At 43.2% G+C, this 62,008-nt stretch overlaps 1 non-coding gene and 7 pseudogenes across 1 annotated transcript; 5 read left to right on the top strand and 3 right to left on the bottom strand.

Moving 5' to 3' along the window:
- The first annotated feature begins 2,617 nt into the window (after nucleotides 1-2,617).
- Nucleotides 2,618-2,736, top strand: LOC127620471 (5S ribosomal RNA). The gene has a single exon (XR_007967742.1). It is a non-coding gene; the product is annotated as a 5S ribosomal RNA (ribosomal RNA).
- A 9,092-nt stretch (nucleotides 2,737-11,828) lies between these two features.
- LOC127620483 (uncharacterized) lies at nucleotides 11,829-11,947 on the top strand (annotated as a pseudogene).
- A 2,004-nt stretch (nucleotides 11,948-13,951) lies between these two features.
- On the bottom strand, nucleotides 13,952-14,070 carry LOC127620410 (uncharacterized; annotated as a pseudogene).
- Nucleotides 14,071-14,715: 645 nt separating this feature from the next.
- On the bottom strand, nucleotides 14,716-14,834 carry LOC127620496 (uncharacterized; annotated as a pseudogene).
- Nucleotides 14,835-15,462: 628 nt separating this feature from the next.
- LOC127620407 (uncharacterized) lies at nucleotides 15,463-15,581 on the bottom strand (annotated as a pseudogene).
- Nucleotides 15,582-57,077: 41,496 nt separating this feature from the next.
- LOC127620502 (uncharacterized) lies at nucleotides 57,078-57,196 on the top strand (annotated as a pseudogene).
- A 627-nt stretch (nucleotides 57,197-57,823) lies between these two features.
- Nucleotides 57,824-57,948, top strand: LOC127620511 (uncharacterized; annotated as a pseudogene).
- Nucleotides 57,949-58,575: 627 nt separating this feature from the next.
- Nucleotides 58,576-58,694, top strand: LOC127620505 (uncharacterized; annotated as a pseudogene).
- Nucleotides 58,695-62,008: the final 3,314 nt, after the last annotated feature.

Raw genomic sequence — 62,008 nt, 5'->3', positions numbered from 1 at the left:
AAGAACAAAATATTTCAGTATGCGGATGATACTACAGTGATAGTAAAGGATCTAGAGAGTGTTAAAAAGCAATGAGAATCGTGGAGATGTTTTGTAAGGGATCAGGAGCCAAAGTAAATGGAGAAAAAACAGTGTATATGAGATTTGGAGGGGCAAAAGATTTAACAAATAGCTTTGCTTTTAAGGAAACAAAAGAAATAAAGATTTTAGGTGTTTTAATGGGAATGGATGAAAAGAAGGTAGGAGAAACAATGTGGGAAGAATTATTAGGGGATATTGAAAGAAGGATGAATTTTTGGAAACTGAGAACTTTAACTTTGAAAGGGAAGGTCTTAATTCTGAATGTTTTAATGGTTTTAAAATTATGGTATGTTTTATATGTGTCACCTATGCCATTGTGGGCAGAAAAAAGGCTGAAAAAATGTTTTTTAGATTTTTTATGGGAAGGGAAGCCAGCAAGAATTGCATACAACACACTAATAGGAGCAGTGGAGAAGGGAGGTTTGGGCTTAATGGATTTTGAACAAAGGAAGAACAGTCTAAGAGTAAAAATAATACAAAAGTACTTAGACGAAGAAAACAAAACGGCATGGAGAAAGACGATGGAATATTTTGAAGTAAATGTGGGGTTTTTAATCTAGGGGATAATATACTGTGGAAGAGAACAAAAAAATGGATGACAGAGGGGTTGCCAGATTTTTACAAGGAACTGATGAGTGCCTGGGGTAAATTTTTAAGTAATGTACATTTTAATCCACAAGGTAGAGAGAACATCTTAAATCAGCCTTTATTCTTAAACAACGGCATATTAAATCAAGGAAAGGAGATATTTTTTAAGAAGTGGTGGGAGCTGGGAATTAAAAAGTAAGAGATGTGTTATATGAGTTTAAAGAGGGTTTTTTGCCAGTGCAATATATTGTAGATGTAATGGAGGAGGCAAAGGAGGATTTTAGCAGACAGGAGATAATAAACAAATATGAAATAATCCAAAAGGCAATACCCAAAGACTGGATAAAAAGAATTGAAAGCATGGAAGTGGGGAAAAATGGGAAAGAAGTGTATGTGAAGGTGGGAGAAAAATTGTATGGTTTTAAAACATGTACGGTGAGGATGTTTTATGGTTTTTTTAGAGTATGCCCTGCTTTTAAAGAGCCGATTGTAAATGGATACTGGGTGCAGAAATTCAAAGATTTAAGAGAAGAGTGTATATGGAGAAACATGAGGGGGATGTGTGTGGAAACAAAATTGGGATGTTTGGAGTATTTTATAAGACATAAAGTGGTTTTTACGGAGGCTATTTTAAACAAAAAAGGAATTGAACAAAACGCTTTGTGTAAAGTGTGCCAGGAAAAGGAAGAGTGGATTTTACATATGTTTTTATATTGTAAAGAATTGGAGGAATTTTCAAGGAAATGTAAAGTTTTAATTGAAGATTTGACTGAGGAATGGGATGAAAGTGTAATGGAATGGAACAGAGTGGTGAGGTTTGGTTGGGAAAAAAAGTGTCAAAACAAAAAATTTATTAATCTGTGTGTAATGTTAATGAAAAGTGCAATATGGGAGAGAAGAACTGTGGCTAAAAAAGAAAAAATCGTATTGGATGTTTGGACTGTGTTTAAAAGGAAAACAGAATTATATATTGAAAGATTGTATGTGCATTTTAAAGATGAAAATATGTTGAATGCTTTTTATGATGTTTTTACCCCAAATGTTTGTTGTGTTCTAAAAGATTTAATGTGGAAGCTGCCGGGAAGTGAAAGAGACTTTTAAAACTTTAAAAATAATAAATAAAATGTATGTGAAATGAAGATATGATGTAGAGATGTTTGCAGAAGAAAATCTGTTTTTTATTGTATCGTATCTATTAAATAAAAAAAAAATGTAAAAAAAATGCAGGCCCGAACTCGTCTGATCTCGGAAGCCAAACAGGGCTGGGCCTGGTTAGTACTTGGTTGGGAGACTTCCTGGGAATACCAGGTGCTGTAAGCTTTTTCTTCTCCTTGTTTGTTTTAACTCATACACTCCCACCTGGCTCAACTGGGATTTATTTATTATCCTTGGAAATTGGTTGTTTGATTGATTTTCTTTCATTTAGCTTTCTCTGTGGCAAAGGACAGCCTGCTCATTTATCTTGTCTCCTACAGAAAGCAGTAGAGGGTTTGTTTTTTTTGCTCTTTCTTGACTGCAACATACAGAGTAGGAAAGAACAAAGAAAGTGCAGTGCTTCCAAAATGTGGTGGACAAATCCGAAAGAAAGCGTCCTGAGGTCATTTTTTAAGTACAGAAGTGTTTTCTTTGGCCACTGGCTTATTATTACGTGTTAAGCATATAATTGTGCAGCTGAGTATGCCCTCTTTTAGCAAACCACATGGATGCTATGACACAGGTATGCAGAAAAAGGTATTGTGGACGACTCCTGTGAAATTGAATGAATAGAGAGGAGGCACTTACCTTTTCAAAAAGAGAAATAAATAAAAATAGACAATGTCTGAGAGGAAAGGGCCTGTTGTCTCTTTTTTAGAGCTGCAGTACAAGACATATTTTAATGATGGGAGAGCAGCATAAGGATGCGTGCAGTGCGCTTTCTTTAAATGGCCTGCTGGTAGCTGCAGCTGTTGCTTACGGCCATACCACCCTGTGCAGGCCCGAACTCGTCTGATCTCGGAAGCCAAACAGGGCTGGGCCTGGTTAGTACTTGGATGGGAGACTTCCTGGGAATACCAGGTGCTGTAAGCTTTTGCTTCTCCTTGTTTGTTTTAACTCATACACTCCCACCTGGCTCAACTGGGATTTATTTATTATCCTTGGAAATTGGTTGTTTGATTGATTTTCTTTCATTTAGCTTTCTCTGTGGCAAAGGACAGCCTGCTCATTTATCTTGTCTCCTACAGAAAGCAATAGAGGGTTTGTTTTTTTTGCTCTTTCTTGACTGCAACATACAGAGTAGGAAAGAACAAACAAAGTGCAGTGCTTCCAAAATGTGGTGGACACATCCGAAAGAAAGCATCCTGAGGTAATTTTTTAAGTAGAGAAGAGTTTTCTTTGGCCACTGGCTTATTATTACGTGTTAAGCATATAATTGTGCAGCTGAGTATGCCCTCTTTTAGCAAACCACATGGATGCTATGACACAGGTATGCAGAAAAAGGTATTGTGGACGACTCCTGTGAAATTGAATGAATAGAGAGGAGACACTTACCTTTTCAATAAGAGAAATAAATAAAAATAGACAATGTCTGAGAGGAAAGGGCCTGTTGTCTCTTTTTAGAGCTGCAGTACAAGACATATTTTAATGATGGGAGAGCAGCATAAGGATGCGTGCAGTGCGCTTTCTTTAAATGGCCTGCTGGTAGCTGGAGCTGTTGCTTATGGCCACACCACCCTGAGCGCACCATTGAGCAAACAGGAAGTGAGTTGGCAGTTTGTGTTGAGCAGTTGGTGAGAGAGGCTCACCTTTTTTTGTTTTTTTTTGATAGTTTGAACAAAGTTTTTTTTGTTTTTGATTATTTAAGCTTGTTTGTTTTAGTTGTATACATTCCCAGCAACATTTTGCTGTCTGGGGAGTATTTTTCAATTTTGAGTTGTTTTCACAATGGATGGATTAAAAGGCAACGACACGGACACGGCAAAAGAAAGACAAGAGTTAACGGAAAGAGCAATGGATAAAAGACAACGAGATGGTCAACGGCGAATGGATTATAACGAGAGGATATATTCAAAAGAGGCTACGGTGATTGTGGATTTGACAGAAATGAGAGATGCAAGGGCAGAAGACATAATGAAAGCGGTGAATGAAAGGCTCGGAGGAGGGAAGATTTTAGTGGTGAGACCAAGACAAGGGAAGGAATATGAAGTTACATTGATAAACAAAGATGCGTGCGATCATCTGGAAGAAGGACTGATGATAAAAGAGAAACTTTGCGAAATTAGGAGACTGCAGACGAGAGAGTATGTGGTTTCTTTTATACATTTGCCTGCCTATATTGGGGACTCAGATATTTTAGATAAACTACAGACTTGGGGAGTTACACCTGCATCTGTTATCAAGAGGAGAGTTTACCCGGGCACGGACATTGCTGATGGTACAAGGTACCTAAGGGTCAAATTCCCAAAGGAGGTTACATCACTGCCTTATAGTACCAAATTTGATACTGAAGAAGACACTCAATACTTCCGGATCATGCATGATCGTCAGGTTAAAACCTGTCGATTGTGCATGAATCTAGGACACATGTTCAAAGATTGTCCTGAGCACAAATGCTATCAGTGTGAAGAACAAGGACATTTTGCACGGGATTGTTATGCCGTTAAGTGCCCAGACTTTAGAAAGGTGATGGTAAGATGCGAGTGTTGGATGGAAGAAGAGAATGAACCAAGGAATGCAGAGTCAGACGATGTAGGTGGGCAAATGCTGAAAGAAATTGAACAGGAAAATGCTAATGAAACTGAAAAAGAAGGAGGAGGGAATAAAGAGACTAATGTGGAGAATCATTAAAAGAGGAATATGTGAAAAAGAAAAGGTAATATTTGATGATAGAGTGTTAAAAAGTATGGAAAAGGAGAGGAGGATTTTATTATTTATAATATTCATGCACCAAATGAAGAAAAAGAAAAGGTTGATTTTTTTAAGAAAGTGAATTTTAATTTAAAAAAATGGCAGAAGGTTATTTTAATAGGGGATTTTAATACTGTTTTTACAGAGTTAGATCTGGCAAGTAAGATGGTTTTTAAAGCGAATAAAGGGAGAGAGGAGTTGGTGAAAATAATGGGGGACTTTAATTTAATAGATGTGTGGAGAGAACGACATAGAACGAAGAGGACATTTTCAAGAATACAAAGGGTAATGAAGGAGATGAAACAAAGTAGAATTGATTATGTTTTATGCAATGGGGACATAGAGGGAAGTATCAAAAATGTATTTTATAAAGAAGTTTGTCTTAGTGATCATTCATTTTTAAATGTGAAATTAGATTCTACAAGAGTGGAAAGAGGAGCAGGGGTATGGGTTCTAAATGGAGACATTTTAAAGGATGAATTTTACAAAGAAAGAATTAAACAGATATTAGAAACCAGTAAAATGAATAGAATGTACTTGGAAGAAAAAAGAATATGGTGGTATAATGTGAAATTAGACAAAGAATTTCTCAATCCAATATTGTAAAAGTCTAAGAAAAGCAAAAAAGAGTAAGGAAATGGAAATAAGAAAAGAGCTGGAAAAAGAAACAAAAAGAATAGAGGAAAATCAGAAGGAAGGAGAATTAGCTAAAATGTTAATGTTACAAGATCAATTAAGAGTAATGGAAGATGAAAGATGTAAAGGGGCTATCATTAGAAGTAAGGCAAAGTATGTTGTGGAGGGGGAAAGGAGCACAAAATTATTTTTTAATCTAGAGAAAAATAGGCAGAGGGCTGATTTAATGAAGGAAGTGCTTGACAAAAATGGAGAAATAAAACAAGGAACAGAAGAGATTTTAATAACAGTAAAGGATTTTTATAAAGACATGTTTAAGAGACAAGGGATAGATAAAGAAGAAGGTTTTTTTTTTTAAATCAAATAAAATTAAAAGTTTCTGTGGAAGACAAGGTTACATGTGATGCAGAGATAATGGAAGAGGAAATAGATAATGCAATAGGACAATTAACTACAGGGAAGAACCCAGGTATAGATGGATTAACAAGTGAGTTTTATAAGAATTTTAGAGGAAAAATAGTACCGGTTTTAAAGGAAGTTTATGATGAGATTTTTAAAAAAGAGGAGTTAAGTGAAAGAATGAAGATAGGGATGATCAAAATGATTTATAAAAAAAGGGGGAATCCAAGCGATCTTAAGAACCATAGGCCGCTAACAATGCTAAACACAGATTTTAAAGTTTTAGCAAAAGTTTTAGCCAATAGACTAAGAGCAGTTTTACCTAAAATCATAAGCACCACTCAGACGTATGGAGTAAAGGGAAAAGATATATTGGATATAGTTCAGAGTATAAGAGACACAATGTTTTATATGAAGGAGAAAAATAGGAATGGATATTTAATCAGCTTGGATTTAGAGAAGGCATTTGATAGAGTGGAGCACAAATATTTATTCAATGTTCTTAAAGGGTTTGGATTTGGGGCAAATTTTAGAAAATGGATTAAGATTTTTTATTCAAATATTTTAACATGTATTAAATGTAATGGGTTTTTATCTGAATGTTTTCAACCGACAAGATCCATAAGACAAGGATGTCCGCTGTCTGCCTTACTTTATTCTTTAGTAGCTGAGCCCCTTGGGCTAGCAATGAAGGCAGACAGAGAGATTAAAGGTATCTGGATAGAGGAAAGCACTAAACATGAGCCAATATACCAATATGCGGACGATACAACCTTGTTGGTTGAGGATCTTCAAAGTGTTATGAGGGCAATGGGGATTTTAGAGAAATATTGTAAAGGGTCAGGAGCAAATGTGAATGTAGATAAGAGTGTATATATGAGGGTTGGGAGTGTGGAACCATTACATCAGCACATACATTTTAAAGAAGAAGAAGAAGAACATATAAAGATTTTAGGAATTTGGGTGGGGCTGGATTTTGATAAAGCCGATGTTCTTAATTGGGAGGGAGCTTTAAAAGGTATAGAAAAAAGATTGAGATTTTGGAAATTAAGGAATTTATCATTGAAGGGAAAGGTTTTAGTGATCAATGCATTAATGCTTTCAAAAATCTGGTATGTGTTGAGTGTAACCCCACTGCCCCATAGGTATTTTAAAAGAATAAAAGAAAGTGTTTTAGATTTTTTATGGGAAAAAGGACGAGTAAAGATTGCATATGATACGCTTATTGGAGGAACTGAAGAGGGAGGACTAGGGCTTTTAGATCCATTTTTAAGGATGAAGACATTAAGAATTAAAGTAGTGAAAAGTTTTTTAGACATAAAGAAAAAAGTAATGTGGAAAAATGTTTTGGAATATTTTTTAAGGAAATGTGGTTATTTTAACATGGAATGTAATGTATTGTGGATGAAAACAAAAAAAGATATGCTGACTGGAATACCCAAATTTTATGAAGAAGTTTTAGAAGCCTGGGGAAAGTTTTTAGATAATTTATTGATTTTTACCAAAAGAAAGAACACAATTGCTAGAGCAACCACTGTTTTTAAATCCGAATATTACAAAGGATGGAAATGTTATTTACTACAAAAAATGGTGGGATGGAGGACTAAGACAAGTAAAAGATGTTTTATATGAAGTAATTAAAGGTCATCTTCCAATACAAGCAATTGTGGATACAGTATCTGAAAGAGAAGTAAATGTGGGAAAAGGAACACTAGTAAAACAGTTTGATGAGTTGAAGAAAGCTATATCAAAAGAATGGGTGGAAATTATTGAGAAAAACGAAGATACAGAGAAGAGGGGTATGCCTGAACTGTATTTTAAAAAGAAAAATGGAGAAAATGTGCCTTTTATGCTATGTAAAGTGAAAGATTTTTATTTGGTTTTTAGAGAAATGGCTTTCAAAATACCTGTGGCTAACAATTACTGGAAAGAGAGATATGATGATCTAAATGAAAATGAAATATGGAGAAAGGTGGGAATGAAATACATGGAGCCAATTTTAGAGAATTTTAATTTTTTATTAAGACATAATTGCATTTTAACAGAAATGAGGTTGTGTAAAATTGGATTAGAAAGAAATGCATGTTGTAAAGTTTGTATGAAAAATGAAGAAGGTCTTCTACATTTGTTTTTTTATTGTGAAAATTTGAGTGATTTTATGGAAAAAATGAAAAACATTGCTAAATCTATACTGAAAGAGAAATATGATGAGGATATGACAGACAAAATGGGAAAAAAATGTTTTTATTTGGTATAAATAGTAAAGATTACAATGTGACTGTTTTTAATTTTCTGGTAACAATTGCCAAGCATGCAACATGGCTAAGACGAAACATAGTAAAATATGAAAAAAGAAAGGTAAATGTATGGAGCCTGTTTAAAAACAAAATGGAAACAACAGTGAAATTATTATGTAAATATTTTTTAATGAATGATAAAGAGGATGATTTTATTGAAATTTTTGTAGAAGGAAACCCTATGATAGAATATAAAATGGGTGGTGTAACTTGGTTGTGGGAGAAATATGAATGAAGTTGTGTATGTTTCAATGCTATGTATGTATGTTTAAAAGAAAAATGTATCAATTTGCTTAATGTAAAAATGTTTTTAACCTGTTAACCTTTGCCAGTGCGCCAGCGCACTGAAGAGTTTTTTTCCCCCACTAGTTTAATGTTTATGAATAGATTTAACGTGAAAGAACATCATTAATCTTGGCAAACTATATATCATTTTAAAGGTGTAAGCCTCAAGCATCGATGATAGAGCTCTGTTTTTCGATGAAAAGCTTATAACGAATGTATTTCTTGCATTTATGTAAGCAGTACAGATCAAAACACACGTAATCAAAAACGGAGTACATACCAGTAGTGTCGTAATAACGAGCCACACACGCATCCACTGCTAAAAGTTCCAGATTGAATGGAAAGGTGAGAGTCCACTGAATAACATCCCATAGAGCATTTTTAGTCCAAAGAAACAATAACGTTGTAACATCGATGGTTGTTCCTTTGTTTACATCGAAGTTTCTTCAGGGTGAAGTATCATACTTGTCGGTTATGCAATAAAATTATGCATAAAAACAGACTCCCGGTAGCGGAACGTTATATGTGTGTGTTGCTTAGAGTGTAATGAACAAATTAAGACCGCACACACACACACAAATACAAAGATAGGCAATATATAGGTCAAAATATCCAAACACTGCGGTCAGTTTTTTTGACGTCATGATATGCTGATCCTATTATTTTGTCTTTACAACGAAAGCCAATGAAAGAATTGAAATTATATGACTGATAGAAAATGTAGCCAAGCAGTGCACGATTCCAACGATACCGGGAAGATTAAATTCCTCGCGAACAATATGTTTTTTATTTATTTGAATCAGCCACTCTCTATTGAGGAGCTAACCTGCGACGTAGGCTGTGACCACACCCCGTCATTTGACAACAAACAAGCCATAGTAAAAAGACGGAAAACATCTGTTTTCGCGTCTTACTTACTGGACGGATTATCTCATCAAATGGATCGTCAAAAGAAGTTTTTTTTCTGCTGAAGATGTTTTATTTGAGATCACTCGAAGCAGCGATGACGAAATTGAGGAGAGTGAAGACAGCGCCGAGGGTGATATGCTTGAGGACGGAAAAGATGGTCCAATTTTACATCTGTGAGTTGCTATGTAACATGCACACATTATACGTGTGTGTGTGTGTGTGTGTGTGTGTGTGAGAGAGAGAGAGAGAGAGAGAGAGAGAGAGAGAGAGAGAGAGAGAGAGAGAGAGAGAGAGAGAGAGAGAGAGAGAGAGAGAGAGAGAGAGTGTGTGTGTGTGTGTGTTTGTTTTCCCATTTGATTTATAAGGTAAATGCATTGTGGTCTGAAAAGATAATGCTACTTTATATGTATTTATTTATTTATCTATTTATATTTGTATTTATTGGATAATTGTACAGTTGTTTAGTTGTTTCTGTCATTTTGTCCTAGCACACACACACACTATATATCTATATAATGTATGTGTGCTAGGAAAAAAAACAGAAACAACTAAACACCTGTACAATTATCCAATAAATACAAATATAAATAGACTTGACATTTTTTCTGTATTTTTTCCTAGCACACACACACTATATATATATATATATATATATATATATATATATATATATATATATATATATATAGTGTGTTTGTGCTAGGAAAAATTACAGAAATAACTAAACAACTTTACAATTGTCCAATATATACAAATAGAAATAAATAGAAATAAAGTAGCATCATCTTTTCAGACCACAATGCATTTACCTTATAAAACAAATGGCCTGTCTGATGGCTGGCCATCAGTGTGATTGTTGGTTCTGTGTCTGACCATCTATATGAATGCTGTCTGTATCACTGGCCATCACCATGCTGTCTAAACGACTGCCCATCAGTTTGATTGTTGATTGAATGGCCAGCCACATAAAAACTATACAGAATTATTTACTTGACATGCGGTGCTAATTATCTTTCCATTCTTTCCCATGCAACAGCCATCAAGTTGAATCTTCAGATGAAGAGTGGCATCCAAGCACCAGCCAACCAGTAGAAAAGAGATGCAGGCTCTCAAATTCTTCAAGATCTGCACTTGCTGTTTTAGACCTGAATCGACCAGTAAAAGGGAGAGGCAAAAAGAGCAGCAGAAAAACCAAGTCCATACCCGCTGTGTCCCCAAGCACCCCTAAAGAAAAGTGGAACTGTTCAACTGACGAGGACGTTTGGCATGACCAGCACTGACTAAACAGCATTTTGGAATTTTTTTTTTTTTTGCCTTTTCTGTTGCAAAGAAATTCAGTTATTTTTTATACATTTATTTTTTAAATATTTCATAATATTTTACTTATATTTTTATTGTTCTGTTGTGCAAATAAATCACTTATATAAAGTCTTATGGTTGTGTGGATTATTTTATAATTGAAAAAGCATGGAACAGTGTATATGATGACTAAAATAGCTTGCAGTACCCTTCATAACATTTGGTCATTAGGTTGCTTTTTGAGGTATCCAAGGAGGCTTCTTGGTACCTGGACATAGTTTTGGAAAAAATATTGCAGAAATCTCATTTTTCATAATATCTTCCTCAAATGTGAAATATAAACTGATGAGACTTGTGGCTTTCAATCAATTACCTAACTGGATTCCTCCAGGCTTGTTTTCATTTATTTTTTCATAAAATAATGAAATGTTACTTGCAGTACAAATTATCTTCAAGACACTTTAAATTCTATAAATTTTTGTCTGTGTAAGTTTTTTCAACTTTTACATTTGGGTAATAAACTCCAAAGTGTCTTCTTTTTAAATATGTCTAAATTGTGCATGTAGAGCAAATTTTTCAGTAACTACAATTATTTTAGTTTGGGGATGTCATTTCTGGAGATGTGCCTCGGCAGGGGGAGGGAGAAAGGGAACTGACATAGTCTTGGATAAAAGCTTGCAGGAACCCCATTTTTCAATATATCTTCCTCAAATTTGAAATATAAACTGATGAGACTTGATATAAACTGATGAGACTTCAATTATTTACCTAATTGGATTCCTCCAGGTCTATTTTTATATATTTATACATGAAATAATAAAACATTTTTTGAAGTTCACATTATTTATGAGGCACTTCAACTTTTATAACTTTTTATTTGTTTGAGCATTATCAACTCTGATTGATTGTTAGTAGAGTGCCAAGTGTCTTCTTTCCAAAGAGACCTTAAATGTGCCTGTGGTACACTGTTCTTAGGAGCTATATTTATTTTAATTCTGGTATGTCATTTTCAGCTGAGAGCCCCTGAGTGGGGGTGCAGGTTAACAGGTTAATGTAATTTATATTTTCTGAAACTAATCAATAAAAAAAAACTAAAAAAAAAAAAAAAACTTGTCTGTTCTCGGAAGCCAAACAGGGCTGGGCCTGGTTAGTACTTGGATGGGAGACTTCCTGAGAATACCAGGTGCTGTAAGCTTTTGCTTCTCCTTGTTTTTTCTTCCTCCAGAAAAAGGTGTTGTGGACGACTCCTGTGAAATTGAATGAATAGAGAGGAGGCACTTACCTTTTCAAAAAGAGAAATAAATAAAAATAGACAATGTCTGAGAGGAAAGGGCCTGTTGTCTCTTTTTTTAGAGCTGCAGTACAAGACATATTTTAATGATGGGAGAGCGGCATAAGGATGCGTGCAGTGCGCTTTCTTTAAATGGCCTGTTGGTAGCTGCAGCAGTTGCTTACGGCCATACCACCCTGTGCAGGCCTGAACTCGTCTGATCTCGGAAGACAAACAGGGCTGGGCCTGGTTGGTACTTGGATGGGAGACTTCCTGGGAATACCAGGTTCTGTAAGCTTTTGCTTCTCCTTGTTTGTTTTAACTCATACACTCTCCCTGGCTCAACTGGGATTTATTTATTATCCTTGGAAATTGGTTGTTTGATTGATTGATTTTCTTTCATTTAGCTTTCTCTGTGGCAAAGGACAGCCTGCTCATTTATCTTGCCTCCTACAGAAAGCAGTAGAGGGTTTGTTTTTTTTGCTCTTTCTTGACTGCAACATACAGAGTAGGAAAGAACAAACAAAGTGCAGTGCTTCCAAAATGTGGCGGACACATCTGAAAGAAAGCGTCCTGAGGTCATTTTTTAAGTAGAGAAGAGTTTTCTTTGGCCACTGGCTTATTATTAAGTGTTAAGCATATAATTGTGCAGCTGAGTATGCCCTCTTTTAGCAAACCTCATGGATGCTATGACACAGGTATGCAGAAAAAGGTGTTGTGGACGACTCCTGTGAAATTGAATGAATAGAGAGGAGGCACTTACCTTTTCAAAAAGAGAAATAAATAAAAATAGACAATGTCTGAGAGGAAAGGGCCTGTTGTCTCATTTTAGTGCTGCAGTACAAGACATATTTTAATGATGGGAGAGCAGCATAAGGATGCGTGCAGTGCGCTTTCTTTAAATGGCCTGCTGGTAGCTGCAGCTGTTGCTTATGGCCATACCACCCTGTGCACCCCTGTGGGTTAGACCAGTTGGTACAGTCCAGGAAGTGTTTGGCTGCAGTAGGTGAGAGAGGCTCACCAAACTTTTTTTGTGTTTTTTTGCGCTTAAATAAGTCTTTATCTCTATTAGTGTTTTTTTTTGTTTGTTTGTTTGTTTAAGTTCTTAAACAAAGCGCAAGCTGCTGGGGGGGAACTTCAGTATTTTTTTGTGCTTTTTTTGTGTGTTTTTTTGTCTTTGTTTTCTTTTGATTATAATGGATGGATCCACGGTGACGGACATGGCAATGGCGGAGGAAATACAGCGTGGGAATGACAATGGACTGGCTAAAAGACAACGAGATGGCAAAGAAAAGGATAATGAAAGAAGAAAAGAGAGTGTGAAAAGAGTGTACTTGAAGGAACGACGGTGACAGTGGAAGTAGGACAATTGAAAGATGTGAGGGCGGTAGACATTATTAATGCAGTGGCGGAGCGGATTGGTGAAGGAAGGATACTAGCGGTCAGACCCAAACAAACTAAGGAGTACGAGGTGATGCTGGAAAATGAAGAAGACACAGAGATGTTAATGGATGGGCTGACAATTAATGGAATTAACTTAGAGGTAAGGAGACTGCAAAGCCGAGATTACATTGTCTCCTTCATGCATCTGCCTGTCTACATGGCTGATGAGGAGATTATTGATAAATTGGAAGGATGGGGAGTCTTCCCAATATCAAAAATAAAAAGACGAGTGTATCCGGGCACCAGCATTGAGGATGGAACAAGGTTTGTCAGAACACGTTTCCCAAAAGAAGTTGCCTCCCTCCCATACAGTACAAGAATGGAAACGGCAGAGGGCCCACAATATTTCCGGGTGATGCACAGCCACCAGGTGAAGACCTGTCGGCTGTGCATGAGCCCGGACCATGTGGTGAAGGATTGCCCGGAGTTCAAATGTTTTAAGTCTGAGGAGAGGGGGCACTTCGCGAGAGACTGCTCAGTGACTTTAATGACTGCTCAGGGCATACTCAGCTGCACAATTATATGCTTAACACGTAATAATAAGGCAGTGGCCAAAGAAAACTCTTCTCTACTTAAAAAATGACCTCAGGACGCTTTCTTTCGGATGTGTCCACCACATTTTGGAAGCACTGCACTTTGTTTGTTCTTTCCTACTCTGTATGTTGCAGTCAAGAAAGAGCAAAAAAACAAACCCTCTACTGCTTTCTGTAGGTGGCAAGATAAATGAGCAGGCTGTCCTTTGCCACAGAGAACGTTAAATGAAAGAAAATCAATCAAACAACCAATTTCCAAGGATAATAAATAAATCCCAGTTGAGCCAGGGGGAGTGTATGAGTTAAAACAAACAAGGAGAAGCAAAAGCTTACAGCACCTGGTATTCCCAGGAAGTCACCCATCCAAGTACTAACCAGGCCCAGCCCTGTTTGGCTTCCGAGATCAGATGAGTTCGGGCCTGCACGGGGTGGTATGGCCTTAAGCAACAGCTGCAGCTACCAGCAGGCCATTTAAAGAAAGCGCACTGCACGCATCCTTATGCTGCTCTCCCATCATTAAAATATGTCTTGTACTGCAGCTCTAAAAAAGAGACAACAGGCCCTTTCCTCTCAGACATTGTCTATTTTTATTTATTTCTCTTTTTGAAAAGGTAAGTGCCTCCTCTCTATTCATGCCTCCTCTCTATTCATTCAATTTCACAGGAGTCGTCCACAATACATTTTTCTGCATACCTGTGTCATAGCATCCATGTTATTTGCTAAAAGAGGGCATACTCAGCTGCACAATTATATGCTTAACACGTAATAATAAGCCAGTGGCCAAAGAAAACTCTTCTCTACTTAAAAAAATGACCTCAGGACGCTTTCTTTCAGATGTGTCCACCACATTTTGGAAGCACTGCACTTTGTTTGTTCTTTCCTACTCTGTATGTTGCAGTCAAGAAAGAGAAAAAAAACAAACCCTCTACTGCTTTCTGTAGGAGGTAAGATAAATGAACAGGCTGTCATTTGCCACAGAGAAAGCTAAATGAAAGAAAATCAATCAAACAACCAATTTCCAAGGATAATAAATAAATCCCAGTTGAGCCAAGGGGGAGTGTATGAGTTAAAACAAACAAGGAGAAGCAAAAGCTTACAGCACCTGGTATTCCCAGGAAGTCTCCCATCCAAGTACTAACCAGGCCCAGCCCTGTTTGGCTTCCGAGATCAGACGAATTCAGGCCTGCATAGGGTTGTATGGCCGTAAGCAACAGCTGCAGCTACCAGCAGGCCATTTAAAGAAAGCGCACTGCACGCATCCTTATGCTGCTCTCCCATCATTAAAATATGTCTTGTACTGCAGCTCTAAAAAAGAGACAACAGGCCCTTTCCTCTCAGACATTGACTATTTTTATTTATTTCTCTCTTTGAAAAGGTAAGTGCCTCCTCTCTATTCATTCAATTTCACAGGAGTCGTCCACAATACCTTTTTCTGCATACCTGTGTCATAGCATCCATGTGGTTTGCTAAAAGAGGGCATACTCAGCTGCACAATTATATGCTTAACACGTAATAATAAGCCAGTGGCCAAAGAAAACTCTTCTCTACTTAAAAAACGACCTCAGGACGCTTTCTTTCGGATGTGTCCACCACATTTTGGAAGCACCGCACTTTGTTTGTTCTTTCCTACTCTGTATGTTGCAGTCAAGAAACAGCAAAAAAAACAAACCCTCTACTGCTTTCTGTAGGAGGCAAGATAAATGAGCAGGCTGTCCTTTGCCACAGAGAAAGCTAAATGAAAGAAAATCAATCAAACAACCAATTTCCAAGGATAATAAATAAATCCCAGTTGAGCCAGGGGGGAGTGTATGAGTTAAAACAAACAAGGACAAGCAAAAGCTTAAAGCACCTGGTATTCCCAGGAAGTCTCCCATCCAAGTACTAACCAGGCCCAGCCCTGTTTGGCTTCCAAGATCAGACGAGTTCAGACCTGCACAGTGTAGTATGGCCGTATGCAACAGCTGCAGCTACCAGCAGGTCATTTAAATAAAGCGCACTGCACGCATCCTTATGCTGCTCTCCCATCATTAAAATATGTCTTGTACTGCAGCTCTAAAAAAGAGACAACAGGCCCTTTCCTCTCAGACATTGTCTATTTTTATTTATTTCTCTTTTTGAAAAGATAAGTGCCTCCTCTCTATTCAAGTCAAGTCAAGTGGTTTTTATTGTCGTTTCAACCATATACAGTTAGTACAGTACACAGCAAAACGAGACAACGTTCCTCCAGGACCATGGTGCTACATAAAAACAACAAAGGACCAACATAGGACCACATGAGACTACACAATGAAATAAAATACCTATATAAACTACCTATATATACCTATATAAAGTGCACGTGCAAACATGTGCAAAAAGTACAGGACAGTACAACAAATTACTGACAATGAACAGGACAATAGACAGTGCAGCGCCGACCAGTACTCAGTAGTGCAAAAAGATGACAGTTTCTAAAAATGTAAACATAACATACTATGAGATAATGTTCTATGCACATAGCAGTTATTGAGGTAGCAGACAGTTATAAAGTGACAGTAATTAAAGTGCAACTCAGGACACGTGTGTGTCAAACCAGTCTCTGAGTATTGAGGAGTCTGATGGCTTGGGGGAAGAAGCTGTTACACAGTCTGGCCGTGAGGGCCCGAATGCTTCGGTACCTCTTGCCAGATGGGAGGAGGGTAAAGAGTTTGTGTGAGTGGTGTGTGGGGTCATCCACAATGCTGGTTGCTTTGCGGATACAGTGTTTTTTGTAAATGTCTTTGATGGAGGGAAGAGAGACCCCAATGATCTTCTCAGCTGTCCTCACTATCCTCTGCAGGGCTTTGCGGTCCGAAACGGTGCAAGTCCCAAACCAGGCAGTGATGCAGCTGCTCAGGATGCTCTCAATAGTCCCTCTATAGAATGTAGTAAGGATGGGGGTTGGGAGATGTGCTTTCCTCAGCCTTCGAAGAAAGTAGAGACGCTGCTGGGCTTTCTTGGTGATAGAGCTGGTGTTGAGGGACCAGGTGAGGTTCTCCGCCAGGTGAACACCAAGGAATTTGGTGCTCTTGACGATCTCCACAGAGGAGCCGTCGATGTTCAGCAGAGTGTGTTCACCTTGTGCTCTCCTAAAGTCAACAACCATCTCTTTTGTTTTGTCGACATTCAGGGACAGGTTGTTGGCTCTACACCAGTTCGTCAGCCGCTGCACCTCCTCTCTGTATGCTGACTCGTTGTTCTTGCTGATGAGACCCACCACGGTCGTGTCATCGGCGAACTTGATGATGTGATTCGAGCTGTGCATTGCTGCACAGTCGTGAGTCAGCAGAGTGAACAGCAGTGGACTGAGCACACAGCCCTGGGGGCCCCAGTGCTCAGTGTGGTGGTGGTGGAGATGCTGTTCCCGATCCGGACTGACTGAGGTCTCCCAGTCAGGAAGTCCAGGATCCAGTTGCAGAGGGAGGTGTCCAGGCCCAGCAGGTTCAGCTTTCCAATCAGGTGCTGGGGAATGATTGTGTTGAATGCTGAGCTGAAATCTATGAACAGCATTCGGACGTATGAGTCCTTATTGTCTAGGTGGGTGAGGGCCAGATGGAGGGTTGTGGTGATGGCATCGTCCGTTGAACGGTTTGAACGATACGCAAACTGCAGTGGGTCTAGTGAGAGGGGCAGCTGGGTCTTAATCTGCCTCATGACGAGCCTCTCGAAGCACTTCATGATGATGGGTGTAAGTGCGACGGGACGGTAGTTGTTGAGGCAGGACACTGAAGACTTCTTTGGCATGGGGATGATGGTGGTGACCTTGAAGCACGTTGGAACAACGGCGCTGCTCAGAGAGATGTTGAAGATGTCGGTAAGAACATCTGCTAGCTGGTCTGCACATCCTCTGAGCACTCTGCCAGGAATGTTGTCTGGTCCAGCAGCCTTCCTTGGGTTCATTCAATTTCACAGGAGTCGTCCACAATACCTTTTTCTGCATACCTGTGTCATAGCATCCATGTGGTTTGCTAAAAGAGGGCATACTCAGCTGCACAATTATATGCTTAACACGTAATAATAAGCCAGTGGCCAAAGAAAACACTTCTCTACTTAAAAAATGACCTCAGGACGCTTTCTTTCGGATGTGTCCACCACATTTTGGAAGCACTGCACTTTGTTTGTTCTTTCCTACTCTGTATGTTGCAGTCAAGAAAGAGCAAAAAAAAACAAACCCTCTACTGCTTTCTGTAGGAGGCAAGATAAATGAGCAGGCTGTCCTTTGCCACAGAGAAAGCTAAATGAAAGAAAATCAATCAAACAACCAATTTCCAAGGATAATAAATAAATCCCAGTTGAGCCAGGGGGAGTGTATGAGTTACGGAACCTAGGCACTTCTACGGATGTTGGCCCATTCAAATAAGTTGCCATATGACACATAGGCGGTGCAATGGACCGTACGCCTGAATTTGGATCCAAATTGCCACTTAAGCGGATGGTGAGTCGGCGTTTTTACCCTAATCGCGTATACGGCGCAATTATTGCGCAATAGGCTGTTGGTTGACACCACCGGGGGCACTCTTGCACTGCGAAAAAAACGAACGGCCACCGAACGGCCTATTTCGTCCACCTAGGCGCCTATCCTTCATTATTTCGTCCACCTATCAGCCTAAAGTGCCACCTAAGTGACTACTCTTCACCGTGGTCTTCCTCACGTCCCACCAACGGCCTATTCGTTCACCTAACTGCCTATTTTTCATCATTATGTCCACGAAGTGCCCAAAGTGCCACATAAGTGACTACTCTTCACCGTGGTCTTCCTCACGTCCCACGAACGGCCTATTCGTCCACCTAAGTGCCTATTTTTCATCATTGTGCATAAAGCGCCACCTAAGTGACTTCTTCACGTCCCACGAACAGCCTATTCGTCCACCTAAGTGCCTATTTTTCATCATTGTGCCTAAAGCGCCACCTAAGTGACTACTCTTCACCGTAGTCTTCCTCACGTCCCACAAACAGCCTATTCGTCCACCTAAGTGCCTATTTTTCATCATTGTGCCTAAAGCGCCACCTAAGTGACTACTCTTCATGGTAGTCTTCCTCACATCCCACGAACAGCCTATACGTCCACCTAAGTGCCTATTTTTCATCATTCTGCCTAAAGCGCCACCTAAGTGACTACTCTTCACTGTAGTCTTCCTCACGTCCCACGAACAGCCTATTCATCCACCTAAGTGCCTATTTTTCATCATTATGTCCACGAAGTGCCCAAAGTGCCACTTAAGTGACTACTCTTCACCGTGGTCTTCCTCACGTCCCACGAACGGCCTATTCGTCCACCTAAGTGCCTATTTTTCATCATTGTGCCTAAAGCACCACCTAAGTGACTACTCTTCACCGTAGTCTTCCTCACGTCCCTCGAACAGCCTATTCGTCCACCTAAGTGCCTATTTTTCATCATTATGTTCACGAAGTGCCTAAAGTGACTACTCTTCACCTTAGTCTTCCTCTCGTCCCACGAACAGCCTATTCATCCACCTAACTGCCTATTTTTCCCAAAATCGACCTGGGGGGCCCCAAACTTCGCATTCTGGTAGCCCAGGGTCCCCACTGCCACATACTAGGAGGACGAGTCCCTAGAATGCAGGGAAAAATTTAACACTCACCTACGACCCTGAAACCCGGGATCCTGAACCGGGGGCCCCTGGACAACCACCGTGTCAAATTTGGAGCCCCTGCGACCTTTTGACCCCTGCTTTCCAGACGTCCATCTTGCAACCTATTTCACGTAGGCTGTTCGTTGACACTTGGGCCAATTAAGCACGAAAACGGGTCGAAGGGACACGAGGCTCCAGTCACTGCCCTAGGGGCTCCTGACGAGGCGTGGGTGTCAATTTCGGGCCAAACGGAGTCATCGGCTGCTGTTTGGCCCCCGGGGGTCCGAGGGGCCCCAAACTTCGCATCCTGGTAGCCTAGGGTCCCCACTGCCACATACTAGGAGGACGAGTCCCTAGAGCGCAGGGAAATATTTTTGACCTTCTTTTTTCAAAATCTCTCACAAAGGCCTCTTGCACTCATAGACAGAAAGACCCTCTCCAAAGGGCCCAGTGAAAATATAGGGTAGGGTTAGGAAACAGACTCGGGGCCCACCTAGGACCCTGAAACCCTGGATCCTGACCCAGGGTCCCCTGGACTACCACCGTGACAAATTTGGAGCAGCTGCGACCTTTTGACCCCTGCTTTCCAGACGTCCGTCCTGCAACCTATTGGATGTAGGCTGTTCGTTGACACTTGGGCCAATTAAGCATGAAAACGGGTCGAAGGGACACGAGGCTCCAGTCACGGCCCCAGGGGCCCATGACGAGGCGTGGGTGTCAATTTCGGACCAAACGGAGTCATCGGCTGCTGTTTGGCCCCCGGGGGTCCGAGGGGCCCCAAACTTTGCGTCCTGGTAGCCTAGGGTCCCCACTGCCACATACTAGGAGGACGAGTCCCTAGAGTGCAGGGAAAATTCTTGACCTTCTTTTTTCAAAATCTCTCACAAAGGCCCCTTGCACTCATAGACAGAAAGACCCTCTCCAAAGGGCCCAGTGAAAATATAGGGTAGGGTTAGGAAACAGACTCGGGCCCACCTAGGTCCCTGAAACCCTGGATCCTGACCCAGGGGCCCCTGGACTACCACCATGTCAAATTTGGAGCAGCTGCGACCTTTTGACCCCTGCTTTCCAGACATCCGTCCTGCAACCTATTCGATGTAGGCTGTTCGTTGACACTTGGGCCAATTAAGCATGAAAACGGGTCGAAGGGACACGAGGCTCCAGTCACGGCCCCAGGGGCCCCTGACGAGGCGTGGGTGTCAATTTCGGGACAAACGGAGTCATCGGCTGCTGTTTGGCCCCCGGGGGTTTGAGGGGCCCCAAATTTCGCATCCTGGTAGCCTAGGGTCCCCACTGCCACATACTAGGAGGACGAGTCCCTAGAGCACAGGGAAAATTTTAACACCCACCTAGGACCCTGAAATCCGGGATCCTGAACCGTGGGCCCCTGGACTACCACCGTGTAAAATTTGGAGGAAATTAATTAAAATAGGCGCCTAGGTGGATGAATAGGCTGGTCGTGGGACGAGAGGAAGACTACGGTGAAGAGTAGGCACTTAGGTGGCACTTTAGGCTGATAGGTGGACGAATTACTGAAAAATAGGCGCCTAGGTGGATGAATAGGCTGTTCGTGGGACGAGAGGAAGACTACGGTGAAGAGTAGGCACTTAGGTGGCACTTTAGGCTGATAAAGTGCAACCTATTCCAGACGTCCGTCCTGCAACCTATTCGATGTAGGCTGTTCGTTGACACTTGGGCCAATTAAGCATGAAAACGGGTCTTAAGGGACACGAGGCTCCAGTCACGGCCCCAGGGGCCCCTGACGAGGCGTGGGTGTCAATTTCAGGCCAAACGGAGTCATCGGCTGCTGTTCGGCCCCCAGGGGTCTGAGGGGCCCCAAACTTCGCATCCTGGTAGCCTAGCCTAGGGTCCCCACTGCCACATACTAGGAGGACGAGTCCCTAGAGCGCAGGGAAATATTTTTGACCTTCTTTTTTCAAAATCTCTCACAAAGGCCTCTTGCACTCATAGACAGAAAGACCCTCTCCAAAGGGCCCAGTGAAAATATAGGGTAGGGTTAGGAAACAGACTCGGGGCCCACCTAGGACCCTGAAACCCTGGATCCTGACCCAGGGGCCCCTGGACTACCACCGTGTCAAATTTGGAGCAGCTGCAACCTTTTGACCCCTGCTTTCCAGACATCCGTCCTGCAACCTATTTGATGTAGGCTGTTCGTTGACACTTGGGCCAATTAAGCATGAAAACGGGTCGAAGGGACACGAGGCTCCAGTCACGGCCCCAGGGGCCCCTGCCGAGGCGTGGGTGTCAATTTCGGGCCAAACGGAGTCATCGGCTGCTGTTTGGCCCCGGGGGTCCGAGGGGCCACAAACTTCGCATCCTTGTAGCCTAGGGTCCCCACTGCCACATACTAGGAGGACGAGTCCCTAGAGCGCAGGGAAATATTTTTGACCTTCTTTTTTCAAAATCTCTCACAAAGGCCTCTTGCACTCATAGACAGAAAGACCCTCTCCAAAGGGCCCAGTGAAAATATAGGGTAGGGTTAGGAAACAGACTTGGGGCCCACCTAGGACCCTGAAACCCTGGATCCTGACCCAGGGGCCCCTGGACTACCACCGTGTCAAATTTGGAGCAGCTGCGACCTTTTGACCCTTGCTTTCCAGACATCCGTCCTGCAACCTATTCGATGTAGGCTGTTCGTTGACACTTGGGCCAATTAAGCATGAAAACGGGTCGAAGGGACACGAGGCTCCAGTCACGGCCCCGGGGGCCCCTGACGAGGCGTGGTTGTCAATTTCGGGACAAACGGAGTCATCGGCTGCTGTTCGGCCCCCGGGGGTCTGAGGGGCCCCAAACTTCGCATCCTGGTAGCCTAGCCTAGGGTCCCCACTGCCACATACTAGGAGGACGAGTCCCTAGAGCGCAGGGAAATATTTTTGACCTTCTTTTTTCAAAATCTCTCACAAAGGCCTCTTGCACTCAAAGACAGAAAGACCCTCTCCAAAGGGCCCAGTGAAAATATAGGGTAGGGTTAGGAAACAGACTCGGGGCCCACCTAGGACCCTGAAACCCTGGATCCTGACCCAGGGGCCCCTGGACTACCACCGTGTCAAATTTGGAGCAGCTGCGAACTTTTGACCCCTGCTTTCCAGACATCCGTCCTGCAACCTATTTGATGTAGGCTGTTCGTTGACACTTGGGCCAATTAAGCATGAAAACGGGTCGAAGGGACACGAGGCTCCAGTCACGGCCCCAGGGGCCCCTGCCGAGGCGTGGGTGTCAATTTCGGGCCAAACGGAGTCATCGGCTGCTGTTTGGCCCCGGGGGTCCGAGGGGCCACAAACTTCGCATCCTTGTAGCCTAGGGTCCCCACTGCCACATACTAGGAAGACGAGTCCCTAGAGCGCAGGGAAACATTTTTGACCTTCTTTTTTCAAAATCTCTCACAAAGGCCTCTTGCACTCATAGACAGAAAGACTCTCTCCAAAGGGCCCAGTGAAAATATAGGGTAGGGTTAGGAAACAGACTCGGGGCCCACCTAGGACCCTGAAACCCTGGATCCTGACCCAGGGGCCCCTGGACTACCACCGTGTCAAATTTGGAGCAGCTGTGACCTTTTGACCCCTGCTTTCCAGACGTCCGTCCTGCAACCTATTCGATGTAGGCTGTTCGTTGACACTTGGGCCAATTAAGCATGAAAACGGGTCGAAGGGACACGAGGCTCCTGTCACGGCTCCAGGGGCCCCTGACGAGGCGTGGGTGTCAATTTCGGGCCAAATGGATTCATCGGCTGCTGTTTGGCCCCCGGGGGTCCGAGGGGCCCCAAACTTCGCATCCTGGTAGCCTAGGGTCCCCACTGCCACATACTAGGAGGACGAGTCCCTAGAGCGCAGGGAAATATTTTTGACCTTCTTTTTTCAAAATCTCTCACAAAGGCCTCTTGCACTCATAGACAGAAAGACCCTCTCCAAAGGGCCCAGTGAAAATATAGGGTAGGTTTAGGAAACAGACTTGGGGCCCACCTAGGACCCTGAAACCCTGGATCCTGACCCAGGGGCCCCTGGACTACCACCATGTCAAATTTGGAGCAGCTGCGACCTTTTGACCCCTGCTTTCCAGACATCCATCCTGCAACCTATTTGATGTAGGCTCTTCGTTGACACTTGGGCCAATTAAGCATGAAAACGGGTCGAAGGGACACGAGGCTCCAGTCACGGCCTTAGGGGCCCCTGCCGATGCGTGGGTGTCAATTTCGGGCCAAACAGAGTCATCGGCTGCTGTTTGGCCCCCGGTGGTCCGAGGGGCCACAAACTTCGCATCCTTGTATCCTAGGGTCCCCACTGCCACATACTAGGAAGACGAGTCCCTAGAGCGCAGGGAAATATTTTTGACCTTCTTTTTTCAAAATCTCTCACAAAGGCCTCTTGCACTCATAGACAGAAAGACTCTCTCCAAAGGGCCCAGTGAAAATATAGGTTAGGGTTAGGAAACAGACTCGGGGCCCACCTAGGACCCTGAAACCCTGGATCCTGACCCAGGGGCCCCTGGACTACCACCGTGTCAAATTTGGAGCAGCTGCGACCTTTTGACCCCTGCTTTCCAGACGTCCGTCCTGCAACCTATTCGATGTAGGCTGTTCGTTGACACTTGGGCCAATTAAGCATGAAAACGGGTTGAAGGGACACGAGGCTCCAGTCACGGCCCCAGGGGCCCCTGACGAGGCGTGGGTGTCAATTTCGGGCCAAACGGAGTCATCGGCTGCTGTTTGGCCCCCGGGGGTCCGAGGGGCCCCAAACTTCGCATCCTGGTAGCCTAGGGTCCCCACTGCGACATACTAGGAGGACGAGTCCCTAGAGCGCAGGGAAAATTTTAACACCCACCTAGGACCCTGAAATCCGGGATCCTGAACCGGGGGCCCCTGGACTACCACCGTGTCAAATTTGGAGGAAATTAATTCAAATAGGCGCCTAGGTGGATGAATAGGCTGGTCGTGGGACGAGAGGAAGACTACGGTGAAGAGTCGGCACTTAGGTGGCACTTTAGGCTGATAGGTGGACGAATTACTGAAAAATAGGCACCTAGGTGGATGAAAAGGCTGTTCGTGGGACGAGAGGAAGACTACGGTGAAGAGTAGGCACTTAGGTGGCACTTTAGGCTGATAGGTGGGCGAATTACTGAAAAATAGGCGCCTAGGTGGATGAATAGGCTGTTCGTGGGACGAGAGGAAGACTACAGTGAAGAGTAGGCACTTAGGTGGCACTTTAGGCTGATAGGTGGACGAATTACTGAAAAATAGGCGCCTAGGTGGATGAATAGGCTGGTCGTGGGACGAGAGGAAGACTACGGTGAAGAGTAGGCACTTAGGTGGCACTTTAGGCTGATAGGTGGTCGAATTACTGAAAAACAGGCGCCTAGGTGGATGAATAGGCTGATCTCGGAAGCCAAACAGGGCTGGGCCTGGTTAGTACTTGGATGGGAGACTTCCTGGGAATACCAGGTGCTGTAAGCTTGTGCTTCTCCTTGTTTGTTTTAACTCATACACTCCCCCCTGGCTCAACTGGGATTTATTTATTATTCTTGGAAATTGGTTGTTTGATTGATTTTCTTTCATTTAGCTTTCTCTGTGGCAAAGGACAGCCTGCTCATTTATCATACCTCCTACAGAAAGCAGTAGAGGGTTTGTTTTTTTTGCTCTTTCTTGACTGCAACATACAGAGTAGGAAAGAACAAACAAAGTGCAGTGCTTCCAAAATGTGGTGGACACATCCGAAAGAAAGCGTCCTGAGGTCATTTTTTAAGTAGAGAAGAGTTTTCTTTGGCCACTGGCTTATTATTACGTGTTAAGCATATAATTGTGCAGCTGAGTATGCCCTCTTTTAGCAAACCACATGGATGCTATGACACAGGTATGCAGAAAAAGGTATTGTGGACGACTCCTGTGAAATTGAATGAATAGAGAGGAGGCACTTACCTTTTCAAAAAGAGAAATAAATTAAAATAGACAATGTCTGAGAGGAAAGGGCCTGTTGTCTCTTTTTTAGAGCTGCAGTACAAGATATATTTTAATGATGGCAGAGCAGCATAAGGATGCATGCAGTGCCCATTTTTTTAACTGGCCTGCTGGTAGCTGCAGCTGTTGCTTACGGCCATACCACCCTGTGCAAGCCTGCTAGTTGGTACGTTTCAGGAAGTGAGTTGACTGCAGTTGGAGAGGAAGGCTCTCCACCATTTTGTTTAAATATATACTTTTTGGTATTTGTGGAGAGGTGTACAAACAAGGAAGGACATAATGGATAATGGAACAGGACTGGAAAAGGACAATGAATTGGATGAAGATACTAATCTACCCAAAAGGATAATGTAAGAAACAAATGAAAATCAAAAAGAAGAAACATGGGCAACTGTGGTCTCGAGAAAGAAGAGAAATGGAGTGGTTATGGAGTGGTTATGATTGTGGTGAAAGGAAGGACTGAACAACAGAAGATACAAAGTAAGGAAAAGGCTGATGTAAATTGTGAAAAGAGAAAAGAAGAAAATCAAAAAGATGATATGATAAATAAATTGAGAGGAAAAATGAGATATCAGAGAGAATACAAAAAAGAAACTACGCTGACTATGAATGTGAAAAACCCAGAACAGTTAACGGTTATGATGATAATTAAAGCTGTAGAGGACAAAACTGGAATGGGCAAATTATATGGACTAAGGAAAAAAAATTATTGTGAATATGAACTCACATTGGAGAAAGAAGAAGACTGTGAACAATTATTAGATGGAATACAAATAAATGGACAATGTTGTGAAATAAGAAAACTTTGTGCAACGGAAAGGATGGTATCTTTTTTACAATTGCCAAACTATATAAATGATGAGGATGTTTTACATAAACTGACAAGCTGGGGGGTTACACCAATACTTCCTCTGAGAAGGAGGTATTACCCTGGGACAACTGTGGTGGATGGAACGAGATTTATAAGAGTTAAATTTCCAAAAGATGTGGTGTCACTACCATATAATACAAGATTTGAAACGGAGGAAGGAACACAGTTTTTCAGGGTGATTCATGATCCCCAAGTGAAGACGTGCAGAATATGTACAAGTGCTGATCATGAAAAGAAGGACTGTCCTCAACTAATATGCAGAGAATGCCTGGAGCAGGGGCATTATGCATGGGACTGCAAAGCCCCATGGTGCCAAGGCTGCGGAAAGGCTTTTCTCAGGTGCAGATGTGAAACGTACGATGAGGAAATGGAGACAGAGACACGCAACGACGTGGAGAATGTGGAAGAGGCTAATGAAGGAAGTGTACCACAACAAACACGTGGATTAACTATGGATATACAGAGTAGAGAAGAAGAAGGAGAAAGTAAAGACAAACGGGACGGAGAAGAAGAGACAGAAATAATGACAGAACTACAACTATTTGTAGATAAAGTTGAACAGGATGGGATGAAAAACAAAGAAGACAATGATGGAGCAAAGGGCAGTACAAACATAGATAAGGTAAGAGACACTAAGAATAAAATTATTGATTTGAAGGAAAGCGTGAAGAAAAACATTTCAGCGGGGGGAGTAAATTGAAAACAACAGGACAAATTAACATTGAGAAGGTGATGGAAAAACAAAGAATAAGAAGAGAATCTAAAAAAAAAAGAAAAAAAAAAGCTGAAATGACTGGCTCAGGAGAGGCAGATATGAAAGAGACTTGAACAAAAGTGATGTGTGTTTTTGTTTGTTTCTATGTTTCTTTAATTTTGTATATGAGTCAAGTGAGCATAGTTTCAATCAATGCAAGGGGATTGTCAACTATGACCAAATTTGAAAATATTAATCACTTGACAAAGAAGAATGACATAATATGTATACAAGAGACAGGATGGAATGATGAAAAAATGCATGGTTTGAAGAAAATATGGGATGGGGAATTTTTTTACAATAATGATCCTAATAGGAAAAAAGGAATAGCAATTTTAATTAGAAGGGGTACAATACAAAAAGCAACAGTTATATTCACGGATAATATAGGAAGGACATTGGTGGTTAAGGTTGAAGGAAAAGAAGAAGAAATAACAATATGTAATATTCATGCACCAAATGAAGATATAGAGCGAGTTACTTTTTTTAAAGAAATGGATGTTCTAATAGAGGACTATAAAAATGTGATTCTAATTGGTGATTTTAATACTGTTTTAGAAAGAATTGATGTGGAGGATTATATGGTGTATAGAGCAGATGTTGGGAGAAAAGAATTAAAGAAAGTTATGGAAAAACATATATTTATAGATTTATGGAGGGAAAGAAACAAAGTAAAAAGAGAATATTCAAGACGACAAATGGTAAAAAATGTTTTAAAACAAAGCAGAATTGACTTGGTATTATTTAACAGACAGTTAGGAAATTTCATTATAAAAGTATTTTACAAAATGTTTAGTGGAAGTGATCACGATTTTTTAAATGTAATTATTGATTATAGTGGTGTTGAGAGAGGACCAGGGGTGTGGGTTTTTAATACGGAACTTTTAAAAAACGACTTATATAAAATGGAAGTAGAAAATTGCATAATAAATAGCATTAATAATGTCCTATATGAAGAAGCAAAAAGTGTGTGGTGGGATAATTTAAAAATAGATATTAAAAAATTATCTATTGAATATTCAAGGAAAATGCAAAGAATGAAGAAAAGTAAAGAAAGATTACTAAATAAGGAATGGGAAGAAGAAATGATAAAAGTGTCAGAAGGAAGGATGGATGCAAGTAAAATAGTGATATTAGAAGAGAAACTGAAAAAAATAGAAGAGGAAAAGTGCATGGGAGCTAAAATAAGAAGTAGAGCTGAAAAATACAGTAGAAGGAGAAAGGAGTACAAAATATTTTTATGATTTGGAAAAACAAGAAAACAAGCAGAAATGATAAAAAGTATTGCAAAAAATGGAAAGGTTGTGAAAGAAAAAGAAGGTATTTTAAATGAAGTGAAGGATTTTTATGCTATTTTATTTAAAAAAGATGTTATAAATGAGGAAGATGAAGAGTTTTTATTGAATCAAATTGGAATAAAAGTAAATGAAGATGATAAGAAAATGTGTGATAAAGAAATAAAAGAAGAAGAAATAAATGAAGCTATAAATCAGTTGAGGAATGGGAAAAGTTCAGGCCTGGATGGTTTACCATCTGAATTTCATAAAGTCTTTAAGAATGTTTTAACACCCATTTTGCATGGTTTATTTATTGATATTTTTAAACAGAACAAATTAAGTGAAAGTATGAAGAAAGGAATAATCAAGATTATATATAAAAATAAAGGGGAAAGAGAAGAGCTTAAAAATTATAGGCCATTGAGCATGTTAAATACTGATTACAAGATACTGGCCAAGATTCTAGCAAATAGATTGAAAAAAGTGATTCCAAACATTATAAAAACAAATCAAGCATATGGTGTTTTAAATCGAGATATATCGGATATACTCAACTCAACTCAACTCAACTTTATTTATAGAGCACTTTCAAAACCACAAGTGGAACCAAAGTGCTGTACAGAAGGTATAAAAGTAAAAACAAAGACATAAAAACAATGCAAACATATTACATAAAAACTTACAAAGCATTGTCAAAAGCTAAAGTGAACAAGTAAGTTTTAAGCGCACTCTGAAAAGCACCCAATGAAGGACAAGTTTTTACAGACAGAGGAAGGTCATTCCAGAGCCTAGGAGCTGCAACAGAGAATGCCCGATCACCTTTACATCTTAAACATGATCGCGGAACCATGAGAAGCAATTGATCGTTAGAGCGCAGAGATCTACTTGATTGACAACGGCTGATTAAATCACTAACATACTCAGGTGCTAGGCCATGCAGAGACTTAAAAACATACAACAAAGCTTTGTATTGGATTCTGTATCGTATGGGTAACCAATGTAATTTAATTAAAACCGGAGTAATGTGCTCTCTCTTCTTAGTGCCCGTTAAAAGTCTGGCAGCTGAATTCTGAACGAGCTGCAAGCGGAAGAGAGAAGCCTGACTCACACCCAGATACAATACATTACAATAATCCAAATGGGATGACACAAAGGCATGAACAACCTTCTCCATATCGTCAAAAGAAAGGATAGATTTCAATTTAGAAACTGATCTAAGATGGAAAAACTATTCTTAACGACAGCATTGATTTGCCGGTCAAATTTAAGATCAGAGTCAAAAATGACACCAAGGTTCCTCACGCTAGACAATTTTTTCCCAGGAAACAACCCCAGGCAGTCATCATCCACACAGCCCTTATTTCCAAATAAAATCATCTCGGTCTTATCCTCATTTAATTGGAGAAAGTTATTCGCAAGCCAACACTTAACTTCGGCTAAACATGCACGAAGAGACTGAATGGCACATCTATGGCCATGTTTCAGTGGTAAGTAAATTTGAGAATCATCCGCATACAGGTGACACTGAATCCCAAATTTCTCAAAAATCGAGCCTAGAGGGAGCATATAAAGGGAAAATAAAATTGGTCCCAGTATAGAGCCCTGTGGAACCCCACACACAAGAGGGGCAACAGAAGAAAAATAATCCCCTAAACTGACTGAAAAAGTCCTATCCTTCAAATAGGAAGAGAACCATTTCAGGGCTAAGCCCTGAATACCAACCTGATTCCTAAGACGACCAATGAGAATGTTATGATCAACTGTATCAAATGCCGCTGTAAGATCTAACAAAAGCAGAACAACACGGTTTCCAGAATCAACACCTCGTAGGATATCATTAGAGACCCTCAAAAGAGCAGATTCTGTACTATGACCAGCTCTAAAACCTGACTGGAATCTATCAGCGATGTTATTCCTCATTAAAAAGTCATTAAGCTGTGCATGCACAATTTTTTCCAGTATCTTCGAAATAAAAGGCAATTTTGAAATCGGATCGAAAACTACTCATGTCAAAAGGGTCTAAGCCGTTTCTTTTTAGAAGGGGCTGAATAACCGCATGCTTAAAACTAACCGAACAACACCAGATGACAAACTAGTATTCATAATAGACAGAATACTTGGGCCAATGGAATCAAGTACCTTCTTAAACAGGGAAGAAGGGAGCACATCACCAGGGGACCTGGTGGGCTTCATATGAGCAGTTATATCATTAAGCTGCTGCAAAGAAACAGGCATAAAACAGGTTAATTGATTCAGTAGGGTCAACACGAGTAAAACAAACATTGAGAACAGATGAAATCTGAGATCTAATTCCATCAACTTTACCAATAAAAAGTTTAAGAACTCTTCACACATCTTAGCAGAAGGAGTGAATGGAGGAGTACTAGTCGGATGAAGAACAGCATTTATAGTCGAGAAAAGTACTCTAGAATTATTACAGTTTCTGGAGATGATATCAGAAAAATAATTTGATCTAGCCAATTTAACAGCTCTTTGAAATTCGTTCAAATGGTTCTTCAAAATCTCATAAGAGACTTGTAATTTATCTTTGAGCCATTTGCGTTCAGCCCTCCTACACTCCTGCCTAAGAGCGCGGGTAGTACTGTTCAACCAGGGCTGTGATTTGACTTTTTTTTCCCTGACTTTAACAGGAGCCACAACATCTAAAATCTCTAAACAAGAAGAATTAAACTGATCGACCAACTCTTCCAAACCCATACAGGGAGAGTGTGACTCGGTCAAGGAAAAAAAAGAAGAGACATTAAAAGCAGCTGAAAAACTACTAGCTGTGCATGGATTGAGTATCGGATGGAACGAGGCAGAAGCAATATTACTCGGCGCGCCACAAGGAAAGTTAGAACTTAAAATTACAGTCTTATGGTCCGAAAAAACAGTATCGACAATCTTCACGCTATCAACAGAGAATCCCTTAGATAATACAAGGTCAAGCGTATGACCACGTTCATGAGTTGGACCTAAAACACATTGCAAAAAAACAAATGACTCTATTAAATTTAAAAATTCTTTGACCAGGGGCTTTGAAGGGCAGCACACATGTATATTAAAATCCCCAAAAATTAGAATATTGTCAAAAGAAGAGACAATACCAGATAAAAGTTCAGAGAACTCTTGTATAAAATCCCCATATAGTAGTAACAAGTATTAGAGACTTAATGTGGTATATGAAAGAAAAAGGGGAAGAAGGATATTTGATAAGTATAGATCTTGAAAAAGCATTTGATAGAGTAGAGCACAAATATTTATTTGATATACTGGACAAATTTGGTTTTGGGGAAAATTTTATTGCCTGGATGAAATGCTTATATAATGATATTTTAAGTTGTATTAAAGTAAATGGGTTTTTAACAGATTTTATTAGGATATCAAGGTCTATAAGGCAGGGATGTCCATTATCAGCACTACTGTACACTTTAGTTGCTGAACCATTAGGACTTGCAATAAACAAAGAAAAACAGATAAAAGGAATAGTTTTGGAAAAAGAGGATGTGCAGCAGAAAATATTTCAATATGCAGATGATACCTCCTTGTTTTTAAAAGATGTTAAGAGTATTGAAAAGGCAATGTTAATATTGGAAAAATATTGTGGTGGAACAGGGGCTAAAGTCAATAATGACAAGACTGAATATATGAGAATGGGAAAGGTAGATACTTTAGGAAGACAATGGAATTTTAAAGAACAGATGAATGAACTAATGATTTTAGGAATAACACTTGGAAGAGATGAAAGTAGAACAAGAGACTTGGTTTGGGAGGAGACAATAGGAAAAATGGAAAAAAGATTAAACTTTTGGAAACAAAGACAATTATTTTTAAAAGGGAAAGTGCTGGTTTTAAACTCCTTATTTTTAGCAAAGATGTGGTATACTTTAAATGTGGTTAGTCTGCCAATATGGGTGTATAAAAGAATATAAACCTTTATTTTAAAGTTTTTATGGGATGGTAAACCAGCAAAAATAGCTTATGATACAATAATTGGGGAGGTAGAAAAGGGAGGTTTGGGACTGATAGACCCAATGATAAGAAAGCAAAGTTTGAGAATAAAGACTGTAAAAAAGTTTTTGATAAAGGATGATTTAATATGGAAAAAAATAATGAGCTTTTATATAAATAAGTGTGGAAAAATGGGGGATGATTTTATATGGATGCAGTTTAAGGACAATATGATAGAGGGGATACCGGAATTTTATAAAGAAGTTTTAAAAGCATGGAAGGGTTTTAAAGAAAATGTATATATTGAGTTTAAAGGGAGAGAACAGCTATTGAAGCAATCGCTTTTTTTAAATCAACATATCAGAAACAACAGTAAAACCTTTTTTTACAAGAATTGGTTTTATGCAGGATTAAAACAAGTTAAAGACATTTTATATGAGGTAAAACCAGGCTTCTTACCTTTACAGGCAATCTTAGATACATTACAAGAAAATGAAGATATAGAAAATAAGCAATTGATAAAGACGCAATATTTGAAAATAAAAGAAGCCGTACCAGTAGCATGGATTAAAAGTATTGAGGATAAAGAAAAAGTGAATGAAAAACTGGAAGTATTTTTAAAAAGAAAAGATGAAAAATTTTCTTTTAATGATTGTATTTTAAAAATGTTTTATGGTTGTATATGTAAGTCTGTATTTGTAAGACCAAAATCAATTGAGTATTGGGAAAAACTATATTACAATTTTGATGCATCAAACATATGGAAAAATGTGAGAATAAATTTTAAGAGTCCTATATTAGAAAATTTTGATTATTTAATAAGACACAATTGCATAAAGACAGACATGATATTGTGTAAAATTGGGCTGATCCAAGATGAAAAATGTACTTGTTTTTGTCTTTGGGTTAGTTTTAAATGAAAAGTTTTGTTTTTAATTGAAATAAAAAAATAATAAAAAAAAACTTGTCTGATCTCGGAAGCCAAACAGGGCTGGGCCTGGTTAGTACTTGCATGGGAGACTTCCTGGGAATACCAGGTGCTGTAAGCTTTTGCTTTTCCTTGTTTGTTTTAACTCATACACTCCCCCCTGGCTCAACTGGGATTTATTTATTATCCTTGGAAATTGGTTGTTTGATTGATTTTCTTTCATTTAGCTTTCTCTGTGGCAAAGGACAGCCTGCTCATTTATCTTGCCTCCTACAGAAAGCAGTAGAGGGTTTTTTTTTTTTGCTCTTTCTTGACTGCAACATACAGAGTAGGAAAGAACAAACATAGTGCAGTGCTTCCAAAATGTGGTGGACACATCCGAAAGAAAGCGTCCTGAGGTCATTTTTTAAGTAGAGAAGAGTTTTCTTTGGCCACTGGCTTATTATTACGTGTTAAGCATATAATTGTGTAGCTGAGTATGCCCTCTTTTAGCAAACCACATGGATGCTATGACACAGGTATGCAGAAAAAGGTATTGTGGACGACTCATGTGAAATTGAATGAATAGAGAGGAGGCACTTACCTTTTCAAAAAGAGAAATAAATAAAAATAGACAATGTCTGAGAGGAAAGGGCCTGTTGTCTCTTTTTTAGAGCTGCAGTACAAGACATATTTTAATGATGGGAGAGCAGCATAAGGATGCGTGCAGTGCGCTTTCTTTAAATGGCCTGCTGGTAGCTGCAGCTGTTGCTTACGGCCATACCACCCTGTACAGGCCCGAACTCGTCTGATCTTGGAAGCCAAACAGGGCTGGGCCTGTGTAACAGAGTTAGAAATGTAAGTTAGTGTTTGTATGTGATTTTCACCGTAATTAAACAGCTGTTTTGAGTTTGGTGTTTTGGAGCCCCCCTTTGGAGAAATGGTGTACTGCAGCTCTGCTGCGTTTTGTCCTTGTGTTGTTGCCGTACCCGATCAGAAGTGGTATGCTTTACATTGGGTAGGTTGACTGTATAAAGCACTTCCCACTTTGTTTTAATGATGTAACTGTAAAATGTTGTTTAAGTTGAAAACTTCGACATATCACCTGTGTTATATTACTTTACATGTATTGTTAAGATTTGGGTGCAATTCTAGCAACTTAGAGAAAGTTTATTAATGCTTTCATTATGATCACGAGTTCATACACACTGGGTCTTATGTGACTAGCTGTAAACTCCGCTAGCAATTTTCCATGTATTCAGTGTATTTCTTTTATTTTGTATGTGCAGATGCTGTTTTATGTACGCCAGTGCCTGAAGGCATGTTTTGTGTTCTGATTTTCCAAAGGTATGTTGCTCCATATGTTAAATGTGAATTAGTTACAGAATGAGGAAATATTTTCCTGTGTATTTTTCTTAAGTTTATTTTATCCCCGTCTAGTATGCTAAAGGTGTATCCTTCTGTATGAATGTTTCTTTTTGTAATAATTTACAACAGAAGATCAGAAGTGGTATGCTTTACATTGGATGCTGTTTTATGTACGCCAGTGCCTGAAGGCATGTTTTGTGTTCTGATTTTCCAAAGGAATAAATGTGAGAAAAGCCAGTTTTGGTCTCAGTCCCTTCACCGCCTGACCACCGTTACACTGGTGCCGTGACTTGTCGATCTCCCAGATCAGCCCAACGCCGATCGCCGTGGATGCTGCGTTGAAGTCCAGCTCGTGTGTGCGAGATCAAGTGTGGTTAGAGTTGTTTTTGTATATGGTTAGGCAGTATAGGGCTGTGTTTATACTATTCCAGTGTGGGGAATTGTTCATTATCCTTGATATACAGTAAGCTACAGATTTCTTTCTCTAATATTGTTATCTCTTATATAATTATTTTATTTTTTTTGCATTTGATAATACACAACACAGATACTTACCATTATGGCTGAGAATTATAGCTACAGTAATGTTGGAGATAATTTTTCTAGTCCAGTTCTTCCTAAACGGAGGGGTATGTGGGGTGCATGGCGGGGTTCTGATAGTGGTGCTGTTGGACATAGGCTGGACAGTGGGGAGGTGGGTAATTCCCAGTCATTAACTGACAGTGGTAGGGGTACAGGGTTAAGTCAGAACCTTTGGGGGGGGTCCTCTCACATCCACACCCAGCAGTATTGATTCTGCTGCTATTAACCACCTCACGAGCATGGTGGGACAGTTAGGTGCCCAGATTGGTGAGTCTATTGTAGCCAAGTTAATGTCTGCTGGCGTAGTGAATACTAGCAGTGAACAGCAGGGTGGCTCATCCCCTGCACATCACATCACACACATGCAGAACACATCACCTACATATACAGGAACTGACTCTAGCACTGTAAGACAGACAGACTCACACGTTACTGTACATGTAAAATCAGACAAAGAGCCTAAGTTGTTCAGAGGTGACGGTTCTGACAAATATCCAGTCCAGGACTGGATTGACATAACTAAAGCTTATCTGAGAAAGCAGCGGTGTCCTGTGGATGAGCAGGCAGAAGAGATCATGGGGAAGTTGATGGGCAAAGCGAGAGATGTCGTGAAGGTTGCCCTGCGCAGTGATCAGACTCTCAACATGAAACAGAACCCTGGCCTCATTTATGATATTCTCCTCCAGTATTTCAGTGATGTGTCCTCATGTCTCCCACTAGCAGATTTTTACTCCACCCTGCCCAGATCTGGCGAGAGCCCAGTTGATTACTAGTTGAGAGTAAACAGAGCAGCTGATCTGGCTGATGAAGGCCTCCGCAGGCAAGGCAGGCGGATGGAGAATTCCGGTGAAGAGGTGACACGTATGTTTGTCAAGCATTGTCCCGAACCAGAACTCTCCTCTATCTTTAAGTGTAAGCCCATTCATGAGTGGAGTGCACGTGACATACAGTTGAGAATTGATGACTATCAGAGAGAGCGAAGGGCCTCTGGAAGAGCCTGTGCAGATGTGTGCGGGTAGAGAGCCACACCACCACCCTTGCCAACATGCAGCCTAACCCACGCTGAGGATAGAATTCTGTCTCGTATGATGGCCATGTTAGAGCAGATGATGGGGAAAGTGCAGCAGCGCAGCAGTGCTCGTGGCAGAAGATTCCAGGGTGGTAATCGAGAGAAAGCTTGTCGTGTCTGTGGTGACAGCAAACACACCACCATCACCCATTGCATGTCAGAGAAGCTGTGTTTCACTTGCCTTGCCCCAGGCCACACACGGGTGGGATGTCCCACCAGGTCTTCTCTTGAGCCTCAGTCTAAGGGAAACTAGTAGACTCATATTTAGAGGGAGACAGTATGGGTCATAATTTTAACTCCCACAGTGAAGATATTTCTAATGCAGAAACCGTTTACACGATGAACAAGATGGCTTGTAATGACACTCAGAGTGTTGTCTTTCAGAACATACACAAAGTTGTCGGCAGTGACAGTCTTTTCTATACTCCTGTGATGATTGATAATACAGTGACCCTAAAAGCTATGCTAGACAGTGGCTCTATGGCTTGTACTATCAGTGAAACTGCCGAGATGAAGCTTAGAGAAGCTGGAGCTTTCACAGCACATGATCAGTTCAGTACAGATGTTGTCCTCATTGGCTTTGGTGGCCGTCGCGTCATGCCTAAGTCAGCTGTCTATCTGCAGATGGAGGTGTATGGCTGCAAGATCATAGTTCCTACTCTAGTTGTCCAGGGCCAGCATGATGAAATGATATTAGGTACCAATGTAATCAAGCATGTTCTTCATCAGTATAAGCAGTGTGATGCCTATTGGAAAGCTGTGTCTGCCCCTTGTCCTGCTGGCAATCCAGAATCTGAACAGTTCCTCTCCATGCTTGCTGGTGTGGACCGTTGGAGAGGTGAGGAAGTTCCCTGCAAGATAGGCACTGTGAGAAGCAACTCTGCAATGTGCTTTGAACCTGGTCGTGAGTACTTAATGTGGGGAAAGCTACCCAAGTCTGCTGCTGTATCTCCTGGTAGCACTGTGATGGCTGAACTCACATCATGCCGCTCAGCTCCAAGGGGAATTCTGGTGGCGAGAATGGTGATGTCTTTGTGGGGAGACAGATGGTTTCCGTTAAAGCTGATCAAGACCTCTGATAGACCTGTCTTGGTGAGACGCAATGCTAAGTTAGCTGACGTTTTTCCCTGCATTGCGCTTGAAGATATGGATGACACACACACTGGGGTCTCAATGGCCAGGTGTTCTTTAGTAGCTAGTAGATCTGAGAATGATGCATGTTCTGTTGACGACAAACTCAAGGCAGTTGGATTGAGTGAGATTGACATAAACTCCTGTGATGTGTCCGAGCAGTGTAAAGGCAAGCTGACTGAACTGGTTGTGCGCTACAATGATATCTTCTCACGTCATCATCTGGACTGTGGAGAGGCAAAGGATTTTGTCCATCGCATTCACCTGTCAGATCGCAGGCCATTCCGACTCCCTTTCAGGCGGGTGCCCCCAAGTCAATATCAGAAGCTGCGCCAAGTGCTGAGGGAGATGGAAGAGAGAGAAATCATCAGGAAGTCCACCAGTGAATATGCGTCTCCATTAGTTCTCGTATGGAAAAAGAATGGGGATCTTCGAATCTGTACGGATTTTCGCTGGTTGAACAAGCGAACTTTTAAAGATGCTCACCCTCTCCCTCACCAGGCCGACTGCCTAGCAGCACTTGGAGGAAACGCTCTTTTCAGTATGATGGATTTGACTTCCGGGTTCTATAACATGCCGCTGCACGAAGATGACAAAAAGTACTCTGCCTTCACCACTCCAATGGGTTTATATGAGTACAATCGTTTGCCGCAAGGTCTCTGCAATAGCCCTGGAAGTTTTATGCGCATGATGACTAGCATTTTTGGAGATCAGAACTATCTGAGTTTGCTTTGCTACTTGGATGATTTGCTTGTCTTTGCTCCTGATGAAGAGACTGCTCTGCAACGTTTGGAGGTGATGTTTAGCAGATTACGTAGCCACAACCTGAAGTTAGCCCCCAAGAAGTGCTTTTTCCTTCGAAAGGCTGTGAAGTTCCTTGGGCACATAGTCGATGAAACTGGTGTGTCGACTGATCCCAGTAAGGTTGAGGACATCATGAAAATGACAAGTGCTGAACTAATGGAATCAGACGGTGTGACTCCCTCAGCGAAACGGGTTAGATCTTTCTTGGGAATGATCAATTACTACCAACACTTTGTACCCAATTACTCAGCCATCGCTAAGCCCCTCTTCTCTCTGTTGTCAGGCCAGAAACGAAAAAGTAAGCAGAAGCCAATGAGTAAACACAGGTCTCAGAGCAGGAAGTTGAGTGCTGCTGACTGGACCCCTGACATGGAGCAAGCTTTCCAGAAACTGAGATTGTCACTGGCCGAAACAGTTGTCCTTGCTCACCCTGATTTCACCCGCCCTTTCATGCTGTCTGTAGATGCTTCTCTTGACGGTATTGGTGCCGTTTTATCGCAGATCAAGGAGGGACAAACCAGGGCAAGGCCCATCGCATTTGCCAGCAAGTCACTTTCTCAGTCTCAGAAGAATTACCCAGCACACCGTTTAGAGTTCTTGGCATTGAAGTGGGCCATCTGTGACAAGTTAAGCCACTGGTTGAAGGGTCATGTGTTCACAGTGTGGACAGACAACAATCCATTGACTCACATCATGACAAAGCCCAAGTTGGATTGCTGTGAGCAACGTTGGGTGGCCAAGCTAGCCAGCTACAGCTTTGATATCAAGTATGTTCCAGGTCCACAGAACGTTGTTGCCGATGCCCTAAGCCGCATGCCTTTTGTGAAGGAGAGAGTCAGTCTCAGATTACTTCAGGAGCCTTATACCACACTTCTCTCTGAGGTCCAAGGTTTGACGAGTGACTGTTCAAGACACTTTTCGCTACTCCAGTGCCCATGATGGGAATCTACGGCAAGGTGAGGATCACGTTGGGAGTATGTCTGCTCATTTGTGTGTTCACACTCAGTCCATTGGGATGGACGATATATCTGCTGTCCTGCAGTCACACAGTGAGTGGGAGACTGGAGCAAGAACCTGTGCTGTTGCAGCTCTGCACCATGTGCCACAGTTTCTCCCTGGTGGTCAGGTTTCCCTGCCTGCTTACACAGAAAAGGAACTTCGTGATGAACAGCTCGGTGACAGAGCCCTCTTTCGAGTTTTGTATTATGTGGAAAGACGTCGCAGACCCTCCAGGAGAGAGCAAGTAAAAGAATCAGTCACGGTTTTGAGATATTTAAAGCACTGGGAGAAGCTTATTGTGAGCAATGGGATACTCTACAGAGTTTCAAGAGACCAGACCACAAAGTCAAAGCGTCACCAGTATGTAGTCCCTGAGTCACTTAAAGCTGTTCTCCTGAGAGGTGTTCATGATGATGCTGGTCACCAGGGTCAGTTCAGAAGTCTTGGGCTGGCCAGGCAGAGGTTCTTTTGGCTTAGTCTTGACAGGGACGTGAGAGACTATGTCCGCAACTGCAGGCGTTGCATCGTCAGCAAGACAGCCGAACCTGCTGGCAGGGCACCCTTGGAAAGCATCACATCCACCAGGCCACTACAGCTTGTTTGTATTGACTTTTGGTCAGCGGAGGATGCAAGGAATAATTCGGTCGACGTGCTGGTGGTGACCGACCACTTTACAAGAATGGGCCAGGCATTCCCCTGCCAGGATCAGTCAGCAAAGCAGGTGGCGAGAGTCCTCTGGGACAAGTTCTTCTGTGTATTTGGGTTTCCAGAACGTATCCACAGTGACCAAGGAGCCAGTTTCGAGAGTCAACTGATCAGCGAGCTACTTAGAGTCTCTGGTATTAGGAAATCACACACCACACCATATCACCCTATGGGTAACGGGAGCGTGGAACGTTTTAATAGGACCCTTGGCAATATGATCCGTGCACTTGCTCCAGACACAAAAGCCAATTGGCCAAGACGTCTTCAGACCCTCACATTCATGTACAATAGCTCAGTTCATGAGACAATGGGATATGCACCTTTTTATTTGATGTTTGGACGGACTCCTCGTCTGCCAGTTGATGTCCTCTTCCGTACTGTTCTGAATGATCCAGCTGTGGTCAGCTATGACAAGTATGTGGCATCTCTGACGAAAGATCTACAAGATGCTATGTTGATAGCTCAGGAACATGTCATGAAAGAACAGCACCGTCACACTGAGATCTACAACAAGAGAGTCAATGGCCCTACCATTGATGTTGGTGACCATGTATTGGTGGCTAACAAAAAGGAAAGAGGAAAGAGGAAGACTGCAGATCGTTGGGAATCCACTGTGTACACTGTAGTAGACAGGAACACCGAAACACACACTTACAGGATATGTGACACAGTCTCTGGACAGGGTTAGGGTTAGGGTTAGGTCGTTCACCGTAATCTGTTGATGTTGGTGAATTTCCTGCCTGTGGAAAACACAAGTGTGATCTCCGACCCAGTCTCATCTTTGTCTTCTGTTCAGCAGTCAAACCCAAGTGACGACTCAGTGTCAATAGTGAGACAAAGTTCTTTGCGTGATAACATGAGTGGAGACTATGATGATCTGATTTCTAGCCTGGGATTTCAGGGAGCAAAGATGGGACGAACACAGAGAGAGAAAGTTGGATCTGATTCCATAACTGTTCCAGGGCAAGTGGATTCTGAGGGACGAACTGTAGAGTGGATTGCACAATCACCATTCCCTGAACACTCACAAGCTGAGTCGGCTGATAATGGAGGAACAGGATCAGTTCCTCTTGTCTCTCAGAGTGACCCGGAAACGTCCGAGGATCAGACAGGAGACCAGTCCATAGCCTCTGACTCTACACTTGTGACTAGCACTGACGTTAGTACAGCTGTTGCCAGCAACATGGATGGACAGACTATCTGTTGTGACATAGATGGACTCACATGCACAGAGACTGATGGACAGACTGTCGTAACACAGACAAACAAAGCTAATGACATGAACAATGTTGACACAGTAGCTTCTGTTTTACAGTCTGAAAATCCTAGTACGTTCACACAGGTGAGGTCTAGATTTGGTCGCATTCTCAAGCCAGTTGACAGACTAATTCAAACTATATCAAGGCAAGATATTGTTCACACACATCCGTCTATGCAGGCTATTTGCAGGTCAGTGTTTCAGGTTTTTCATGAGTAGACTTAGAGTTGAGGTCATACACACGTTTAGTAACATTGGTTATATGGTCCAAGCTTCTCTGATGAGCTTTATGGAGAATTTCTATTTGTTTTTGTTTTGTTATCTTCTCTTTTCCTAGAGGCTTTAGTACACAGTATAAATGGGTCTTGTGGGGTGTACAAGGCACCCTACTGCCAGTGGTTGGTTGGAGAGTTTGCGCACCTCTTCTTTCACTTCATCCTTATTGGATACCTTTGGGTTGGCTGTCCTGTAATTGGTGACCTTCTGTCTAGTGTTAGAAAGTAGTGTGCTTTTTGCCTTTGGAAGTACTGTGTAGTTGCTGCTCACATTTGGTGAAATTCAGGGAAGGTGGGTGTAACAGAGTTAGAAATGTAAGTTAGTGTTTGTATGTGATTTTCACCGTAATTAAACAGCTGTATTGAGTTTGGTGTTTTGGAGCCCCCCCCCCCTTTGGAGAAATGGTGTACTGCAGCTCTGCTGCGTTTTGTCCTTGTGTTGTTGCCGTACCCGATCAGAAGTGGTATGCTTTACATTGGGTAGGTTGACTGTATAAAGCAATTCCCACTTTGTTTTAATGATGTAACTGTAAAATGTTGTTTAAGTTGAAAACTTCGACATATCACCTGTGTTATATTACTTTACATGTATTGTTAAGATTTGGGTGCAATTCTAGCAACTTAGAGAAAGTTTATTAATGCTTTCATTATGACCACGAGTTCATACACACTGAGTCTTACGTGACTAGCTATAAACTCCGCTAGCAATTTTCCATGTATTCAGTGTATTTCTTTTATTTTGTATGTGCAGATGCTGTTTTATGTATGCCAGTGCCTGAAGGCATGTTTTGTGTTCTGATTTTCCAAAGGTATGTTGCTCCATATGTTAAATGTGAATTAGTTACAGAATGAGGAAATATTTTCCTGTGTATTTTTCTTAAGTTTATTTTATCCCCATCTAGTATGCTAAAGGTGTATCCTTCTGTATGAATGTTTCTTTTTGTAATAATTTACAACAGAAGATCAGAAGTGGTATGCTTTACATTGGATGCTGTTTTATGTACGCCAGTGCCTGAAGGCATGTTTTGTGTTCTGATTTTCCAAAGGAATAAATGTGAGAAAAGCCAGTTTTGGTCTCAGTCCCTTCACCACCTGACCACCGTTACACCTGGTTAAGTACTTGGTAAACTAGTATGTAGTATGCGGATGATACTACAGTGATAGTAAAGGATCTAGAGAGTGTTAAAAAAGCAATGAGAATCGTGGAGATGTTTTGTAAGGGATCAGGAGCCAAAGTAAATGGAGAAAAAACAGTGTATATGAGATTTGGAGGGGCAAAAGATTTAACTAATAGCTTTGCTTTTAAGGAAACAAAAGAAATAAAGATGTTCGGTGTTTTAATGGGAATGGATGAAAAGAAGGTAGGAGAAACAATGTGGGAAGAATTATTAGGGGGTATTGAAAGAAGGATGAATTTTTGGAAACTGAGAACTTTAACTTTGAAAGGGAAGGTCTTAATTCTGAATGTTTTAATGGTTTCAAAATTATGGTATGTTTTATATGTGTCACCTATGCCATTGTGGGCAGAAAAAAGGCTTAAAAAATGTTTTTTAGATTTTTTATGGGAAGGGAAGCCAGCAAGAATTGCATACAACACACTAATAGGAGCAGTGGAGAAGGGAGGTTTGGGCTTAATGGATTTTGAACAAAGGAAGAACAGTCTAAGAGTAAAAATAATACAAAAGTACTTAGACGAAGAAAACAAAACGGCATGGAAAAAGACGATGGAATATTTTTTATGTAAATGTGGGGTTTTTAGTCTAGGGGATAATATACTGTGGATGAGAACAAAGAAATGGATGACAGAGGGGTTGCCAGATTTTTACAAGGAACTGATGAGCGCCTGGGGTAAATTTTTAAGTAATGTACATTTTAATCCACAAGGAAGAGAGAACATCTTAAATCAGCCTTTATTCTTAAACAACAGCATATTAAATCAAGGAAAGGAGATATTTTTTAAGAAGTGGTGGGAGCTGGGAATTAAAAAAGTAAGAGATGTGTTATATGAGTTTAAAGAGGGTTTTTTGCCAGTGCAATATATTGTAGATGTAATGGAGGAGGCAAAGGAGGATTTTAGCAGACAGGAGATAATAAACAAATATGAAATAATCCAAAAGGCAATACCCAAAGACTGGATAAAAAGAATTGAAAGCATGGAAGTGGGGAAAAATGAGAAAGAAGTGTATGTGAAGGTGGGAGAAAAATTGTATGGCTTTAAAACATGTATGGTGAGGATGTTTTATGGTTTTTTTAGAGATAGTGCTTTTAAAGAGCCGATTGTAAATGGATACTGGGTGCAGAAATTCAAAGATTTAAGAGAAGAGTGTATATGGAGAAACATGAGGGGGATGTGTGTGGAAACAAAATTGGGATGTTTGGAGTATTTTATAAGACATAAAGTGGTTTTTACGGAGGCTATTTTAAACAAAATAGGAATTGAACAAAACGCTTTGTGTAAAGCGTGCCAGGAAAAGGAAGAGTGGATTTTACATATGTTTTTATATTGTAAAGAATTGGAGGAATTTTTAAGGAAATGTAAAGTTTTAATTAAAGATTTGACTGAGGAATGGGATGAAAGTGTAATGGAATGGAACAGAGTGGTGAGGTTTGGTTGGGAAAAAAAGTGTCAAAACAAAAAATGTATGAATCTGTGTGTAATGTTAATGAAAAGTGCAAAATGGGAGAGAAGAACTGTGGCTAAAAAAGAAAAAATCGTATTGGATGTTTGGACTGTGTTTAAAAGGAAAACGTCTAGGTTACGTATGTAACCTCAGTTCCCCGATGGAGGGAACGAGACGTTGTGTCAGAGAACGACACTAGGGGTCTCTCTTGAGCGCCGATATTCACCTCTGTACTATGAAAAAAGGCCAATGAGAGTTGGCAGTCAGTATTTCCATGTCCCGCCCCCGGACATACGGGTATTTAAGCGGCGCAAATACGGGAGTTCATTCAGGATTTTTCTGAGGAGCCGGAAATGGTCCGGCTACAACAGGGGCTCGGCTCAGCGACATGGCAAGGGGGACACAACGTCTCGTTCCCTCCATCGGGGAACTGAGGTTACATACGTAACCTAGACGTTCCCCTTCTGTCGCTCTCTTACGTTGTGTCAGAGAGCGACACTAGGGGTCCACTTAAAAGCGCCATGCGCTGAGCCGTATGCGTGATCCGCTGATACAGGAGCGAGCAGGTATTCCTACGTGCAGAACGACCAACTGTATCAGCCGCACGTACCCTTCCCCAATGCCCCATTTAAGCCATCAGGACTCCTTATCGTTATCCCGGAGGGGAACAAGGTGACGACCGCCAACATGGGAGCGGGCCAGCCTGGCTGGGCCTCTTTTCTCTCTATGTTTCTCGCATAGAGCAACTACGGCGGGGCCCTTACACGCATTGAGGGAAGGGGTCTTAGCCCTTGGTAGGGCGGGGAAGACCCTGCGGAGGTCACACCTACCGGAGGGGAGGCAAATTTGAGTGGCACATACATCGCATGGCCTATACCTAGGCCTTATGCTGGAACAGTAGTGCTGGTGGTAGCACCAGCCTCAAAGAGGGGAGCATACAGCACGGCACCTGGGGCAGCTGTGACTGCCTAAGGGAAACACGGCGTCAACTCACGTGAGGGGACAGAACCGTGGTTTTACACACAGGGGAGTCCGAGCAGGAGGCCTTACCTGTGGGGCCCCTATACCAGTACAGGGTAGCTAGCGGTACCCGCAGTGGTTTGGGTCGGCGAGTCCCTCCGCGAGAACTGCGACCCGCAAGGGCTAGGGGAGGAGCCAACCAGTGTCCCAAGCCTGGGATCTCCTGGGAAGAAGGCGCACTGTTTCCCTGGTTAGGGGAAGGCGCTGGGTGCAAGCGATCCACCCGGTCAGATCGTCGGCGTGTCACCGAGTTCTCACGGGCTCGGTACCTGAGAGAACACGGGACCGAAACTGACTCAACTTCGGAGATTGTAGAATCTCGCAAAAGTGTTAGGTGTTGCCCAGCCCGCAGCTCTACAAATGTCTGCTAGGGCAGTGCCCCTAGCCAGTGCCCATGAGGACGCCACACTCCTGGTGGAGTGGGCTCGGACCCGCAAAGGGGGGCACAGCCTGGGTGTGATAAGCCAGGGAAATGGCATCGACAACCCAGTGGGCGAGTCTCTGCTTGGAGACAGCATTCCCTTTCTGCTGTCCCCCAAAGCAGACGAAGAGCTGCTCAGAGCGTCTGGTGCTCTGTGTGCGGTCCAGGTAAATACGTAAGGCACGTGCCGGACACAGCAGTGAGAGGGCTGGGTCTGCCTCCTCCGGGGCAGCGCTTGCAGGTTCACCACTTGATCCCTGAAGGGTGTGGTAGGAACCTTGGGCACGTAGCCTGGTCGCGGTCTTAGGATCACGAAAGTGTCTGCCGGACCGAACTCCAGGCAGGCGTCGCTAACAGAGAACGCATGCAGGTCCCCGACCCTCTTGATGGAGGCGGCGCGATCAGCAGGGCCGTCTTGAGAGAGAGGGCCCTGAGTCCAACTGAGTCAAGCGGCTCGAAGGGGGTCTCCGGAGTCCCATCAGGACGACCGAGAGATCCCAGGAGGGAAATAGGTTAGGCCGGGAGGGAATCATCCTCCGGGCACCTTTTAGGAACCTGGCGATTAAGTCATGCTTGCCAAGAGACTTGCCGTCAACCGTGTCATGGTGGGCCGCGATAGCAGCAACATACACCTTGAGGGTGGAGGGGACAGCCTCCTCTCCAGCCTCTCCTGAAGAAACACGAGCACTGACCTAACTGCGCACTTCTGCGGGTCTTCGGCTCGGGAAGAACACCAGTTCGCGAACAGGCGCCACTTCAGGGCGTAAAGATGCCTGGTCGAAGGGGCTCTGGCTTGGTTAATAGTGTCTATGACGGCTAAAGGTAGGCCGGCTAGACCCTCCGCGTCCGATCCAGGGACCAGGCGTGGAGTTTCCAGAGGTCTGGGCGCGGGTGCCAGAGCGTGCCCGTCCCTGAGAAAGAAGGTCCTTCCTCAGGGAATTCAGCCAGGGAGGGGCTGTCATAAGGAGCGTGAGATCCGAAAACCACGTCCGGTTGGGCCAGTAGGGGGCCACCAGAGTGACTTGCTCCTTGTCCTCCCTGACCTTGCATAGCACCTGTGCAAGAAGGCTCACTGGGGAAAAGCGTGCTTGCGCAGCCCCACGGGCCAGCTGTGTGCCAGAGCATCTGTCCCCAGGGAGCCTCTGTGAGGGCATACCAGAGCGGACAGTGGGAGGTTTCCTGGGAGGCAAACAGGTCTACCTGGGCCTTGCCGAACCTGTCCCAAATCAGCTGGACCGATTGGGGTGGAGCCTCCACTCTCCGCCAGGCAAGGTTTGTCTTGACAGCGTCCGCTATCACATTGAGTTTGCGGGGATGTGAGTGGCGCGCAGCGACTCCAGTCGCTGCTGACTCCAAAGGAGGAGGCGATGGGCGAGCTGTGACATGTGGGGAGCGTACTCCGCCTTGGCGGTTTATGTAAGCCACCACCGTGGTGCTGTCTGTCCTGACCAGGACATGTTTGCCACGAATCATCGGAAGAAATTTCTTCAGGGCAAGACGAGCGGCCAGCAGCTCTAGGCAGTTGATGTGCAAGTGCAGCGGCCTTGGTTCCACCGGCCTGCGGCTGTCGCCCGTTGCACACGGCGCCCAACCCAATTTGAGGCGTCGGTTGTAACCAGAACGCGACGGGACACCTGCTGCAAGGGTACCCCTGCCCGAAGAAAGCAGAGGTCTATCCAGGGTTTGAAGGTTTGGAGGCAGGCAGTGGTAATTTCCACGCCCGTGCGTGCCGTGGCGCCATGCTCGTCTCGGGACTCGAGTCTGGAGCCAATGCTGAAGTGGTCTCATATGCATCAACCCTAGTGGCGCGACCGCCGTGAGGATGCCATATGCCCCAGGAGCTGTTGGAAGCGCTTCAGCGGGACCACGGTGCCTGGCTTGAAGGAAGCGAGGCATTCCAGCACTGACTGAGCACGTTCGTTGGAGAGACGTGCTGTCATTGAGACTGAGTCTAACTCCAAACCGAGAAAAGAGATGCTCTGGACTGGGGTGAGCTTGCTCTTCTCCCAGTTGACCTGAAGCCCCAAGCGGCGGAGGTGCTTTCGAGCACCTGGTCTCTGTGTGCGTATAGTAATTCCTGCGAGGGGCCAGAATAAGCCAATCGTCGAGGTAATTGAGTATGCGTATGCCCGCTCCTCGTAGCGGGGCAAGAGCCGCCTCTGCGACCTTCGTGAAGATGCGAGGGACAGAGACAGGCGAAGGGAGGACCTTGTACTGATACGCCTGGCCGTCGAATCGCGAACCGTAGAAAGGGTCGGTGTCGAGGGCGAATTGAGGCGTGAAAGTACGGCGTCCTTCAGGTCTACGCTGCTGAACCAATCTAGATGCCGAGCGCCAGATAGAATTTGTTTCTGGGTGAGCATTTTGAGCGGGAGTTTGGACAGGGTCCGATTGAAAACTTCGCGAGGTCCAAGATCGAGTCGTATGCCACTGCCTTTCTTGGGTACAACAGTAAGGGCTGTAGAAACCCTTCTTCGTTTCGGTTGGAGGACAGGCTCTATCGCGTCCTTGATTAGAAGGGAGGCGATTTCCTCGCACAGGGAGAGGGCATGTTCAGCCGTGCACTGCGGAGGAACGAACGCCCAGGAAGGAGGCGGAGACCTGGCAAACTGAATTGCGTAACCGAGTCGAATGGTCGGTGCAGCCAGCGTGAAGACCTGGGCAGAGAAAGCCATGCCTCTGCGCTCTGTGCTAGGGGCACCAAGGGGACAAGTATTTTGGGCGTACCGGCGGGGCTTCGGCGGTCGTGGAACAGGTAGCGCAGCGTCGGGAGGCTCTGTGGCGTCCGAGGCTCTGGTGCTGAGAATAAGCTCAAAGCACTTACCTTGTTCAGCGCCCGGCAGGGGCGGGTTCGTGACAGAGGAGGAGGTCTGATGTCGGCGTCCTCTGGGCTCGTCTGAACCGGCCGGCCGGGGAACAGTCGTGGAGCTGAGGGCGGAGCACCGCATCCTGGGCGCCGGGACTGTTGAGGCCTGAAACAAAAGTGCCGTGAAAGCGGCATTTGCGGGCCATGTGACCCAGAGGTAAAGGAAATAGCTCTTTTATTGAGAATTTGGGTACCGCAGCCCCTGTCAGGGGGTGCGGCAAATGAAAAAACACAGGATTCTCCTCCCGGCCCTCCACCGGGGGCGGAGCAGTCTCACCATCTCCGGAGCTAACTTCTCGTCCTCTGGGTCCGCTGTCTCAGGGACGTTTGGGAGCCTTCCGGGTCCTCGGCGGAGTCCGTGAGGCAGGGGGCGTACGCTTCCTGCGGTTTGCTTCGGCGCTGGGGCTGAGAGCTGGGCCCAGGTTGGGGCGGAGCAGAAGATCTTCTGGCCGCAGGAGGACGCCCTCGGCGAGCAGATGGGGCCTGGGCCGTGGCGGCAGGCTTGCGGCGGCATGATGTGAGAAATGGCCTCCGTCTGCTTCTTCACCAAGGAGAACTGCTGGGCAAAGTCCTCCGCGGTGTCGCCGAAGAGGCCGAACTGGGAGACAGGGGCGTTGAGGAAGCGAGTCTTGTCGGCTTCACGCATCTCGACCAAGTCCAGCCACTGCTGGCGTTCCTGGACCACCAGAGTGGCCATCGCCTGCCCGAGTGCCCGCGCTGTGACCTTCGTCGCTCTCAGGGCGAGGTCGGTCGCTGAGCGCAGTTCCTGCAGCGTGTCGGGATCAGGGCCACCCCGTGCATGTTGCGGAGTGCCTTGGCTTGGTGGACCTGCAGGAGAGCCATGGCATGCAGGGCAGAAGCGGCGCGTCGGTAGCGCTGTAGGCCTTCGCGGTGGCGAGGATGTTGCTCTACAGGACCGGGAAGGGAGTACAGGGCGGCCCGCCAGGTGGTAGTGCTTCGGGGCATAGATGGATCGCAACAGCTCTATCCACCTGGGGATCTCCGTGTACCCATGGCGCTCCGCCGTCGAGGGTGGCGAGGCGGATGAGCAGGTGGCACGGCGAGTGGAGAGGGGTGCTCTCCGCGAAGGCGTCAGCTCATCATGCACCTCCGGGAAGAAAGGTACTGGGGGCGAGGCTGTGAGCGGCGCCACGCCCAAAACCAATCATCTAGCCGTGATGGCTGCGGGGAGGATGGAGGGTTCCAATCCAGGCCCACGCTATTGGCTGCCCGGAAAGCATATCCGGACATCTGCGCGTCGGCCTCCTGCTGGGCGTGCAAGCCCGGCGGCAGCCCAGAGGAGCCCTCAGCGTCAGAGCCCACGCCCTCCGATGTCGTGGCGAACTCATCTGCTTCCATCGCCTGAGGGTAGGCAGACTGGCTGTGAGGCGAGTCGCCGCCACCTCGAGCGAAGACGGAGTCAACGAGCGTGCCGGGCGCGGGTGGTCCGAGGGCGTACCGGCGAGCTGCACCCGCTGCCATCCCCAAATCGCCTCCGTCGCCAGCCGCATCGTCCTCAATCCCGTGGGAAGAAGGAGCGACACGGGCGGCTGGAGTGGCTTGCTTACGATTGTAAGCAAGCCGCGACCGCTAACGTTGTCATGGTCATGTTCTCGCAGTGAGAGCATGAACCATCCACAAACGCAGCCTCGGTGTGATCACTGCCCAGACACACGAGACAACGCCTGTGGCCGTCGGAAGCGGAGAGTACTCTACGCATCCAGGAACAACACAGGGGCGGAAGGGCATCTTTAAAAGACGGCGTCCTTAAAAGGACGTTCACGCCGCTGTGTTTTGCTCTTTTAGAGGAAATTACTCTTTTAAATAAAATCACTCTTTTATGAATGAAAGACTCGTGAGAGATCTTTCTATCTGCAACTGTCGATGCGCTCAGGGGCAGGAAGTGCACAGCCGTGCAACCAGGAGAAAGCCGCTGTTGTGCGCCGTAGAATCCAACAGCATGCAGCAGAGGATAGCAGGAACTCGGTGTGTAGTCACGCAGCAAACTGCAAACACGACCATCGGCTCGAAGAAATTTTCTGAATGAACTCCCGTATTTGCGCCGCTTAAATACCCGTATGTCCGGGGCGGACATGCAAATACTGGCTGCCAACTCTCATTGGCCTTTTTTCATAGTACAGAGGTGAATATCGGCGCTCAAGAGAGACCCCTAGTGTCGTTCTCTGACACAACGTAAGAGAGCGACAGAAGGGGAACAGAATTATATATTGAAAGATTGTATGTGCATTTTAAAGATGAAAATATGTTGAATGCTTTTTATGATGTTCTTACCCCAAATGTTTGTTGTGTTCTAAAAGATTTAATGTGGAAGCTGCCGGGAAGACTTCCTGGGAATACCAGGTGCTGTAAGCTTTTGCTTCTCCTTGTTTGTTTTAACTCATACACTCCCCCCTGGCTCAACTGGGATTTATTTATTATCCTTGGAAATTGGTTGTTTGATTGATTTTCTTTCATTTAGCTTTCTCTGTGGCAAAGGACAGCCTGCTCATTTATCTTGCCTCCTACAGAAAGCAGTAGAGGGTTTGTTTTTTTTTTTGCTCTTTCTTGACTGCAACATACAAAGTAGGAAAGAACAAACAAAGTGCAGTGCTTCCAAAATGTGGTGGACACATCCGAAAGAAAGCGTCCTGAGGTCATTTTTTAAGTAGAGAAGAGTTTTCTTTGGCCACTGGCTTATTATTACATGTTAAGCATATAATTGTGCAGCTGAGTATGCCCTCTTTTAGCAAACCACATGGATGCTATGACACAGGTATGCCGAAAAATGTATTGTGGACGACTCCTGTGAAACTGAATGAATAGAGAGGAGGCACTTACCTTTTCAAAAAGAGAAATAAATAAAAATAGACAATATCTGAGAGGAAAGGTCCTGTTGTCTCTTTTTTAGAGCTGCAGTACAAGACATATTTTAATGATGGGAGAGCAGCATAAGGATGCGTGCAGTGCGCTTTCTTTAAATGGCCTGCTGGTAGCTGCAGCTGGTGCTTACGGCCATAAACACACAACAGCTGAGGGAATAACAGGAATACAGGGGAAAGCAATATAACTAATAGGCATAAATGACAAACATAATTAGTTTTATGTCAAGAACCTTATATATAAAACATGTGGCCACGCTACATAGATCCCCCCCAGCCATCGGCATAGGAGGAGATCGTCCGTACCAGCGTTTCAGGTTAACCACATTTAAAATATCTGTTTTACATGGGTCTCCCCAACGAACAGTGTAATTTATTGGCCCCATTTTTTTTTATTATTTCAGCTGGTCCCTCCCACTTGGGCGCTAGCTTAGCAGAGTATTTATTTGAGGAAGACGAGAGAGGGTGAGTTTTAACCCAGACTAGATCACCCGGCTGAAACTGCGCATCTTTCCGTCGGGCATTATAGTATCTAGCTTGTCTAGATTGTTGCACCCCTACTCGGTGCTTTACCTCCTCTGCCATGATGTTCTGTCTTTCAATTATGTTATATGAGGTTTGGTCAGGAGTGGGGTTTTTGAGGATTAACCTCTCTAGTGGACCTTGTAGCTGTCTGCCCAGCATTAATTCAGCCGGAGTTCTCCCTGTAGTTTCTTGATGTGCTGTGTTGATAGCAAATCTTAATTCAGGCAACCACTGGTCCCATCTCTCATGATTTTGTCCCACATATGACGCAATCATTGTTTTTAACGTCCTGTTAATTCTTTCCGTCAGGTTTGTCTGAGGTTGATAGCTGGTAGTAAGTTTTTGAATACTTCCCCAGGATTTGCAGAGCTCTGCGAGCACATTGTAGGTGAATTGGGCTCCCCGGTCAGAAATGATGTATTTTGGGACCCCCCATCGGGTAAAGATCTCTTCCCTGAGAATTTTGACAATCTTAGGGGTCTTACTATCTCGAAGGGGGAACAACTCTACCCATTTGGTGTAATAATCAACAACCACCATTAAGTAAGTGTTTTTTTTCTTACTGGTCGGGAAAGGTCCCATAAAATCCATCCCCCAAGTGTGACCTGGTTCCGTAACTTGCGTATGCTGTAAGAAACCGCTGGGTTTTGTATTTTTATGTTTATATTTTTGACATGTTTCACATCCTTTTACGTACTGCCAGACATCCTTACGGACAGTTGGCCACCACGCCACCTCCAAGAGCCTCAGTAAGGTTTTCAGCCGTCCCAGATGTCCTCCCAGCGGGTTATCGTGTACGTAGTGCAAGAAACCAGGAATTAATGCCTGAGGAACAACCAGTTGGAATTTATTTCCATTGTTCTTTACAGGAACCCGGCGATATAACACCCCCCTGATGGACCTCAAAGGTAATTTGGTTATCCTGAACCTTTCTGGTTTTTTGGGCCAGTTGGAGGAGAGACACCGTATTGTCATGCCTTTGTGCTTGTGAGATTTCCTGTAACGTGTGGGGTATGTCAGAGGCACATTTTGGTTTTATTATGGCTAGACAGGGCACACCTTCACTTTCAGGAGCTTCACAGACTCGTGACAAGGCATCTGGTCCCAGGTTCAGACATCCTCTTCTGTGATGTACTTGGAAGCTGAATTGCTGCAACCTAAGAGTCCACCTGGTCAGAGGTGATTTTAGGGCTGTTGAAGGCCCAAGTTAAGGCAGCATGGTCGCTGTAAACGTCAAACTGTCTTCCTTCAAGGTAATGTCTCCATTTTTCCACCGCCCAGACTACAGCTAGACACTCTTTTTCAGCCGTTGAATAATTCAATTCGGGTCCACGCAATGTTCGTGATGCGTAAGCTATTACCCGTTCCCCCTCAGGAGTTTTCTGGGTAATAATGGCTCCTAAGCCTACATCACTAGCATCTGTATGAACCTGGAAAGGTTGGTTGAGGTCAGGTTGCATCAATACTGGGGGGTTTTGTAATATTTGTTTGATCGTCTCCAGGCTGGTCTGACACTCAGGAGTCCAATCCCACTTCACTCCTTTCTTTTTTAGATTGTTTAATGGAGCTGTGATGTCGGCAAAATGGGGAATGAACTTGTGGTACCACCCGGCTAATCCCAAGAAGCGTTGGAGGGCTTTAATGTCTTTGGGAGGAGGATAGTCAGCAACCAATCTGGTCTTTTCAGGATCGACCTCCACTCCTTTCTCTGAGACTATATGTCCAAGAAACTTCAGCTGCTTCTTAAAGAAGTGACACTTCTTCATGTTCAGAGTAAGTGATGCTTGGTTTAGTCGTTGCAGGATGGTGTTCAGATGTTGTACATGTTCTGATAAAGACCTTGAGTAGATTATGATGTCATCAATGTACACGAAACAAAACTTCCCTCTCAACTCTGCTAGGACCTTCTCCATCAGCCTCTGGACGGTGGCAGCAGCATTCCGTAATCCATAAGGCATGGAGCGGAACGGGAATAGACCTTGGGAGGTGATGAAGGCTGTTTTGGCTTTACTACCTTCCTCCATTTCAACCTGCCAGTACCCTGACTGCAAATCCAATGTGCTGAACCAGGAGGCGCCTTCCATGGATTCTAAGATGTCGTGGATTATAGGCATTGGATAAGCATCAGGTATGGTCTTACTATTAAGCCTCCTATAGTCCACACAGAACCTGTAGGAAACATCAGGTTTGGGGACCAGGACAACTGGTGATGACCACGGAGAGAAAGAAGGCTCGATGATATGGTCTCGTAGCATTTGTTCTGCCTGCTCATCGATAATCTTCTTCTTGAAGGGTGAGACCCTATAAGCTCTGGATCTCAAGGGCATTTCGTCAGAAAGTATAATTTTGTGTTGTTCCACAGATGTTTTTCCCAGGACTTGAGAGGTGGTATGAGGCCAATTTTCCATCAGCTTTTTAATTCTTCCTGATTGTCAGAGTCCCAGCTGGGAACAATTTGTGTGGGTAAGTCATATGTGGCTGAATTCCAGGTTGGAGGTAAGGCATAATAGAGACTCACTGCAGCGGTCGTGCCTATGTTTTCACCCATCAGACGTGAAGACAATACAGGATTTAGAAGTGCAGTTAGAAATGAATGATATATATACCCTTTGCCTATTTTCAGTCCATATCTCCATTGTCCAACATCCACTATGGCTTCAGCGGTTCTTAGGAAGTCCAGACCAGCTATAAGGGGAAAGGCCAGGTGAGCATCCTTCATAATATAGGTGTCCAACCTGCATATCCTGTCATGCCACTCATAACAGACTGTTTTCCTGTTGATCGCCTGGTGCATTTTTCCATCAGCCATAATGAACCGTTGAAGAGGGGCTGAAGGGTCAGGTTTCGCTTCACCTCCTAACTGTCTCCACAGGCTTTCCTGCATAAGGTTGTATGAGCTCCCTGTATCCAGCACCGCCTTCACCTCTTGTCCTTTTATTGTTATTGGCACTACTAGAAGGGATGTCATTGGGTGGAGTTGAGCAATGGATACTCCTGCTAGATTTTTAGAGGTATGGCGTTCAGGTGGTCTTTTATTTGTTGTTTCTTTGCTGTTCAATTTTCCCACTTTCTGCCAGTAATCTTTTGCTCCCATCCAGTCCTTCTCCACCATAGATCCCACCTTCACCAGCTGTTCCACTGATTTCACCGTCCCTCTCAGACAGCCCGCAACCCTTGGGTTGATGTTATTGAGAATACGGCTCACCATTTCCTCTTCTGTGATGGCCGGCTTCCATTTGAGGCAGAGGGCTCGGTAATCATAGGCGAAATCTCTCAAACGCTGATTGGGTTGCTGCACCAGTGATCTCAACTTGTCTTCCACTTCCGTGAGGTAATCCTCTGGGAGAAATGCAGACATAAAAGCATTTTTGAAAGACTGCCAATCATTGATCTTGTTTTTTTCAGCCTTCCACCAACTCTGAGCGGGTCCTTTGAGCACGGTACTCAGGGTGTCAACGAGCTCCACACTAGGCAGGGGTCTAATGGCCAGATAATTTTCGACCTGTTCGATGAAATGGAGTACGTCGGATGTCTCGCTAGACTCCCCAAAGGAAGGAAATTCCAAACGGATAGGGGTTTCCCACAGAAAGATGACATACTGGGCATACATGAAGGGTGAGCCAGGTTAGATACTTGTGCTCCAGCAGTGATGTCATAGGTAGCATTGCCTCTGTTAACAGGGGGACTTTAAGTCTTGTTGCTGGTACGGGAGTTTTCAAGGCATTAACTGTAGATGGGGAAGAGGCAGGGTAAAAAGTCTGTACTTGAGATCGAGATGGGGTACTGGTGAATCTTATTTTTTTCATTTGATTTTCCCATCTTGCATCTCTCCACGAGGAAACAATCAACCACCGCTCTCTCAAACTTCTCTATAGACCTCTGGAAGTGAACTTCTAAGTCTGCTAAGCCAGCATCCACTGCCTCCCAGAAACTAGTTTCCCTATTAAGGAACTATCTACAGACTGTTGTAATTCCTGTTCATTATGTTGTATTTTTGCATTAAGAGCCAATAAATCCACCTTGAGTTTATCAATCTCCATTTGCATTGTCTGTACAACATTTATATTCAGTACTTCTCTTTCATCATCATCATCATCATCATCAGAATTATACACTGAACTCAAAACAGATGCTATTTCATCTGTCGGGTTACGTCTGGTAACAAACGGTCCCGCAGTGAAATCAGCATCCTCAGTTTCCTCAGAGCTACACCTTAACTCATTTACTTCATTCTCAATTTCATCAGTATTTACATTCATTATTCCACCATTTGCTTGTGTCATGTCTTCCATATCTATGAACACAAAAAAACACTATCAACAAATAGAAACAGCACGTAGTTCCCTGTACGGGCCACCACTATGTAACACTCCCCAAAATCTTAAAGTGGAGTTTACACTATTTTGGGATCAACCGTACCGTTTCTAAAGATAGGTATAGGAGTAGAGAAAATAAATATATCAACACTGATGAAAAATCAATAAACCCAAGTGTATTAACAAACCAATAATATTTACAACAATAACAATCAAGGTGTGGTGTATATACATGTAAAAGTGAAGTCCAGAGGGCACAGAGTTATATACAGTGTTCAGATCAGCCTCACCTGGAAGTTTGATAGTCCGTGAGCACGACCAAGTGATGAAGTGATGAAGTGATGACTGACCAATGTCCTCTGATAAAAAGTAATCCTGGCTGCGAGCCAAACGAATAACCTCCAGGAGGAACGGCGTCTCAGCGCTCCCAGTACAGTCACCAGCGTAATCCAATTTGTGAATGAACGGGTTTGTAGATGTGCGTACTCGCAAATGAGCCCCGAAAACCGGCATAGCGGTTCCTTAAATAGAAAGTGAAAGTATTTCCTGTTTACGTGGCAGGAAAACACGTAACACAAAACCAAGCGAAGATCTCGCGTGAACAGAGATGGGGATAAACACACAACAGCTGAGGGAATAACAGGAATACAGGGGAAAGCAATATAACTAATAGGCATAAATGACAAACATAATTAGTTTTATGTCAAGAACCTTATATATAAAACATCCCCTTATGTGGCCACGCTACAAGCTTTCTCTGTGGCAAAGAACAGCCTGCTCATTTATCTTGCCTCCTACAGAAAGCAGTAGAGGGTTTGTTTTTTTTTGCTCTTTCTTGACTGCAACATACAGAGTAGGAAAGAACAAACAAAGTGCAGTGCTTCCAAAATGTGGTGGACACATCCGAAAGAAAGCGTCCTGAGGTCATTTTTGAAGTAGAGAAGAGTTTTCTTTGGCCACTGGCTTATTATTACGTGTTAAGCATTTAATTGTGCAGCTGAGTATGCCCTCTTTTAGCAAACCACATGGATGCTATGACACAGGTATGCAGAAAAAGGTATTGTGGACGAATCCTGTGAAATTGAATGAATAGAGAGGAGGCACTTACTTTTCAAAAAGAGAAATAAATAAAAATAGACAATGTCTGAGAGGAAAGGGCCTATTGTCTCTTTTTTAGAGCTGCAGTACAAGACATATTTTAATGATGGGAGAGCAGCATAAGGATGCGTGCAGTGCGCTTTCTTTAAATGGCCTGCTGTTAGCTGCAGCTGTTGCTTATGGCCATACCACCCTGTGCAGGCCCGAACTCGTCTGATCCCGGAAGCCAAACAGGGCTGGGCCTGGTTAGTACTTGCATGGGAGACTTCCTGGAAATACCAGGTGCTTTAAGCTTTTGCTTCTCCTTGTTTGTTTTAACTCATACACTCTCCCTAGCTCAACTGGGATTTATTTATTATCCTTGGAAATTGGTTGTTTGATTGATTTTCTTTCATTTAGCTTTCTCTGTGGCAAAGGACAGCCTGCTCATTTATCTTGCCTCCTACAGAAAGTAGTAGAGTGTTTGTTTTTTTTGCTCTTTCTTGACTGCAACATACAGAGTAGGAAAGAACAAACAAAGTGCAGTGCTTCCAAAATGTGGTGGACACATCCCAAAGAAAGCGTCCTGAGGTCATTTTTTAAGTAGAGAAGACTTTTCTTTGGCCACTGGCTTATTATTACGTGTTAAGCATATAATTGTGCAGCTGAGTATGCCCTCTTTTAGCAAACCATATGGATGCTATGACACAGGTATGCAGATGAAGGTATTGTGGACGACTCCTGTGAAATTGAATGAATAGAGAGGAGGCACTTACCTTTTCAAAAAGAGAAATAAATAAAAATAGACAATGTCTGAGAGGAAAGGGCCTGTTGTCTCTTTTTTAGAGCTGCAGTACAAGACATATTTTAATGATGGGAGAGCAGCATAAGGATGCGTGCAGTGCGCTTTCTTTAAATGGCCTGCTGGTAGCTGCAGCTGTTGCTTACGGCCATACCACCCTGTGCAGGCCCGAACTCGTCTGATCTCGGACGCCAAACAGGGCTAGGGCTGGGCCTGGTTAGCACTTGGATGGGAGACTTCCTGGGAATACCAGGTGCTGTAAGCTTTTGCTTCTACTTGTTTGTTTTAACTCATACACTCCCTCATGGCTCAACTGGGATTTATTTATTATCCTTGGAAATTGGTTGTATGATTGATTTACTTTCATTTAGCTTTCTCTTTGGCAAAGGACAACCTGCTCATTTATCTTGCCTCCTACAGAAAGCAATAGAGGGTTTGTTTTTTTGCTCTTTCTTAACTGCAACATACAGAGTAGGAAAGAACAAACAAAGTGCAGTGCTTCCAAAATGTGGTGGACACATCCAAAAGAAAGCGTCCTGAGGTCATTTTTTAAGTAGAGAAGACTTTTCTTTGGTCACTGGCTTATTATTACGTGTTAAGCATATAATTGTGCAGCTGAGTATGCCCTCTTTTAGCAAACCACATGGATGCTATGACACAGGTATGCAGAAAAAGGTATTGTGGACGACTTCTGTGAAATTGAATGAATAGAGAGGAGGCACTTACCTTTTCAAAAAGAGAAATAAATATAAATAGACAATGTCTGAGAGGAAAGGGCCTGTTGTCTCTTATTTAGAGCTGCAGTACAAGACATAATTTAATGATGGGAGAGCAGCATAAGGATGCGTGCAGTGCACTTTCTTTAAATGGCCTGCTGGTAGCTGCAGCTGTTGCTTATGGCCATACCACCCTGTGCAGGCCCGAACTCGTCTGATCCCGGAAGCCAAACAGGGCTGGACCTGGTTAGTACTTGCATGGGAGACTTTCTGGAAATACCAGGTGCTGTAAGCTTTTGCTTCTCCTTGTTTGTTTTAACTCATACACTCCCCCCTGGCTCAACTGGGATTTATTTATTATCCTTGGAAATTGGTTGTTTGATTGATTTTCTTTCATTTAGCTTTCTCTGTGGCAAAGGACAGCCTGCTCATTTATCTTGCCTCCTACAGAAAGCAGTAGAGGGTTTGTTTTTTTTGCTCTTTCTTGACTGCAACATACAGAGTAGGAAAGAACAAAGTGCAGTGCTTCCAAAATGTGGTGGACACATCCGAAAGAAAGCGTCCTGAGGTCATTTTTTAAGTAGAGAAGAGTTTTCTTTGGCCACTGGCTTATTATTACGTGTTAAGCATATAACTGTACAGCTGAGTAGGCCCTCTTTTAGCAAACCACATGGATGCTATGACACAGGTATGCAGAAAAAGGTATTGTGGACGACTCCTGTGAAATTGAATGAATAGAGAGGAGGCACTTACCTTTTCAAAAAGAGAAATAAATAAAAATAGACAATGTCTGAGAGGAAAGGGCCTGTTGTCTCTTTTTTAGAGCTGCAGTACAAGACATATTTTAATGATGGGAGAGCAGCGTAAGGATGTGTGCAGTGCGCTTGCTTTAAATGGCCTGCTGGTAGCCACAGCTTTCGCTTACGGCCATACCACCCTGTGCATGCTCATAGTGGTACAGTCCAGGAAGTAACAAAACAACAGGAGAGTGTTTTTTTGGAGAATTTCTTTATATAATACTGCTTTTGTACAGATTTTTTCTTTCTTGAATAGTTACTTTTCTTTTCAGTTGCTTTTCCCCCAACAGCTTTGCTGTTAGGGGGACCATTGTGAGATTTATATTACGGATGGATAGCATGGCTAATGAATAAGAAGATTGAACAAACAACGATGAGACAGGCAATGGACACAAACAATGAAGGAGAGGAGAGAAGTAAAGACAAAGTTTGGCAAACCGTGAATGACAAAAGAAAGAGAAATGACAACGAGAAAGGACATGGAACAAGAAAAGATACAGGAAGTGAACAACAAGAGAGTGGGAAGAACTGCAGAGAAGTGAGTGAAAACCAGAGAGTGAAATACTGCAAAGAGCTAACAGTGGAGGTGGAGGTGGAAGGAACTGAGAATATTTCCATGATGGAGTTATTGAAGGGAGCGAAGGAGCAATGTGGAGAAGTGATGGGATGCAGAGTGAGAAGCGAAAGGATTTATGAACTCACAATGAAAGACAAAGATGCAAAGAGCAAACTAATGGATGGGGTGAGAATAAAAGGAGCGATGGTGCATGCCAAGGACATTATTAACAACGAGATGGTGGTGTCTTTCATCAATCTACCGGTGTATCTAGAAGACGAAAAGATATTCAATAAATTGGAGGAGTGGGGAGTAAAACCACTTTCAACAATCAAACGGCAGGTATGGCCTGGAACAGAGACAGCAGATGGAACAAGATTTCTTAAGGTACGCTTCACTGAGCAAGTTCGTTCACTTCCATATTCAACAAAGTTTGAGACATTGAGGGGCACAGAATATTTTCGAGTCATTCATAATAGACAAGTGCGTGTCTGTAGACTCTGTATTAAATCAGGCCACATATTCAGAGAGTGCCCTGAGTTTAAATGCTTCAGATGTAATAAGGAGGGACACTATGCAAGAGAGTGTGATGATCGAAGGGGAGAAGAGAGAGTGGAGGAAAGTGCACAAGAAGATAATGGTGAGAAGAGAGAAAATGAGTCGATGGAGGAGCAGAACAAAGAGATTGGCGATGACGTGGAGAGTGAGATGAAGAGTGAAGGTGAAGCTAGCGAAGGTGGAGATAAAATGGAATGGAGACATAGGGCTGAAAGTATGAGCGAGAATGACAATGATGAAGAGGAAATGGAGCAGACCGGAGAAAGCGAGGAGGAAGAAGAAGCTGACAAGAAGGAGAGAGATGGAGTGGCGGAAAAGAAAGAAATAGTTCAAGACCCGAGAACAAGCAGAGGAGGAGTAAGGAGGGAGGAGAAGAGAGGAGTGGTTTTGAGAAAAGTGAAGATGACAACCAAGAGAATGAGTGCTAAGAGAAAGGTGGAGAAGGACAGAGAAAGAGCTGAACAGATTAAAGAACAGCAATCTGGTATGTGATGTTTGTTTTAGTTGAATGTTTTTGAACACTTTTCTTTGTTTGTTTGCTCTCATGGCCACTGTAACTTCAATTAATGTGAATGGTTTAAGAGAAAGAAAGAAGATGAAGTAGTGCTTGTTTACTTTTCGAAGCAATATTATTTGTTTACAAGAAACTAATTGGGATGAGGATAAGGTGAGAGAGGTGAGAGAGGAGTGGAAGGGAGACATATATTATAATAATGGGGCAAGGAATGCAAGGGGGTAGCAATAATGATTAAAAAGATAGTGTAGAAGATATAAAAGAGGTGTACAAGGATCAGATAGGGAGAATAATAGTAATTGAGTTCAAATATAAGAAGATAGAATTTAGATTAATCAATATATATGTCCCAAACATAGAAATAGAAAGGAGAGAAATTATAGAGGTGTTAAAAGTGTTAATTGAGGGGAGTTGTATTGTAGTAGGAGACTTCAATATCAAATGTAGTAGGCTTGATGTAGGGAAGGGGGTACAATTTAGATGGGAGAAATCGAGGATGATGTTGATGGAGGTGATGAGAGATAAAGGACTGATAGATGTGTGGAGGTATGAGAACCCAGAGAAGAGAGAATTCACTAGGAGACAGATGAGGAATGGAATTTTAAAACAGAGTAGAATAGATTTAGTGTTAGTGCAGGGGAAATAATTAGATATATAGATGGAATAAGACACCAGGAAAATAGTTTAAGTGATCATGATAGGGTTAGGTTTAAAATTAAAGTAGGGAGTGAGGAGGTAGGTGGAGGAATATGGATTATGAATGCAGAGTATATTGAGGAGGAAGAATATGAGCAACAGATTAGGGACATTTTAGATAAGGAAAACGAGAGGATAGAGGAATATAAGGAGAGAGATATGATAGAGGATAGTATAGGGGAAAGATGGGAGGAGATATAGAAAAAAGTAAAACTAGTTAGTATTAGGCATAGCAAGAAAAGACGAGAAAAGATGAGAAAGGAAGAGAGGTTATTGAGAGAAAAGTTGAAGGCAGAGTTGAGCAGAGCTGAAGATGAGGAGGGATACAGTATGGAAAAATATGTTGAGGTGAAGATGGAATTAGAGAAGTATGAGAGAGAGAAATGTAAAGGAGCAATCCTGGGGGTTTTGTAATATTTGTTTGATAGTCTCCAGGCTGGTTTGGCACTCAGGAGTCCAATCCCACTTAACTCCTTTCTTTTTCAGGT

Source organism: Xyrauchen texanus, chromosome 26 (genome assembly GCF_025860055.1).
Source record: "Xyrauchen texanus isolate HMW12.3.18 chromosome 26, RBS_HiC_50CHRs, whole genome shotgun sequence".
In the NCBI taxonomy this organism is placed as follows: domain Eukaryota; kingdom Metazoa; phylum Chordata; class Actinopteri; order Cypriniformes; family Catostomidae; genus Xyrauchen; species Xyrauchen texanus.
The sequence above is the reverse complement of the archived record's forward strand: the minus strand, read 5'-3'. Positions and strand labels throughout refer to the sequence as shown.